Genomic DNA, 67865 nt, shown 5'->3' on the forward strand with positions numbered 1-67865 from the left:
AGTAGGAGGAGGATCGTTGGACATGTCACCACAGTCGTCGCGTTTCCTTCACTGAAATAGTTTGGATTCAGCTGTGCAGTCACAAAGTTGCTCTGAGGCCTCGATGCAGCTCATCCAGTTCTCCTCACGTGAAGGACGTGGATGCTCCACAGCTCCACAGCTCCACAACGTCTCAGTAAATTACAGGCCAGGCCAGGTTTTAGGTTGTCAGCTCACCGGACTGATACGTCATTTATGTTTGTGTGGGGGAAGATTCACACAAAACCACCTGTGGTCTGGTTTCACTGCAGGTCCAGACCACGTTAGTGTAATAACACACACATGAGCAGCAGGGTACAGGACGCCCGATGAATCCGTTCAGCCTTATTAGTCTAATGGAACCTAATTACTGTCGCTCTCTCGGCACCTGCAGAACCTACATTCATTTAGGTGTGAGTTCCACTCAGAACATTTGGCACCGTCTCAGGAGAACCTCACATTGTGTTGAACGATAGGGTACACTGAAATACATGGTCTACGATCCTTTACTTCAGTAAAAGTACTAATACATGTTGTAAAAGTACTGCATTATAAGTAAAAGTCCTGTAGTGAAAATGTTACTCAGGTAAAATACCTTCTATCCACTGATTAATTTATTGACTATTGTAGCATCATCATATGTTTTTTTATGTAAAGTCCTTCATCTGTACATTGACACAGAAAGTATAAATTAATACGTCCAAAAAAATAATTACTGCACACAAAATAGTAATTAGTAAGGTCAAACGATAAGTACACATTAGTAAATACCTGTGTAAGAGTCTCTGAGCCGTCACAGGTCGTGAGATTCATTTTCCTGAGGACTTGGGACCATTCCTGCCCCCGTGTGACCCCTGAGACCACAGAGAGGAGAAATCATTCTCAGGACATAATAATAATAACAACATAAATGCAGTGACAAAGGCTCATGAACCTGTGCACTGACAGAAAACAACAAGCTTCTCTTCATTATTCAGACCTTCATTAACAGAGCTATTCATATAAATAACAAGCCTGTATTTAATAAAGGGCCTTTGTGTTTGTGCTGAGCATAAATCACAGGATAAAAGAATAATAATGTTTTCCATGTAAACCCCGGGCCACACCGTCAGTACATTTATATTAAAGAAACAATATCCAATAAGGTTTGTTAGAGTTAAACACTGTGCCTGATCAAACTGATTAATGTCACTACTCACCTGCGTAAAGTGTCTGATTTTATTTGAATGCAGCACATTAAACCATCACAGACGTGCTGTTTGTAAAAGCAAAAGACACCTGTGAAAGCTTCAGCTCAGCAGCCGACTCATCCTCAGACTGCATAATAAATAAATTCATACAATTTACACAGATTATCTGTGTCCACAGAGGACGAGCTCAACATGGAAGCAGAGACTTTGACGTCGTGGAAATCATGAGACAGACCAGGAGGTGTGTCTGTTCCACCTGTGGACAGAAACGCACCAAATGCCCCCAACTGGTTCCACTTGCTCTGCAATGGGAGTTGGTTATGACCAGGGTCAGGGGTCAGGCCAGGGGTCCTGGTGAATGTGTTATACACACACATATATATGTGTGTGTGTGTGTGTGTGTGTGTGTGTGTGTTGGGCTGCTATCAGGCTGGTCCCTAATCTGGCTCCATAACGATGCCACATGTCCCCAAAATGTCACAGCTCATGGTCTGTGGTGCATGAAACTCATGTCAGTGCTGCTGTTCGTTCTGCTTGGATTCATGGACAGATGGAGGGACAGACATCTCCCTTCTCTGGACACAAGAAAACAACTCACACGGGTCCATTTTGCAGCAGACGTGGTACAGATGGTACCAGCGTTACGTCAGCCTGAGACGACCTTGTGTTGCTGGTTAGCTTTTTTAAGACTTCCATTACTGCTCACGTTCCCTTCGATCGGTGGCAGGGCACAGACGCACAGACACAGACGTTCACACGGCGTCAGTCGCATTAAAAACAGCAGCTGTTTGGCAGCGAAGCCTCGGCCTGATAAACCTGCATCCTACTGTACCTGCTGCCAATCATCCAGGAACAAACTCAGCTCCGTCTGTTGACGACTTCCAGCTTCACGTCATCTCGTCCTGATCAAAGCTTTAAAGGCTCAGGAGCAGAAATGTGGATGTTTTATTTATTATGACACTGAATCTGGAACAAACAACGATGAGGCTGCTGCAGTTCAACGTCCCACATAAACACCTGTACATCTTCATTCCCAGGTTCCCTCACACATACTGGAGCTGATGCTTTGACACATATATGGAGTGTTTTGTTGAACCTTTCCTACTGTGCTGTGGGTTTTGTCTTTGACTGATGTTCAACTCCAGCATCGTTTTAGAAAAATCCTGTTGTAAATAAATAAAAACCAACTAAGTAACGAACAGGAAACTAGTCTGACAGTGACATATTTAGTATGAAAGCTTGTTTCTGCAGCTACTCCCCTGAAAAGCTGCAGTCAGGGCAGAAATCTGGAAATAAATCAGAAATGTGCTGGTGTGTTGTGACGAGGAGCAGCAGGAGACAGAAAACAGCACAGGGATGGCTGTAAACATTATCTGCAGGGGTTAGCGTGGCTAGCGGCTAATAACAGCAGCCCAACCAGCTGTAAATGAAATGTTTTATCCAACATTGCAGTGTCATTAACCTCTGTCACACCCAGCACAATAAGCAGCAGCTCTGCTGCTCTGCTCGGATCAGAAAAACAAGGACAGAAACCGACATTAGTCTGTTTCAGTCTCTGCATCTGTAGTTTATCTGAACTGGAACACCATCAGAACTTATTAAATCTGAAGTATTGAAGTCTTATCCACCAGGTCCATGTAGCCTGGACTCTGCTCCTCATTTCAGGGACTGGAAGAATTTTGGCGGGGGACGAGAGGGGACAGAATTAGCTGAATGAAAGGTCACTGTGAGGAGCGATGACTGAAGCAGAGTCATACAGTGTCAAACTGTGTGAGGTCATTCTCTGTCTTTCAGGGTGGGATCCCACAGGGCGAAGCATCAGAACCGGTCAGGAAGTGGACCGCCTCAGTAACTGGCCTCCTATTTTAGCTCTCTGCATCTCGGGTACGCTGCTGTCATGGTAACCAAGGAGAACCTGCCTCAGCACTGGGCTGTGGAGAAACATGATATTTGAGATTTATCATCATCATCATCATCTTCTCCAGCACAACGAGTCTGAGCTCAGGACTTGAGTTTGGGCTTGACTTGGATTAACTAACTGGATCAGACCTTAAACTGAGAGGAGCCTCTCTGCGGACAGAGATGGCAGATTGAGGCCTGTCACCCACCTGCTGGAAAAGAATCAGTTCTTCCAGAAATGTGGTCACAGTTCGGATCGACCCTGACTCTAACCCTGAACCTGCTGAGGTCAATGACCTCCAGCTAGAACCAGCAATTTCCTGCTCAGGTCTGAGCCTGGTCCACAGCCAGATGTTTTCATGTGGTATTTACAGGTACAATCAAAAACATTCAGGACAGCTAATATAGCACAGGACTCCTAAGGGTTATTAAAGGTCAAACAGGTTCCTCTCAGAACATTTAAATGGATTCCTCAGGAGGTCTGGTGTGACACCAGGACCACTGGGCTGGCCTTCTGCGGCCGGCACCTCTGCGCAGCTGTTCTCCTGACAGTAACATCCAGGTTCCTCCACTTGGAGCATGTGAGTGAAGCGTGCTGCCCCGGGTCCCTGACTCACAGGTGCTGATCCTCATCTCGACTGCCTGATCCACTCCAGTGCACGCTGAAGGTCACGGTGTACGAGGAGGACAAGACACAACTTTCCTGTCATATTTAATAATCACACATGATGAAAAGGAAAAAGGGCAGAATGTCATTCTAGAAAACCATTACAGACCAAAACCAGGACCTGTGCTTCTCAAACTGACACTGCATTAACCAGGACACACCTATAAATGGTCACAAATTCTTATTTCTGCTCCAACTCTGAGGACGTGGGCCGACACTGTAAAGTGACGGGTGCACAGGAGGAAGGCAAACATGCAGCACTGTGTTCAGCAGCTGTTTCACACAGTAGATAGATAGAACTAATCTGGATGTGAGGAGTAAAATCTGCTGTGTTTCCTGTGCAATAACCTGCTGAATCAGCACGTAAACAGTAGAGTGGGAAACCCAAACCCAGACCTCTGGGCACATTAACAGGCAGCACTGTAGACACAGACACGTCTTTGAACTAGCTTTTATTTTGAAGGGATGAGAATAAACAGTTTGGAGCATGAACTGGAGCTGTTCCTATAACGCAGCACAAACTGAACATCCTCAGTCCAGTACACCTGAGCTTTTTGCATCAGACGTCGTCAACCCAAACTGAGCCCTCACTCAGAAACAGGTCGATCTGCAATTACTGCAAATGTAATCGGTCTCCATGACAACAGCTTCTTTTTTTGACACATCCCAGCTATGATGGCGCCACGATCAGCGAGCGAAGCCTCGGGTGGAGCGTCTGTGTGTGTGTGTGTGTGTGTGTGTGTGTGTGTGTGTGTGTGTGTGTGTGTGTGTGTGTGCACAGTGTGTGTGAGGGGGGGGGGGGGGGGGGGGGGGCAGGAAGGTGAGATAAAGTGGGAAAGTGTGTGTTCCCAGTCAGAAACAACGTGTCTCATCGTCTCTTCTGTTCCTCCCACTCACACAGTGCTAACGGGACATAATGTGAACAAACAGCCACTCGTTTGTTTTTGGCTGAGTGAACATGAATAATGGATCAGGCCGAGGGCTGCTGGAAGTCATTAGGAGGTTCCGTCTGAGCTCGGGTAGAGAACGTACTGTGAGTCCAGAGCAGTAGCTGTGAGCTGCAGAGTTTGCACGTCCAGCCCGGGATCAGGGCCAGTTTAAGGTACAGGTGGAAGGAAAAGCCATATTGTGGTTCATTTCAGGCACCGAGTCTATTTTTAAAATAATGTTTGGGGGCAGTAAATCCAGATGTTTGTAAATCCAGATGTTTTGCACCTGTCAGTTTTTTTTTAATTATTTTTGAGGTTTGGGTTAGAGGAGGTGCCCCCTGTCCCTCTTCACCTCCTCTTCCTGCTGATCTGCTGGTCAACACTAGTATTTATTTCAGTTTTTAGTGTGAATGAGGTTTGTTTTTAACTCACATCTCCACCAGGTGTTGGCCTCCCTCAGACGGGCTCCCTGGGCTGCTCACCCTGGCTCGTGGCAGCTGCTGTGCCAGGTGTCTGTGACACATGTGATGGACTGAGCAGCTTTCACAAGTCAGCAGCTCACCTGAACAGGTGTGTTTCAGTCGGATTATATCACAGACAAACATCCACAAATCAGTTTTCAGTCTTACCCTTCACAGCATCGGCTCAGCGTCCCTCCCCAGGTGTTTCTGGCTCCTCTGGGTTGAATTCGATGAGAAACACCAGCGTGCAGCCTTAAAGGAGCTGCCTGCCGTAATCGCCCTTCATTACAGTCTGACATCGGTTTTGTGCGTGTTCAGAGACAGAGCCGAACGACTGCACTGGGCAGACGAAGCTCAGTACATGCGTCCGAAAAAGTCAGACGCAAGTCTCCTCCATCAGCGAGGACGCGGGAGGACGTCTGCTATCAAATGTGCAACAGCTGTGTAATGTTGATCAGACTGAGCAGTCACTGCCCCTCATGCACGATAAGCACACAGACCCAATTTATTCAGTATCTCAGCTGGGCCACAGGGCTCAGTTTAATCTGAGAGAGGGGACGGAGACAGCACTTCAGGCATGTTCGCTCTCAGGCCAGCTGCTCGGTGCATGCTCGGCCTGGCTGTGGTCCACGGGCCAGGGGTTGGACATCGTCACACCTGGAAAGTCATTAATAACGTCTGTAATGAAAAGGAAACAGGTGCCGTGAAGACAAAATGAAGCATTTGAACCAATAATTATAATCATTTAATCTTCGGCCTGCTCATCAGTCCCATGTGAGAAACGTGTTGGGTATAATTTTAGTATTACTGATAACAATGAAAACAAAGGCCACAGTGAAGTGATGCAATTATCCTTCCAAGTGTGGTTTCAAGTATTTTTAGAGACATCACTCTGGATCCATGGACCAGAAAACAGCTGCAATTACTCCTCAAAGACTCCCATCATCCTCCACTCTCAGGCTTATTATCTCTCTCTCAAGACACTTTTACCCTCAGCAGCACTGATATTATCAGTGATGGACCTTTTCAGATCATCTCTGACGTTACTGAAACTGACCCTGTTCGAGGGCCGTGGTTGTCGTTTTGATCTCTCAGTATCAATCCGCCGTCAGACCTGGGGCTCAGGGGGGAACCTGGGGGAACCTGGGGCTCAGGGGGAAACCTCGGGCTCAGGGGGGAACCTGGGGGAACCTGGGGGAACCTGGGGCTCAGCGCTGCCTCCACGAAACAGCAGCTCTTTGTTAGTGCGACTGCAGGCGGTGAGAAGTGCCTGAGTCATCAGTGTGGAAGTACGCCACGTTCATACTCAGGGCTCTTCACTGGGACACCAAAGGCTGCATTGATTGGCCGTGACATTTTCTTTAATGGTGATGACATTCTGTTTGTGTCGGTGTGCGAGGAGCTGCAGGTGGCTGCTGCCTGTGGAGGAGTATGGAGGTCAAGTTAAAGGAAGGAGCTGCTGATTTTCTCTGTGTGTGTGTCCCTGAGTCCAGATCCCATCCACAGACTGACAGCACCAATGAATGTGTGTGAATCCAGAATCCTGTTTCAGCTTATGGGTCTGTGCCGTAGACCTCCATTGTTGTCCAAAAACTATTAAAAACCCAACAGGGAGTCACACCGCTGATCTGGCTCACATGGTTCTTCCTCACCAACAATGGGAGGCCCGACTGTTTCCAAAAACCAGCTCCAGACAGGGCAGCCTTGTACTTTCCCTGCACTATATCAACTGTTTCATATCTGCTAATTATATTAAAGCAATAAAATCCAGTACAACTTGATAAAGTTCAACAGCTTCCTCCAAAATGACTGCAGAGTTCATTCAGTCATTATAAATACCTCCTCTCCCAGCCTCAGCCTCAAAGCCGCTATAGGGCCAGTCCTCATTAGTCAGCTAATACTAGTTTTGGACCTGAGGCTACATTTGTTACAGTTTGTCCCAACGAGACATCCGTAGTTCACGTCATAGCTTTGAGGAACAGTCCGGGATGGGAAGGGCAAAGAGCGGGAAGGAGTTTTGGTTTGTTTGGGTCACTAGACCCTCTAGAGGTTGAGGAGACCTGAGGCAGAGCGGCTTCAAGGTGCAGATATGATTTTTAAAACCAAAAGGTCTGGAAAACACTTTAAAGAAACATCTCAGCCCTAAGAGAGGCTGCAAAAATTCTGAAGACCTTTTGTAAAATGAATACGTCTGCACCGCGAGAGGCTGCTGCCTGCAGACCGCCTGGATTCTTCTTTCATACAGATCAGTCCTCATATTAGCTCCTTAGCCCTGAGCCCATTCACAGTGTATTCAGAACATTCACGTAGTGCTGAGACATTTCAGTGAGAGCATTTAAAGTTTGAGCTTCTGCAGGAGCTGAATGGAGGACTCCTGTTATTACAGTCATCCATGTGGAACTGCAGCAGAGCCTCGCTGTCTGGAGGAACCTCCTGAAGACCTGGCTCAGGGGGTTGGAAACTCTCAGATAATCCTTGAAGCAAGTAAAAGGAAAAAAAATCCTCCTTCAGTATTCATAGCGGTTCTTTCATAGCCAGAGGCTCCTCTCCCAGCTCAGACTGAGTGAGACACTGAGGCTGCTGCTTTCAGGCAAAGCTCACATTTCTATGTTGGTGTGAACATGCAGCTCCTGTATGTTTCCTGCTGCTCAGCCTGAGTGTGGTGCTGCAGCCTCCTCACTCCAGGAGGACGTTATGTAACCAGCCGTTAAACCTCACAGACCTCCAGCTTCAGCACCATGAGATGAAGCATAAACAATGAGCCTTCAGAGAAGTGTCAGAACATACGATCCCTCAGGTCCAGTTTGCCCCCTGGAGCTTCATGGTCTTCATGGTCTTCAATGATCTGTGTGATCACTTAGCACCGAGGGCTTCACTACAGGATAAAACACACATTCATCCTGTTAATGGAATATTTCTATTGTTCGGCCTGAAGCTGTGGGAAACATCGACATGGAGGAGTGGGGGCAGTGGAGAGACCAGGACGCCTCACATTGGTTGGACATTTATGGAGAAGCTTCTCAAAGCCACACAGCCGCCCCCAAACATCAAGAGGCCCCGGCTGAAGCTCAGCGTTCATCCTTTATTCTCTCCTCGTCCTTCTCTGAAGATTTGACACAGCTGAGATTAGATTTGCCCCCAGGTCCATCTGACTTACACCACAATAAGAATCAATACTCCTCATAACAGTGATAGTTTTCAGTAAGTTATTGAACACAGAGACTCCAATATCAAAGCCAAGAAATTTAGCAATAAGCTTTACTTTGTCAGGCAGAGGCAGCAAACGCATCATGGTCTTAGGTGATACAGAGCTGGATGAACCCTACAAAGGTAAAAGGATGATGTCGCCCCACATCTCATCTGTCCTGTTACATCTTCCTACCTGAGAGGAACCTGTGACCTCAGCTCTGCATGTGCTCAGAGCCTTTTTGTGATTAAACCAGTGACGTGTGTTTCCGTCTCCAGCTGACGGCCTCCGACAACCGGGTCAGGGAAAGGCAGGCCGACTGTGACACACATCTGAGACTCAGCCTGGAGCCTGGAGCTCGCCGGGCCCTGACCCAAAGGAGATTCCAACATTAAGCGTCGGGTCGTTCTGGCTCCATGGCTGGAGCTGCAGGCGGAGACTCTGTGGCAGCAGCGTGAGCCTGGAGGCGCCAAAACTCACACTCCATTAAGGAGACGAGACAGACAGAGGCAAAGGCTGATGGGAGACCAGGCCAGCGCCAGTCAGGGGTTTGAGCTGGTTTCAGATTTAGTTTGTGTGACAGACTCATAAAAGCTTCATCCTTTCTCTTTGCTCCTGTTTAACCTCCTGTGATTTATTGTAAACAAAACAGGGCTTTAGCTCTCAGGTCATATTTCCCACAGTTCCATGAAAACACAGTAATTCAGGCGTCAGTGTTTCTGACGTCTGCACCCACAGAGCACCGTCAGTGAAAGAAATCCAAACCTTAGGCCGGCGGTGTCCAAACACTGCTCCTCCAGGGCCACTGGCCTGCCCTACCCACTGCTCATTACCTGGATCAGGTGTGTTCAGCCAATCAGAAGCAGGAAGAAAACAAGTGGCCCTCGAGCAGCAGAGCTGGACACCCCTGCTGTAGGTGGACGTCGCTGGACAAGCTGCTGTTACATACAAAGCTTTTTACTTTGGTTCATTTTGCTTGAGCAGGGACTTTAAATCTAAATGTGCTGCCATGAAGGTCCTGACCCCTCCCACTGCTCATCAGAGTAAATAGCTGAAATCAGGAATCTGACGAAGAGGAAATAAACACAGGCCTGTGTATTACCTGCTGAAAACGTTGCTGGATGTCTGTGTGCTCCTGCTGCCTCATTAGCAGCCTCCTGCAGACTATTTTAAATTCCTGAGGGGTCGTCAGCAGTCAACGCCCCCTGTGGTCTCATCTAATGCTCTGTGCTCTTCACGAGTGATGAGACACAAAGTTATGACACTAGAACTTATTGCAATTTAGCTTTTCTTACCACACTTTACCTTATCTTTGATTTAATGGGCCCCAGGGCTCAGGGGAGTTTAGACCAGGGAGCCACAGGGGGAGGTTCAGACCCTAATCCTAATCCACACAGAAAGGCCCCGGGTCCACCTGGGTTCAGACCCTAATCCTGACCTGCAGGTGTTTGGACTGTGGGAGAAGAAAACCCACACAGACACAGGGACAACATGCAGACTCCACACAGAAAGGCCCTGGGTCCACCTGGGTTCAGACCCACGACCTGCTGCTGTGAGGAGACACCACTGCCCCACCCACTACAGATCATGTGGTGGCTCAGTCTGAATGAATGTGTCTGTGGGACCTTTAACATGTCTGAGCCTCCTCCATGCATGAAGCCTTTAGACTGGATCCTAAACCAGCAGGACTGTTCCAGGTCTGTGCAGTGAGTGGACGTGCACCCTGGATGTCTCCTGTTTGACACCTTCCATCTGGTGCGTGTGGAGTTTCTGACCGGCCGCTCACACAGACACAGGGAGAGTTTCTGATTGGTCAGAGTGAAACAAGGTCCTGAAAGCTGAGCTGCATGTGAAGAGATGAGATGTGAGTCTTCTGATTTCTCTCTATAAACTCAGGGCTACAGTCTGCCAGGGCCGCTCTTTATCTGTGTCTCGAAGATAAATGCTTGTACCTTGGTCTGGACAGGAGCTTAAATTGGGCGCAGCAGAACACAGATCCTCCTCAGGGCCGCCAGAAGGACTCCGGCTTCAAACACAACTACAGAGGTTGTATTTGCACTGAGGTTTGAGTGTTGGTGGGCGTCTTATCTTTATGGCGCCATATTTCCTGCTGCTGCTTATCACGGCTGTGAATTACGAGCTTCCCCGGACCAACGATTCTCACAACCTGCGACCAGAGACGCAAAGTGTTTTCCAAGTACTTTGGGCGTTTGCTCTGAAACTAATCGCTCCAACAAAATGAAACAGCCGCAGAGATAAACGCTGACGTCCATGAGTCATGTGACGTAAACATCAGGTGTGTGTGTGTGTGTGTGTGTGTGTGTGTTTTCATCAGGTTTTCTACAGAGCAGTACTGCAGGAAGTACTCACATCCTTCTGTTCTGTACAATTACTAATACACAGTAAGAGTACTGCATTGAAAATGCCAATGAGACATTTACTGCAGAATATGTACTGTGACTAACAAAACATTAACTGTACTTGTGTACTTTTACTGTGGATACTTTACATAAAGTACTTTTAAAGGTTTAAATGCAGGCTTTTACTTGACATCTGAGTATTTTTACACTGTTTACACTTCTGAATACTGAAGGAGAGTTGTACTGTAAAAATAAATACACTTGGTTGTGTTTTACTACAAGTAGAAAGTATTTGCAGTACCGCACCTCGGATGACATGAAATCTCTGCTGCCTGTCTGTGACTGCGCCATGATATGATGCAACTTCACAGCTTCTGAAACCCCATAATCTCTTGTGAGATGAGGTTTCCATGGCAACCAAAAGGCCAGTGATGCTCAATTTGCCCGTGTCGCCCACATCTCCCCTCCATGTGTGAGTGTTTTCATGTCTTCATGTCTGATTGATTGTTTCTTAAAGCACACATTACGCTTAATTCCCCAGAATGCCTCTTCTGGCTCTCAGTGCCGCAGCACTTCCTCCGCTCATTACCGTCCAGCTCCCAGTCGCTCGCAGGCGCACGGGGGACGAGATGCCGCTTCCCCCCAGAGGAAATGAGGAGCAGGATGCTGCCATCGCTCTTCTCATGCGTTCACACAGCAACGGGCAGCGTCAGCTCGTCATGCTCTTCTCATGCTGCTGTGGTGTCCTGTTGGAAACATCAGGTGTGTTGACGTCCTGTGCTGGAGCAAAACTCCAGAGTGATGGTTCAGGGCAGCGTGATGGTGCCTGACATCTACGTAAATCAGCTAAAACACAAGCCAAACGGGCCAAATGCAAAAATCTCTCAGGACTAAAATATGTGGAACCAGGACGTCTATCAAAATTATAGCATGCTGAGTAAACAAAGCCTGATCCCACACATGGGCAGAGTGTCCTGAGTCACCTGTGGACATGTTCTGTCCGTTCTCCCTTTGAGAACATACACTGAAGCACAGTTTTGTTCTGTTTATGTTGAGCTGACGTTCTGTTTACAGCTGTTTACAGCTGTTTACAGCACCTGTGCCATCGACGCATCACTTCATCAGGATCTTCATCTCAACAGGCCTCTCTGATTCATCAAAAGGGATCAAACCACAAACCTTCTACAATTTGCAGATCAGACCTCAAAACAAACCACACAACCAGTTTGATGACGTTTCTTCTGTTCCTCACTTCATGTTTCAGCTCCACACATTGTTCATATTGTGAGCCGTCACCTTCTCACAGCTTCTTCTTTTAGAAACACCAGTGGGAATCGTCCATGACTGGTTTCTGTACCTCCACATCTTCATTAAACCTTCTGACTGGTCAGGACCTCCTCAAACGCTCAGCTTCATTCTTCCTCTTCAACCTGCTGGTTATCATGTTGGTTTGTCTCTACACAATCATCAGAAAACTGTGCACCTCATGTTTTCTTCTCAAACAACCTGCAGATAAGTGTCTGTATCCAGGACTCAAGCACAAGTGAACACTGGTTTTAATGGCTACATGTGTGTTCAGGGCTGTAACTAAGCTCCTGTCAGTCAAACCTGGCAACCCTGAATCTTCTGCAATCTTGTCCTTTTCCAGCGGAACCCGTCCTTAGAGCTGCAGCACCGTGAGGCTGTGATGCTTTATTTACAGGCTGTTTCCTAACGACTGACTGCTGTGAAGCTGTGACAGTCAGACCAGGTTTTTGCTGAAATCTGAGAACAGTGAAGCCCTCTGCATTTCCAGAAGTTATTTTAAGACGTGCGAAGAGAAGCTAGAGCCACTGGGTCCGTTAAGGATCAACATTAAGTGACAAGGTGCAATTAGACTGTCTCATTATGCAGCCAAAGACAAAAACGTGACTCACGGTGTCTCCTCCAGAGTCCAGTGTCACTCAGGACTCAAGACTGTAGTGACTGAATGTTTCTTCGGTTTAGATCCTACAACTTTGAATTTTTCTGGCATATGAAATTTTAACTCAAAGAAACTTCATGGTTAGTTTTCATTGCTCCACGACTGAACACTCAGGTGTTGGTTATTTTTGAGGCAGGCCCTGATTGTAGCATTGAAGGAAACAAACTGTTTAAAACAAGGATCATTGCTGCTGCTGGGTGAGTAGTGGCTGTTTCCACTTCAGCCACACCAGATGGAAGGTGTTCAAGCTCAATAAAACTTTAGGAAATGATGTAACCATTAGCAACCACTAATAAATCAATGAGTTGCAGCCGGTGCCTCATCAGACAGTCGTACTGTTCTGACTCATCACGCACAGAAAAGGAAAACGGCTCCGAGTGTGAGTGATCCCGTCACAAAGCAAACTGCAGACGAAGTGAAGACAGAAATCCACCCGGGCGGTGAGGTTCTGTTATAAACAGTGTGAACCAGACAGAGTAAAAATCAAACCCAGCTTGTTGTGGTGCATTTGCAGTGTTCACCTTTAAATCCCTGCTGCTCCCGACACTCCACCTCATCAATAACTGCACCACGAGGGGCATTTCTGACTCACTTCTGAGGCTGGATGTTCTATTGGCCACAGGAGCCTTTAGGTTTGTCTACTCTTCGTCTCATATCTACTCATGAGCTCTGTCCTAATTCAGACTGAGGCAGACTTTTAATTTCTATTTATTCAACACCATCTCTGTCACTTAGCCTAAAAGAGTATTGGTCTCAAAACCATCTCTTCACCTCATGTTTTACCAAAGACAGATGCTGGTTAATGTTACTCACCACACAGACGCCCGTTTGATGAATTCTTGAGAGCCCTGACGTTGGGAGGAGAAAGTGTTTGCAGGTGATGCTCTCTGCTGGTAGGAGCTGAGCAGTGACGCTCACATGAAGCAGGAAACACTGAAAGAAACAGGAGTCAAAATGGGAGCCTACTTCATTTCTTCCACCTGCAGCCTGAAACCATCGATGAATGCATTTACTCAAGTACTGCACTAAAGTACTCATATGAAATGTTTGTACTCAAGTATTATCATATTTCATTGCCTGCTTATGGAAAATATTGTACTTTTTACTGCACTACATTTACCTGACAGCTGCAGACTGTACAAAACACATGGACATGCTAGATTATAAATTCAGCTTTTCAACAGTAAACAACATAAAAGTTAAACAATCATTTTAACACTTGATGATTTTCCGCTTTAAATTGTAGTAATTATTTATGATACTCACTAGAAAGCAAATGTAGATTCATCTGCCACTGAAAATAGTCCTGAGACATGAGACATCTCATCCTGTTTGATGAAAACTGCAGCAACGAGCAGCTTCAGGAAAAAATTGTATTTGTGAGGTGTTTTAACGGTTTACACCTTCAGCAGGAACCAATAAGAGCCACAGATAGAACGCCAGAAAGAACCGAGAACAAACACAACATACGCCTGATGTGTTGACAGGAGAAACAAAAAATAAGAGTCAAACTCGCAGCAGAAAAATGTAAGTTGATGACTTTATTGGTTCAATATTAGGAGTAAGTGGACTGAGTGTAGCATTGTACAGTACATGTGTCAATGTAAACTGTAACAGAATGGAAATGTTCAGAAATAAACTGTTGAGTCCCACATCACATCTGATCCCTCTGTAACTGGAACATGTAAAGCAAAGACTGATGAGGTTTGAGGGTATATCAAGTACTGAGACAGAACCAGACAAAGACCAATCAGACCAGAACTCCTGCCGTACGACCAGGAAGTAGACAGAGCCAGAATTGTTCCCAGATAAATAATGTGTCTGGTCTGATTCTTCTTCACCTGGTTCTGGAGGAATATTGCAGATAAGCAAAGAGGATGCAGACACACAGCTGGGGGATACATGTCTATCATAACAGAGCTATGTTAGTGGGGGAGCTCATGGGGCACCAGTTTGTAGTGGGCCCCACAGGACGGGCAGCGCTGGGCCTCACCCTCATGAAGCCAGAACCAAATCACGGATGTGTTGTCTTCTTCACCTGCAGAATAAAAAGCAGTTGAGACACAAACCAAGAGGAACCTGAAGCAAATGTTGTTTTTGTAGAAACAGATTCCCTTTAAAGTTACATTTCTCCTCACGTTACTGTTCACAGAATCAAATCTATTTAGCAGCTGAGAACATTTACTGTCAGTTAGTTTGTCATTTCCATCAGTGAAAGCACTGATCTGTTCCGAGCTGTGAGTATTTAACATACAAACACATCCTGAGCTGCTTTAACTAAGCAGTACAGACTGTCCAGGGGAAGAACCCAGAACAGGAAAATGACACTTACAAACACATCCCACAATCCTCTTGTTTGTGATGGAGGGAACCAGGTGGGGATCAGCCTTGGAACCAGTGTACTGCTTTGGCTTCAGCATGCTGTAGGGATCCTGAAGAATTAGAGAGTGGTCGATTTATTGAGATCAGTTTGTTATAACGAGTCAGTTTCCCTGTTTATCCCACAACACATCTGTTCTGTTAAAACACTAATTCATTTAATCAGTACACAGATTCTTAAGGCCTGCACATACATGTCAGCATGTCTGTAATTGCTGCAGGTTGAGTTGCAGGTTGAAGAACAACTGCCACAAGCACTAACAGAAGTATAGAAGTCTTTGAGTCCTGGACACTTTATGGACTAAATGACGAATCGATAAATACTGAATCTTATCTGCACGTTGATTGATGATGAAAACAAAGTTGCATTCTGACTTATTTTCTAAATAAAATGAAGCTTGATTGTTGTTATTTTTAATGTGCATTAGTATCTTTTCCTGTTTTGTTTAAATGTGTAGGGTCTGTGTCTGAGACTTGTTATCACACCTTTCCCTCCTTGGTAGCCTTCATGATGATCTTCTCCAGTCCTGTGGCCTGCTCCTCGTCAGTGGGAATCCCTGCAAACGTGACCAACAACAGTGCGTTACCTTGTCACCATCAGTTTGCTGCAGGAACCAATTTCAACTTTACAGCTGTAATTACTTTCCACCCCATTGACAGAATGATCACTGACACTCTACACTGATCCTGTTGTCTATGAGGCTCCTACATCAGCTGTGAAAACACCAGTTTAACCACATTGGATAAATGTGGTGTTTTATTGGCTAATGCTGTACATTAGCCAACAGTTTAAATTATATATTTTAATTCGCTTAGTTTAGTTTAAATGGAAGAAAACCGAGTTTGACCTCTCGCAGCTAGCGGCACAACCGCTAATGCTGCTAATGCTAACTAGCCAGTTAGCGGGTGGTCGTTAAAAACTTATTTCCCGAGCTCTCTCGGGTTTAAGTCCAATCGTTGGTCCCATCCTCACCTCCAGCCGCCATGCTGCGGGTCAGAGCAGGGACCGGCCCGGTTCGGCAGGTGGTGGCGGCTCGAACCGCCGAGCGGAGCAGTAACCTTGCAGCCATTTCTCCTTCCTCACTGACCCAAATGTGGCGCTCACTGATGACGTAGGTGGAACTGTCGCACGGTTTAAACGTGACGATGAAACGCGGACGTAATTAAAACTATTTATTTAAATTATATATATATACCTGTTTAAAAAGTAGTAAACACCAGGGAGGAACATTTCATGTGAAAGTATGAAATATTTCTGTCAGGTTAAAGTGATGAAATCTAATTAAATAATAAATGTTTGTGATCAGCTGCAGGCCTGGACACAGATATTGACTCCCAGCAGTGTCAATTTAGCAATTTCGGCGCTTTCCCTGGCTGGAAACTAGTATCCCCAGGTTAGCGATGTTAGTCCATTAATTGATTGATTAGTTGATTACTTTCATAGCAGCTCCCACAACATCACAGAAACAAAACTAATCTCTGTCATATAGAAGGATCATAAACCACATGACCTGTAAAATTACATCCTATTCATAGAGAACAGGTCTAATTCACCTTCCGCAGCTCAGGGCAACGAGTTGACACTGAATTATTGCAGTAAATATTAACAGGTGGGTTAAAATGTCTAATGTGACTTTATGCAAACTTTGCTGTCTGACAACCCACCAACTTAAGTTACTCAAAGAGCCGGAAAAAAAAACACACACATTATTTAGGTCAGAATGATCCGTCCTGGCTTTATAGTGTTTCGAATTAAAGACGATTTTAATTAAATATGTCGTGATAAAAAACTTAAAGCGACAAATAAGACGATAAATTAAATTAGCACATTTTTAAACGAGGTTTGGTCTGGACCTGATCACAGGAAGAGGAAGTCTAGTGTCATCTGTCCCTATTTAAAATCCTGTTCCGTCACATTTCAGACATCGGTCCCATCCTCACCCCCAGCCGCCATGCTGCGGGTCAGAGCAGGGACCGGCCCGGTCCGGCAGGTGGTGGCGGCTCGAACCGCCGAGCGGAGCAGAAACCGAGCAGCCATTTCTCCTTCACTGTCAGTAGTCGCAGTAATATGACGTCGAAGGTCGCTGATACGTCACTTGATTTTGACGTTGGGTCTTTACCAGTTTATTATTAAAAAATATTATTTTATTGCTAAAATTAACAATGTTTTTATTATAGTATTAAATATAATTTAATCATGTATAATAATCAATGCCTTTATCGAGAAATAATTGCTTTAACAATGTGACACTGAGTCAGTTCTCTTTATTACACACCATATAATCCTACACTGTTATTACACTTGAAGATTGACATATTGTTGGTGATTTTTACAACAACCATCGTTTTAAACCATTTGACAAATCTTTAATATGTCACATGACAAGAAACGTTTTCCTATCTGCCACCTCAGGGGTTTTCAGTTTCAGATGTTTGCACCATAACTTTGCAGTTAAGACGAAGAGGAGTGAGGGGAATTAGAGGAGCTCCACGTAATTAGCAGGGAACATGCCGTACTGTCCATCGGGTCCGTAACCTTTCCACCAGCCCTTGTCCACCATGTCTATGTCGGTTATAAGGTCGTCAGGGTCAAAGGTGATCTCAGTGTCGTCCTCTGCAGAAAACAGGTGACGGAGTAGAGAACAACATTAACATGTGCAGTAATGTGTGTTTTTAACTGAGTGCAAAAGATGTTGAGATATCAGAAGAAAGACTTTATGCTGAAACAAACAGACTGATCTAATAATGTGTGTGTACATACCAGCCTGGTAGTCATACAGAGCTCTGGCACAGATGCCTCGTCCATTGGCACGTGCATCACGGTCTTCAGCCTTTTATTTAAGACAAGTTATCCAAACATTTTACACCATTTTTAGCTGTGTGGATTATTATTATTATTATTATTAATATTATTATTATTAATAAACTGGACCCCAGGAACAACCCCTAGTGAGAGACTGTGTGGACTCACTGTGTAGACATAGTCATCAACACTCTCATACAGATTATCCTCTTTCTCCGCTGGATACTGTGACTCGTACAGGTTGTCCTCTGCAGATTGACAACAGTGTCTCAGTATTAAATGTGGTGTAAAAGTGCTAATAGCACACAACACAATATTTCTCCACAAGTAAAAGTATCAGTTATTCTACATCATCATCATTTCATTATTATTATTGAGCAATTCATCTTTTGTTTGGTTTGTAAGAGAAAATCTAAAGAAATGACCGTCACAGATTCCTGCTAAAAACTTGCTGTTTTGGTTGATTACTGGCTGACACATTCTTCATCATACCTGCTTCAACTTCATCATCATCAAACTCGTCCGACCACCCAGCTTCTTCTGTGTGAGCAGCATCTGTGTGAACACACGACAGAAACCGAAAATATAATGTCTGTGATCTACTGTGATGTCATAATGTCTCTGGAATTAAAACACCACAGTCTGCAGTGCATCTGACCTGGAGGCTGAGTAGCTGCTGCAGAGGCCACAGCTGCAGCAGGTGTGTGAAACAGCACAGGTGAACCAGGTGAAACAGGTGAAACAGGTGAAACAGGTGAAACAGGTGATGTGAAGGATGAGGCCGTGGCTACAGCTGGAGCTCGTGGAGGCTGCACTGGGATTTCTCTTTCAAAGGAGCTCTGAGACAGAAACCGACTCTGCAGCTTCCCTGAGAGACAGACTGAAAGCATCAGAACAAACCACTAACGTTAAGACTCCCCAGGTGCTATTTCCACTGGGTTTTGCTGGTTTACCAGGTCTAGATGCAGCAGCTCTGTTGCTGGCCTCAAAGCTCTGCTCCTGCTGCTTGAATATGTCTCTGGGATTAAATGATCTCTGAGAAATCAGTGATTTGGCCTCCTGCAAACAGCAGCAGCAAGATTTCCTTCCATTAAAACCAACGCAGGTCTTCTTAATCAATATTTGCTGCAGCAGTTATACTCACATTAGCTTTCTGCACAGATGCAGCAGAGTTTATTCCCACCATCTTCTTTTCTTTTTCCTGCTGGTTCTAAAACAAACACATGATTCTATTATTCTATTCTATTATTTTTATACTGATATTAAACAGCTTTAATGTGAAACCTGCAGTTTGCATCTGGAAGGTAAAAGATGTGTTAAATATGTGTAATCAGTGGCTTCAAATTAAAATCCAACACACAGCAGCAGGAGGAAACTGATCATTAATTGGGAAATATTTTGAAAAGACCTTTACTGTAAGAAATATGTTTAATGTCCCGTCAGCTCACCAGTCGCTGCTGCTCCCTCTCTCTTTCTTCTTCTTCTTCTCTCTGCTTCTGATAAATCCTGCCACAAACACAAGCCCAGTGTTGTTGACAACAACACTACAAAGCCAAGCTTTCTGAAATCACTGCATATGTGCTGGTTTCTACTTTAACTCCAGGCTTGTGTGTGCAGGAGGTTCTTATGTTGACTGTTCTGGTCAGAGCAGAAAAACCATTTGAATATGTGCTGGTTGAACTGGAGGGAAGGATGTGGGTATTTTCATAATAATAATGGCTCATTATTCTCTGATGGGTTCAGGCTCATGCTGCTTTTTGTGTCTGACTCACTTCTCCTGTTCAATCTGCTGAGCTCGCTCCTTTGCTTTCCTCTCCATCTCCTTCGCCAGTTTCTGCTCCACCTCCCTCCTCTCCTTCTCCAGCGTCTGTTTCTCCAGCTCTGCCCGTTTGTTCTCCTCCAGTCGACGAACCTCCTCATCCCTCTGAAGAAGACAGTAAGACTGTAACCAGGCTGCACAGCCAGCAGCTCAGGCATCACATAAATGAAATGAAGACAAACCTGGGATCGGGCCCATAAGTCGTCCTTTTTGGTTTGTTGAATTTCGTTCACAGCGTTGACTTTCTGATACACAGAACCCTGAAAAACCAACGGAGGAGGAGTAGTGGAGTCAGACATCAGGTTTACACACACACACATTTCTGTCTGTGCCAGTGTGTGTCCTCACCACAGGTCCTCTGGGTGCGTCTCTGTATTCTCTTTGCTTGTGGAAATTATAGTTGGCCCCAGATGCTTTGGCCACTTTTGCCAGAACGGTCTCGGGCTCCACGTCGTCCTCAGCCCGGGCGTTCACGGTCACATGGGCTCCCTGTGGTCACATGTCATGAGCACAGGTCACATGTCAGTGATGAGCACACTGAGACTTTAACAGTATGTGCTTTCAACATGTGTCCTCGTCCCTTCAGCTGCATCCACATTCTCCCTTTGTGTCTGCTCTGCACAACCTAACACACACTTCACTGCCCAGACGTGACTCGCTCAGACACACACCTGTCTCCACTCACCTGATCAGCTCCCACAACTACTTCACTCCCTTTGCTTCTTTACAAGTTATTTGATGTGCCTTAGCTTTGTGCTTTGGTTAGAGGAAGAAACAGAATCAGGAGACTGAGAGTCCAGGACAGACTGAAACACACCTGAAGCAGAGCTGCCAGGGACAATGTCCCACAGTGGGGGATGCTGGCTTTAAAAGGGTTTTAATTAAAAGTGGGGTTCAGTTTGTGTACTACAGCCTGCAGACACCTGAGTGTGATGCAGCTCTTTGTGTCTATAAACAGGTAGAAACAAGTAGACAATAACAAAGTCAGACTCACCTTTAGGAAGCTGGCCATGGTGCTCACGTGGTTGGCACAGATTCCTTTCCGAGAGTCCTTCACACCCTCACCTGTCTGTGTGCACATGAACACACAGGTGTAAAGACACACACGCAGCTCTATACGTCCTGTAGTGTGTGTGTGTGTGTGTGTGTGTGTGTGTGTGTGTGTGTGATCTGTCTCACCCAGTTGATGAGGACGTATTTGGGCAGACCAGAGTTGGGGTCCTGGACACGACAGAAACCGTACATCACCTTCCCAGTGTTCAGCTCCTCCACCATCTCCTCCAGTCCCCCGTCTGCACACAGGACCACATCACTTCAGACCAGTACTGTTTCTCCAGGTCAGTTCTGACCTTGTTAAACTCTTCAGAAAACAAATCTCTACAGTCTTTAAACTTATTTTTTTGTTTAAATCTCTGCCTCATTTTCCTTTAATTGTACTTTAATATGATAATATAGGGAATGTTGTTTTTATTGTTGTTTTGTTTTTAATGCTGTTCTGCAGGTTCCTTATTCTGCTTTAACGTGTTCTCTTCTTATTCCATTACTACAAAGTGAACTATACATATAAATTATCAGCAGAGTTGCAAACAAAGCAGCAGCTGCTGAATCAGTGTGACTAATCTGATAATGTCAGGCCCGGGAGTAATTTCACTGCACAGGGAGTCGTCTCCTTCTCTGCAGCAACAGTTTTCACTGCATTATCTTATATCAAAGTCAACACAGTTCTAACAGGACACGGTTACTCACATTGGACTTGTTCAAACTTGGAGTGAAAGTGGCTGATTCACATTTTATCAGGACATCAGTCAGATCTTACCTCCCTTGTCTGCCAGACGAATGTCATTACTGTTGCCTTCGTAAGTGAACAGCACCCTGACAGCACAGAAACAGCCACAGTCAGCAAAATGTCAGGGTGTGGACAGGCAGGTGAACTAGGAACTGACACACTTTAGTTTGTCTGAAGGATTAGAGCTTAGAAAAGTCAGTCGCTCACCAGTTTGTATCAGAGCTGCCGTCCACCACGTCTTTATAAGCAGCCATGAGAGCAGGTCCATTCTTACTCAGGTTCACTGCCATTTTAATCCAGGTTTTCCAGTCTGAACAATCTGACACAAACCCCTGCTGAGATCCAGCAGCCTCAGGAAGGGGGGGCAGAAATCCAGAGACAGAAGAGAAAAGAAGCTGCAGGTGATTTTATAGAAGAAAACGCCACAGGATCGGAGCAGAAGGACTACGACTCTGATTTATTTGATTTCCAAAGCAGAATCTCTCACTCTGATCTGTTAAACCAGTCAGGGCAGTCAGTCCAAACCGGATCCACCACATTCTTCCAGAACTGACTCACCTTATTCATCAGCAGGAGAATAAGGTCTGAGAAGGAGCAAACTGACATGTATTCACATTAGGATTATTTTATAATCCTGGACACAGAGCTAACGTACAGCAACATGTCTCAGCTTTATGCTAAGCTAAGCTAACAAACACCGGGCAGGACAGGTCCCTGTCTCCCTGTGTGACTCTCAGTAAGAAAACCAGCACATGTCTGGACCTGCTGTGTTTGCTTCTGTCTCTTTTTAGTGTCTTGGTGTCTCTGCAGTTGTTCTGCATCTTTTGTGTTGTTTCTTGAAGACACTTGATGGACTTTATGACTAACCCCTGCAACCCCCAGTGTTAGATGGAAATTATTATGAATGTGAGTGTATGGATCCTTTGGTTCATGGAAATGCACATAAAAACAGGCTGATGAAAACTTAAACCATATTTTACCACTAGATGGAGTTTTAACATAAGATATACAGGAACAAAACCTTCAACCAACCCATGTTCCTCCGCATGTTTTCCAACTGTCCCTGCCCTACCCACTGCTGATTCCAGCTTCTGACTGGCTGATTACACCTGATAACCAGGTAACCAGCTGTGGGCAGGGCAGGGATAGGTGGTAAACGAGCAGGGCAGTGGGCCTGGAGGACCATAGGTTGGCCACCCCTGCCTTAGACACACACTGTGGTGCCCTGAGCCAGGCTCTAACTGCGCCTGCTAGAGTGGAGCTGCTCAGTGACCTGCAGGTCAGACTGTGGTTGAACTGGGCAGCTTCCAGGTGTGAATGTGATCAGGGTGTTCCTTAAAAGAGCAGTTGTCAAACCATCCAAACAGCACTGGATTCAAACACTGACACGGTGACTGACACAGGAAAGCAGGAGCAGCTGTTCACCAGCAGCCGAGCAGGAACAGGGATCGGACCATTGCTGAAGGGTCGAGGGCATCGTGCCTGGAGTCGTGACAATAGTGATAACACCGTGTGGATGTTTGCATGTGAGTGTGGCTGTGACAGTCTGAGCTCTGGGTTTGGTCTCCACCACCTCCTGAGAGAAACCTCTGGCTCTTTAGCTGCTAAATGCTCCACTATGTTCACCAGCTGGTCTCTGACTGTGGCTTTATCAGAGAAACAAGTAATATTATATTATAAAAACCACATCTAAACATCTTTGATGTGCAGTCACATTGTGTGGGGAGCACTGCTGTTAATCCACTTAGTTTAATTAGGCTTTGTTTTACATGTAACACACAGTGTGTGAGGGGCCTGCAGACGAGCCTGTTAGTAAATGAATGGGTGACTGATGGACTGAATCTCCAGAGTAAATTGCCCCCTGTGGCCATCACCCCCCCACCACAGTTTGACTGGTCTCTGTCTTATCACAGGTCACGTCAACATCCACTCACACCACCCATCTGGGTAAACACAGCTCAAAATTACAATGCAGCATCATTTCTTCTTGTGAATCAGGTAGAAATGAAATACTTAGTAGTTCCTGTTGGATTTATTTTATTTTTAATTTTTATTTATTTTATTTTGTATTTATTTTTTACAAATACTGGCTGTTTTTTTCTTATAGTGCAATTAAACTGTAGAAGCAAGAGAACAGACCAACAGCAGCCCTGTGTTTTCTTATCCCTGCACCAAAAGACAGTCTCAAGGAAAGACAAGAAGGCGATCACAGATGGACAGAGATGGGTTTTCAAGGTTCTGCCTAATTGTCCAAGTTTCTTGCCTGGCGATGACAGAGGTGGAGAATTTATAATTTATAATGGTGTAAATTTGCAGACTTTTGGTGATGTGTGCTGAGCTGACATTTTGGAAGATGTTCGAGCAGCTGTCGTCCTCCAGCAGTAATCTTTCACTCCAGCTGTCAGTGACCTCAGTGCTGAAACATTTCATTTAAAATCCACAGATTCTTTATTACACCAAATTTAATGCACAACTCAGACTTCACAAACATTGAAAACAGTGAAGGGGATTCACAGTTTTCTAATTTTGGAGAGATTTTGTAAATGGCGGGGGTGGAGTGTGTGTTTTAACAGTGAGAGTTTGGCCTTTACAGTGTCTCATTTCCTCTGTTTCATTGCTGTAATGAGCTTTAAGCTGTACAAAGACACACACACACACACACGCAGACAGAAGCCACAAGTTGTTTTCTTAACACAGCTTGAAGCTCAGTTTCATCATTCTTTCTGTGCCCTTGCAGAAATTTCATGTTTCCGACACAGACTCTGCAAGGAAACAGCTTTTAGTGGCTTCTGCTGAGGAAAGGTGCTGCAACATGCAGCTTGTTGCTGCCTCCACCTATTAGAAGTAATGTAACAGCATTACAATTAAAACATCAGTCTTGGTGCAGTAACTTCGACTAGGCTGCAGCAGATTGGTCGAGGTGGCCGGGCACTAAAGGCAAAAGCGTGGTCTGCAGTGTGTTATAACCAACTGTACCAGGGAACATACTCTGGTCAAAAGCAAATTATAAGCAATAAAACAGGATCTAAAGCAGAGACACAGCCAGAGCAGATAAATAAGAAGGGTTTAAGTTGTGTGTGTGTGTGAGGGGGGTTATCCAGCTGGATGTGAGTATTTGCTGACCTCAACCTTCAAATCTCTGACCTTTTCCGTTTTTTTTCACTTCTGTTTTTTCTCACTCATGCTCTTTAAGGCAACTTCCCAAATTACACACTGACTGACCACATGAATCTGAGCTGTGTGTTTTTCTACTGACAAAGGTGAATGTTGTCTGGCCAAACAAAAACATGTTCAGGGCATGTCAGAGTTTACTGATGGGACGTTAACACTCTTGTCTAACGTTCGACACACTGAAATTAATCCACAGGTCGTCTACGACTGTGTGAGCGTCTGTCCCTGTGACGTTTACATCAGAATACAGGTGAATATCAAACAGCAGTGGGAGGATTAAACTGAATCTGTTATCATGTAAGTGATGGCACTTTGAGAATGAACCTACTTTGAATTTAATTTGTGTTTGTATTATTTATTTTAAAAAGCTGAGACTCTGGGTGCAGACGTGTGTGAAAGAGTAAATGTTCAGTAACAGTATTAAGATTTCACTTGTGGAACTATGGCTGTTGTAAGAATTAGCACATCTGGAGGCAGGAGTACGCCCAGGGCTCCAGTTTCATTTCCACCATTACCAGCAGGAAAACAGGTTTACAGACCTGAAACCTGCACATGTTCACGGCTGATTTTTGTTCAGCCTGTTCTATAACGTTTCCCTGTGCTGGAGCTAAAAAATCCATCATGGTCCTGACAGCCAGATTGAGATATGACCAGTCTGCTAGAGGGGAATAATGAGAGAAAAATAACTCAGACTGGGGCTAGTGATTGCACGTTACACACACACACACACACACACACACAACAGCAGCTGTGCATATGAGCAGGAGGGGATTACAGACAGGGTTCAGGATTTGGCTCAGGCCCAGACTGTGAAGATCCTCTCCCCTGAAGCTATGCACGACCAGAGGGGGAAGAGGGACGAGGCTGCATACCTCTGCTCAGTCGTAACCCCCCAACCTGCCTCCTACTGTAGGATGTGCAGCTGACCCCCCTCACAGGTTCACACTTCACCAGGACCTTGTGTGCTTTTACAGTGTGTGTTCATGGGTGTGTGTTCGGGCTTGAGAGTCTGTCTGTGGGGAGGAAATCCCTCTTTTGTTTCCCAGGAAGCCAAGAGTAGGCTCAGTGCGTTCAGTGGAGGAAACTCAAAGTGGAAGGAAGAATATGTGGTAGCTGTAGAGAAGCAGACAGACAGACAGACAAAGTCCCAACCCTGTCTCTGTACACTCATGTACCACTGACCTGTTTTATGTTTTATTGGTTTGAGACAAATATAACTGGTGCCTGGACAATATTCTGTTGGACTGCAGGTTGTTATACGTGCACTTATGGCTGCAGAGGATGGTGATTTGCAGCACGAACAATGACAAACATGAAGAAAATCATCTGAGAGGATGAGCAGCTTCCAGGTGCCTCCGACAGACCTGAGAACTGAGTGCTGAGACGAAATCCACATGAAACTGTCTAAGTGTTCAAAAATGTGTGAAATGATTTGTGGTCAGTTTGGTGTTTAGCTGAGCGCTCTGTCCCCCCCTCTGCCTCCTCTCTTCTCACAGGGCCAACATCTGGTGAGGAAGGACTGATAAAATGATCCAGCTGACAAAATGGTCATTTCATGGTCGGGATGTCGTCTGACAACATGAGCAGCAATACATGTTAACAGCTGGGCCGGATCATCGGCTGGGTGCAAATTTAAAATGTGTGATTACAGAGAAAGACAAAAAGCCGCCTTCTCAACTTTGCTGCCACACAGACAGGCTGGTTTGGTGTGTCAGGCTGCACTCACACCGACATTTTGCACTGGGGCGACAGCAGACAAGACTGTTGAACTCTGGGATGTTCTCGTGGTGGTTTTATCGTCGGTCGTGATGATCTTGAGGAAAAATATGCGTTCGTGTTACAAAGCAGCAGGACTGTGCATGATGTAACTGGCCAGTGCAGCACTTGGCCCCATGAAAAAACCTGTGTTTTCCACATCATGTTGGCGGCAGCCCCGCGCTGGTAAAATGAATGAGAAGGGCTGTGTTTGCTCGCACAGTGTGTGTGTGTGTGTGTGTGTGGACGCAGCTCCGTTCAGTGTGTGATCACCCACGGTCAACACATGCAGCAGTAGTACTCCAGCTGTTAGACAAACGAAGTGCAGTAAAAGGTACAGTATTTACCTCTGGACTGTAGTGAAGTACAGGTATAAAGTATAAAATGTTTATACTCTAATAAAGTACAAATACCTCAAATTAGTTCTTCAGCTTGTGTTTACATACATCTGGTTTTATGATGCTTCCTCCTGCTACTGAAAGACTTTGGCTAAGTTGGTAAAAGTTGCAGAAACTGTTATTAAATATATAAAAAGAAGTATGTTTAATACATATTGTACCTCACACCTGATTTATCAAACAGCCATATATTAACATCTTATATAAAAACAAGTTTACTGGCGCTTTAGCTGCTACAGGTACAACCTGAGTGAAGGTTCTGCAGATGCCCTCATTAAAGGCATTTCCTGGTTATGTTAATAAAAAGCAGCAAGACGTTTCTACATACATTAGCAGTATACACAAGTGTCAGTAGGAGGCAGAACAAAGAGCACTCAGGGGGAGCACTGGATCCTAATTGCCACCAGGCTGCTCTCCACAGGTGGTGGTGGTGGGGGGGGGGGGGCAGTATTCAGTTGTGAGTGGGAGCAATGAGTCTGTGTTTATGTGAATCGTATGTGCATGTACTGAAGTACGTGTTTCTTTGTGCACAGAACTGTTTACATGTTGGATTTGTACTTTTAGGTTTTTAACTCTGCTAGTATTAAATAGTCAGAGGGATCCGGAGTCCGGTTCTGGTTGGTCTGGGGCCTGATCAATGGCAAAAATGTTCACCAGACTCAGTTCTTAGTTAGTTAGTTAGTTAGTTAGTTAGTTAGTTAGTTAGACAGACTTCCCCAGTTAAAGAATCATTATTATTATTATTAGGCTCAGCTGTTTCTGTACCAGCACTTGTGGCTCTTTGACCTGTTGAAACCAAAGGACATTTAATAATCGATCATTTATCGATCAGTTTCAGATGTGTCTTTTGTTTCAGTGTGGCTGCAGGTCATGGGGTCACAAAGTGCCCGACTGCTCCTTTAAGGTCTCAAAGTGCCTCTTCTTTCCACCTAAACTCCTCCTTCGCTGCTCTTTGTGCCTCCTCTGCAAACAAACGGGACCAACCTGTTGTGCCTGGTCCAGGATCAGTCCAGTCGAGGTGGTCTCCTCGTGCGCTGCAGCGGAACCGCGTCGCTGAACCGACCCGGGGTCTGCGCTCGTCCCGGGTCCTCCCCCACTCGGCCCCACGCTCTTTGCTTCCACTCCACTTCAGAAACACCAACCAGCCCGTCTGGTTCCCACGCCTGCACACCGCAAGCCACCAGAAACCTCCAGAGTCAGCCGAGACCGTAACATGCGGAAACGTGCGCCGTGAACACGCCGCGTGTGTGCGGGATTGTGCGTTTCCCAGCTCGACCCACGATGTAGGAACTAAGAGAAAAGCGGCCTTTACTTTTTTCCGCTGGACCAGTGAAGGGGACCAAACTTTTCGCTCGGTGGGACCGGGCTGTGTTTGACGCTGCGAGCGGGGCTGCGGTGGTTCTGAGTGAATCTGACGCTCACCCGGAGCTTTTCTTATCGCGGAGCTGCTTTTATTTACTCTTTTCCCGGTGGAAACGGGCCCACGGAGAATTTCCACACTTCAGGAATTCGACGCCAGAAACGGACGCGTCCGTGAACGCAGCGTCTAGCTAGCTAGCTAGCTTGTTGGCTAGTTACCGTTAGTGTTTTTCTTTTTTTGTTGACGAACTGAAAGACAAAAAAACGTCGCTCGACTTGACGTTACCGCCGACAGCGATGTGTTCAGCGCACAGCTAACGCCTGCCCCGCGTTTTCCTGCAGGTTTTCCAGTTTTGAGGGCTGTTTTTACAAAGTGTAAGTCGGGTCTAACTGGCGGCTAGCTGCCGAAGCTAACGTCCGAACATGCCGCAGCTAAACGGCGCAGACGGCGACGATCTGGGGGCGAGCGACGAGCTGATCGCCTTCAAAGACGAAGGGGAGCAGGAGGAGAAGAGGAACGTGGCTGCCGAGCGGGACCTGGACGATGTCAAGTCCTCCCTGGTCAACGAGTCCGAGACCAACAGCGGGTCGGACTCGGAGGTGAGTTCAGGGACCGGGGCCGGGTTCGAAGCAACTTTTTCTCCGCGGTGTTGTTCGCACATCCCCGGCTGCCGCGCTCGGTTGTTCCCCGCAGCGCAGCTCTGCCTTGGTTAACGTGTGTGTGTGTGTGTGTGTGTGTGTGTGTGTGTGTGTGTGTGTGTGTGTTGGTGTGTGTGCAGGCAGACAGACGCCCCAAGCCCAATCCAGATGTGGAGAGCAGGGCCAGGCAGAGCCAGCTGTTTGAAGAAGGTATGGATCCTGTTTTCTTTCCACCTTAAATGTCAGTCACAGCAGATGGATGCTGCCTTAAAGTGTCAACGTTAACAGCTGCAGAGTTCAGCCCCTGCTGCAAACATGCACTGATGATGATGATGATGATGATGAAGAACCTTTCTTTAACCGCACCTTGCTTTTATTTCATGAGGCTGAAGGCAGCAGCTGCTGATTCTGTGCGTGAGTCCAAGTCCCGTCCAGAGACTGACACACACGGTTGCAAATAACCCAGGCCTTGTTGTCTGCTTGTTTTCTTTTGTCACAGTCTGAGCTGCACTCTCTGTGATGACTGAACTAAAACCAGTTGTAGTGTCCCTTTAAATGTTGCACAGTCTCATGGGTAATGTGTTTTTCAGCACTGAGGAGGCAGCAGGACGGGGGTCTCTTCCAGCCCTCTCCGTACGTTGGATATCCCTTTTTCATGATCCCAGATCTCGGGAACCTCTGTAGTCCTTACCTCACCAATGGAGCCCTCACACCAAGTGCCCGGCCGGTGAGATGTGCACACACACACACGCACACACGTGCACACTTTCTGACCAGTAAACAGGTTTGTGTGTCCTGTGGTTGCACCTGTGCCACCAACATACGTGCATTAATGCAACGTTCAGAAGATAGAGCTGAAATGATGAGCAGCCCAAAATGACTCTGCAAACATTTCACTAATCCATTAAATTATTTTAAGGTCTTGTTTTTATGCCTTTGTGACGTGAAAGTCTGTTTTGACAAATGGAAGAATGTGGACTGGACAATCTTGCAGTTACAATTATTTCCAGTAGCTTTAAGACATAAACGTTTAATCTGAGGGGAGCACATTTCAACTGATACTGAATCACCTGAGTTTGTGACCATGTGTCTTCTTTCCTGATTTGAACGTTATTCAGCAGCCTGAAGCCTTAAAATGATAATAAGCAGCAGAAAGTAAATTTTTATTTTTTATTTGTAAAGACCAAAACCACAAATTGCCTTAAAACCTGTGCAGCGTGCGACGCCCTGTGTCCTCAGGCTTATAGCTGGGATGAGAATAAACCTTTTCCGGGAGTGAAAATTACAGTTGGTTGTCCTGAAATGATGCAGAGCTGGTCTGAGCAGAGTTTGACACTCACATCATGTAGAGGAACTCGCCCAGTAAACAGCGACAGGTTCTGGCTGCTCCTCAATTTCAGGATCAGATTGTTTTGCAAATTGAGACCTGGGTGTCTCTGACTCACCATTGTCCTGAAAGCCTCTTTGTGCACTTACATTTGATTGTGTCTGTGTATGTGTGTGATCTGCTGGGTTGTGATGGGACAGGGCTCGACAGGCCCGGACACAGTCCCCTGGCGGAGCAGGAATGAGCTCCCATCATGGCTGCTGCTGTGCTGCGGATTAGCTGCCGTGGCTGGGAGGTGCACAGCGAGGTCTGACGCTGCGTTGCCCAATGTGCCGGTCCTCACAGCTTTATGGAAGCTCAGTGTGGATTATAGGGATCCCGGCTGGGGGTTTAGTGCAGTAACACTAATCTAAAAAATTGGCTTGTTGGTTACTGCAGAGGACAGTTCACAGGGCAGGCCATCAGGTTCAGGTCTGAGCTTTGTGTGTCAGTCAGGTTTCCTAATATTTCTCATTGAAAAGACAACAGCTGGAATAAAAGGTTGATTGATAGATGGTCAGTGAATCAATCATATATCAGTGTTTTTCTTTTTCAACCAGTGATGTCAAACATTTGCTGGTTCCAGCAGCAGAAATGTGAAGATTTGGTTCTTTTCTCTCTCAAATCATCATAAAATGAATTTCTGGGATTCGACCTGTTGTCTGCCAGCGAGAACTAGAAATCTTTTAAGTATTTTCAGAGACGAAGGAGTTGACAGAAATAATTTTCACATGAATCTGCTGTGTTACGTGAATTAGCATTTGTATTTGCTCATGACAGTATAAACGTGTTGACACAAACTACACAGAGGGACATAAAGTGTGGTCCCTGAGCAGCACCCTGGCCCAGAATTTGAGGGTTGTAGCGATGCGAGTGTCCGGAGACGCAGCTTTGTGGTTCCTTTTCTCCTCTGGTTTGTTTTGAAAGTCCTCTGTGGATTTAGCCCAGACGTGCATGTGGACTAAACACACAGCCTGGGCCGCTCACACAAACACCTGCATTCCTCAGCTTTGTAAGGCCCTCCCCCTGTGTCAGAGGCTCATTGTTGTCATTAGCGGGGTCTGAATGGCCCTAATGCATGGCTCCACGGGGGGGGTCGTTACATCTCATTATAGCTAACACGCTGCCTGTGGCCTTTCCAGACACACACACTTCCACTGGCAGGCTGATTGATTGTGCTCAGCAGACTGCATGTTGCCTCGAGACAACACAGTTAGTCCCACTCTCGGTCTGCTCTGGTCCTCCCTCACTCTCCTCTGTACACAATGGACACGTTGTGCTGTGCAGCTTTCCTGGTTAGAGCGTTAGGTGTGTTTATGGGAGAGGGGGAGGAGATGAGGCTGCTGGGCTGAAGGCGAGTCAGGGTAAACACACTATCTTTAGTTGGACGCTACCTGAACCATAATACAGACTGTTTACTGTGCTCGTGGACCAGGCAGGAAGCAGCAGGCGGCGTGTAGACCCGACCCGTCTGCTTTCTCCTCTGCTGGCCTCCCCCTGCCTGCAGTCTGCTCCTCAGCCCGAAATGGAAAAAACATCTTCCCCAGTTTGACAACACACATGCAACAAGATTCCAGAGACATAAAACCTGAACATGCTGGCACATGTGAGTTGTTGCATTGGTTTGTGGGTAAAGGAGTTACTCAATTCATGTTTTAGGGTGACTGGCTTTGTTATCCGTTAACGTATATACTGTAGATGGCTGCTGTACACAATATAAAAGTTTGGGGTTAAAATCAGACTCAACCTCCACAGGATCCGCTCACACTGACTCAGCCGACCAGAAAACTCCATTGTACAAGGGTGTAGAGGAAAAAGACCTTGTTGGCTCAGGTTTGCTGAAGTCAGTCACCCATACTCACCTGCACACACCACCCTTCATGCCACTGTCACACCTGAGCTGCAGTGAATGGCAGGAAGAGGAGTGAGCAGAGATAAGCTACCTGGTATGTTGAGTGTGCTGGGGGTGGCAGGGCCGCACTTTGTTTTCACTCTGTTTATGCTGACAAACCGTTTGTGTAGATGTGTGTGTGTGTTTACTCGACTGAGTCTTAAATGATCAGGATGACCTATGTAGAACCACAAACACAACAAAAACAAAACCCCAGCATGTGCTGCTAAGATGTGTTTTCTCCTTGGTCCATATGACTGTAAGAAATCTCTAGTAATTGGAGCTGCTTTCTACAAAACTGTAGTTTGTTAAAAGCCGTGTGAACTCAGGTGTTCCCCACAGTCCGGTCCCTGCAGGTACCCAGGTCCAGCCCCTGGTGTCTCTCAGCTATAGTACCCCCCAGGACTCTCTGCTACCTATAGCCCTTGTGTTGTTATTCCAGCTTCTCCTACCCTGTGTTGGCAAAGTCCGCTCCGTCAATGAGCCCCCCCTGCCACCTGGCCAGGGTCAGAAGAAGCCAGTAGTGGTTTCCAACAGCAGCCATGGAGGAGTCTCTGCAGCTCAAAGTGGGATCCAGCTTTACATCTTCCATATGTGTACATGATTTTTTTTTAGAATGGCTGTTTACAGCGTTTCCTACAGATTATTAATTTCTGGTGGTTTAAGAATAAGCTGGAAAAGCTTTTTAGGGGCTTAGCTCGTGGTGGTGATTGCTCAGTTGCTGTTTTCAATTATTAAGAAGAATGTGCAGTTTCATGCAGGCCTGTCTGGGAGCAGAGAAAGGAAGGTTTTATTAGGGTGTGAGCAGATCTGTTTGGGTGGCCTGTGGAACCAGGAAAAGTGCTTAATAATATTATTGTTAGAAAAATATCTTACTTTGAGATTAAATAAGCGCTGGGTGCTTAATGCTGGTGCTTGAATGCTACTGAAATCAAACATTATACGTTGATTTATGTGGCTTGAATTACTTGTTTGATATTTCAGGAAGATGTTGGACCAAGATCACGGTCCCTGCAGCCGTTCTGCTTAAAAATCATTTAACAGGACAACATGGCAAGATTGGCAGCAAATCATGAGTTTAGTTTGTGTGTAACAACGCAGCCCTGCTGCTCAGCTGAGAAAAGAATTTGGATTTTGTGTTTTTCTGTTGTGAGCTGATCCTCAGTCCTTTGTCTTGAATCTGAGCTTTGTTTGTGCAGTGGTGTGTTTCGTAAACAGCACTAAGCCTAATAACTTCTCCCTGTAGTCACACTGTGATTTTATGCTTCCCTCACTAACAGACTCTGATTGTGCAGGAATGACTGTGTGTATGTGACTGTGTACATTGATTTTCCTGGTATTTCTAACAGCTGGATCCAGTTAGCACTCGCAGCCAGAGCTTCCTCAGGGCTCCGAGCGGGGGGACGGGGTGAGGCTGCCTGGTGGGGGGGTCCCTGTGTGTGTTTTCACAGAGCAGGACCCACTGTGTGTGTCTGTGCACACGTGCACGCTGCTGTGTTTGCGTGTATGTCCAGGCAGGCTTTGTCCAGCTGTGGGGGGGTGTTGTGTGTTTGCTTGTCTGAAGCAGAGTAAGATGAGCTGCAGATAAAAGCACTTATGAGGGAAAATGTAATTAGTCGTAGTTTCCCATTCAACGTGATGGTTGTTTGACTGAGCACATTTGTTTCCCTGTGAAACAGACTTTTCAGCCTAGTGCAGTAAGTGCTGGCTTTACGTGGTCTCTCTAAGTCCAGTATTCCTCTCCTGTAGCTCTGTTTTTGTTTTGGACACCTCTGGCTCTTTAGCTGCTAAATGCTCCACCATGTTCAGCAGCTGGTCCCTGACTGTGTCTGTCTGCTGTTTGCTGCTGAGCAGGTAGAGGACTGTGGCTTTTTACAGCTGCTGGAACACTGAGGTCCAGAACCAGGGAACCAGGACCCTGAACACTGAGCTGAGACTCAGCTGCAAGTTCATCACTGCCAGAAACAGCTTTCAGTGTCACATTTTTCATCACATTAGTAGAAAATAACAGGTTGATCACGTTTAGTCGTAACTTGCAGCAGCTACAGTTCAACACAATTCTTCATAGGGAAACAGAAGATTCTTTCAGTTTCAGTCCACCAGCTTTCATTTGGATTTTGAGTTTGCACATAAAAAACCTGCGTGGAAACTCTGGAAATGTGAAAAAAATCTTGAAATACGGCGTAAAAGTTTTTATGCTTTTCTGAGGTGGAAAAGTTGCTGTATCGACAAAGTCCAGTGGAAACAGCTTTAGTGAATTAATCATGATGTCATGAATCATGAGAGTTAAATGTCACTGGAGAGAGGAAAAATAACAGCAGAGCAGCACAGATGTGTGTGGAGCAACGAGTGTAATGTTCCTCAAATTAATACAGGAAACAAACACTGATTCCATATTTCCATCATGTTCTCTATAGTGGTTCTACAGTCACAGCTTGAGCTTGAACTGGAGCTCTCAATTACTCCATTTTATTGCATCCTCATTTCTGCAGCGCTTTAATGGCATCCCGCTGGAAAAATAGCTCCAGTGCCTGTTTATCTCCACGAACCAGTTTCTATGGTTTGCATAACGATGCTGCATGGAAAAGCACATAATTCAGTTAAGATTTACGCTTCGTTTGGATGGAACCCCACTTCCAGGGACAGGCAACCATTCATGCTCGCATTCACACCTCAGGGCAGGTTGGAGTCATCAGTTATCCTGACTGCAGAGCAGACTGCACACACAACAGCCCCAGCCTCAGCTCTTAGTTCTGGTCTGGTTCATGTTCACACTGGCGTCTTACAAACACACCAGGACAAGCAAACATGAAGTCAGTGGGCAAACAGGTCACCTGGTGGCTGTGATGGGGATTCTTTCTGAGGTTTTGTTCTATGTCTTATTTCCAACACCGTAATTAGATAAAGACTTGAATGTTGTAGGATGATAATGAGTGGAAACCCTTGTGAATCCTGTCTCTTTGCCGTCAGGAGACATTAGAGCCACATGTCTTGTTTGACTCTCTCCTCTTGTTTGGGGTCAGAGGTCACAGTCGTGAGTCCGTCCACGTCCCTCACAGTTGATTGAGTATCAAAAGCCTCTTCTTTTCCTCTGGGCTCAGTCTGTCTCTGCTCCACACAGCGTGATCAACAGTGGGACCCCTGTGGTTTGGGGGCTGGTGGGGTCCACATGTTTGGTGGATGGGGGGCAGGGTGGAGGCAGACTTTCAGGACTTTCTTTGTCTTAGTCAGGACCCAGAGTGTCCATGCACACAGTGTGCTTGTGTGCCGTTGGTTATGGGTTACATCTGACCTTCAGCACTGTGCAGTTATCTGTAAGCTGCTTTCTGCTGTAAGGTAGGTGTGTGTGTGTGTGTGTGTGTGTGTGTGTGTGTTCACCTGTAGAGGTGTGTGTTGTGTAACCAACGTTGTTTAAGGCTGAACTGCAGAAAGAGCGTAAACATGTGGGAGGGGAACGGCCTTGAACTGTTATCTCACCTGGTATCGGAGAGAGTATTGTGTGGTTCAGCAGTAACCACAATATCCTGCACACTCGGATGTTTCCAGGTCAGAACAGTGTGTTGGTGTCAGCCAGGGAGCAACATCCTGCACCATTCACCGTTTTCACTGATTGACTGAAACCTCAGATTTTTAGGAATTTAGCAAGAATAATAAAAACACACACCTGCTGTTATCATCAATATGCAGCTTCAGGAAATACCTGCTGCCCACTTTAATAAGAGCAGCTGTTTGCATGTTGTTGTCCACCACAGTCTGCACCAACAGAGCAGCAGCATTCGCCCTCTGTCCCCTGCAACCTGTCTCTGATATTTGGGTGTTTAAAAAGATCGATGGGCTGACAGGAACACTCTTTAAAGAGATCTTTAATTGTAGTTTTTAAAGTTTAGTGACACAAACTGAGCAGAGATTTTCTGGTAGAACTGATGTTGTCTGTGCTGTCTGGCTATGAATGTTTCTCAGTGAGCTGTGCTGCAGTTTGTCCTCATCTGTGGGCTGACACTGAAAATAAGTGTTCAATAAACATCAGGACAATTGTTATTGGGCACTGCATTTATACTGTACAGTATCACAAAGTCTAGTTGCTTTTATTTAATGTATTGATGTATAGACAGACGTGCTTTGGCTGAGCAGCCTCCTAAATGCAGCGCTGTGTATGGAAATGTCTTCTTGCATCATGTCCTGACTCTGTGTGTGTCATGGCTCCACAGTACCTGCCGTTTCAGTGGCCTCTGCTCGACGTCCCAGGAAGAGCAGCGATGAGAGACACGGCTACTCCGACACACCTGGTAAGACCTGGATTAGGGTCAGTGTGATGCAGAGTAAGGCTGGGCAATATGACAGTATTTTAAATGTCATAGTTTATTTCATGTGATGATATAAATTAAACTCAGGATTAAATTGGTCTTGTGACAGACTGAGAATCTGAAGAAGACGCAAACAGAAAATCTTTTTAAATCACTGTTCATCTTCAATAAACCCACAGTGTGAAATATCTCTGGTCACTTACCTTCACTGTGTGTGAGAGTGTGAGAGTGTGAGAGTGTGAGAGTGTGAGAGTGTGAGAGTGTGAGAGTGTGAGAGTGTGAGAGTGTGAGAGTGTGAGAGTGTGAGAGTGTGAGAGTGTGAGAGTGTGTGAGTGTGTGTGTGGCGATTCCGTGGCTGTTGTTAAGATTAAAGAACATGTTTATGCAGCATATTATTTTGGAAGTATTACTTTTATTTTGGTGGAAGTAATTCCCGCTCCTCCACTTCCTTACAGTTGATGTGTTTTGATGCAGATAGTGGGTTTTGTTTAACTTTGTCATGGTTGACAACATTTGGCAGCTCTGACAGATACGTGCCACCTCACGCCTGCGATGAAGAAGAGAGCAGCGTTGATTCTTATCAGCTGAAGTTATGACTTCCCATCAAATGCTGACTTTACTTCCCCACAGGTCACAGTGAAATATCTCAATGAGCAGATGATAACAATCCATCCATGTTCTGTCACATACCTGGTTCCTGATTGATTAGCTGCATCAGGAGTTACTGTTATGACGTACATGTCCAGAAACACATGGACCTGATGAAGAACTGGTTTTCCATTGATCTTCTATTGGTGTGATTGTAAACACGTCATCCTGTGTCGTCCCTTCACACAACTCAGTCACGTCTGTTTCTTGTGCGTGTGAAAAAGTGTACACATGTTGAATGTGTGTGTGTTCTGTGTGATAGTTGGGGAGTGAAATGACAAATCAGAGCTAACAGCTAAATCCTGACACCTTGTGGACAGATGGCAGCACTGCAGAATAATTCATCAGCTGCCCTGTGTGTTTGTGTGTGCAGTCCAACAGTGTGCCGGTGGTGCAGCACCCCCACATGTCCCACCTCCATCCGCTGCTGCCCTACAGCCCAGAGGCCTTCTCCCCTCAGAGAGCTTCACCTGGCTTCTCTCCAGACGCAGGTAGTCTCACTTGTCCTCCAGACACACAACCCAAACAATGCTTTATTTTTCTGTGCACGGCCACAAACACCTGAACACTGAGCGACATGACTGTCTCAGCCAGCCACACACTGATTAACGTACCTGTACGACCCACCTGTTTGCTGTCTGGAGCAGGTATGTCGAGGACCCCTCACGCCGCCTGCTACCCCGTCTCTCCTGGAGGAATGGCCCAGATCCCACACCCTCTGGGGTGGCTGTGAGTCGCACACACTGTAAATACAAACACAGCTTCATGTGACTGTGGGGGGGCAGGATGTTTGACTCTGTCTGTGTTTGTAGGCAGGGCCAGCACATGTATCCCATCGCAGGGGGGTTCACACCTGCTGCTCTGGCTATGAATGCTGGGTAAGTGACATAAAGCAATACATTCTGGCTCTAGACGGAATGTTTCAGTACATATGGGTGGATTGTGATGAGGGGTTCCTAATAAACCGACTGGGTCTGTAGTTTTCATTGTTTGCTTTTGCCTTGTATATTTTTGCTTCCTGTCCAACTTTTGAACGTTATAATATGAAAGTTCTGTGTGTGTGTAGTTGTATTCTGTAATGTAACGTTTATGTTTCGATGTGTGTGCGTGTTGCTGGCAGTCTGGTGTCGAGCAGCTTCTCTCCACGTTTGGTGCCGACCCCCCAGTCGTCCATCCCCCACCCGGCCATCGTCCCCACAGCAGTGAAGCAGGAGCCTGGGGTCAGCAGCCAGCCCGGGTAACAGAACTGCTCTTTTAATGTGTGCATTTCTGTACAAATGCTAAAAGTCAGAATAAATTTGATCTCGTGTTTTGCTCGTGCCTCTTACTCTGTAGTTTTGTGTTCCTGTAGAAAGTCGGCACCTGACGTGAAGCAGGAGAAAGACGACGAAAGGAGGCCTCATATCAAGAAGCCCCTGAACGCCTTCATGCTGTACATGAGGGATGAGAGGCCCAAGGTGGTGGCACAGTGCAAAGTGAAAGAGAGCGCCACCATCAACCAAATACTGGGACAGAGGGTGAGTGCGTGCACGCCATCCGTTTGTTCTGCCCTTGTCACATGACTAGAAAATGATTGACATTTATGATACATAGGTTTTTACTCATGAAGTTTAAAGTTTGAATCATGAGCGAACAACGAATGTCTGAGATGACTCAAGCTGAAATGGTTCAGGATTAAAGGGACAGCAGTTACACACTGACGCCTGCACACACTGAACTCATGTTAATAAACAAGGTGTGAGTGTAATGACCTGTGTGTGTGTGTGTGTGTGTGTGTGTGTGTGTGTGTGTGTGTGTCCACAGTGGCACTCTCTGTCCAAGGAGGAACAGGCTAAATACTACGAACTGGCTCGCAAAGAGAGACTGCTGCACTCGAAGCTGTACCCCGGCTGGTCAGCCAGAGACAACTACGTGAGTCACCTTCACTTGGCTGCACGATGCGGCTGATGGCCACAGTGTCGTGTTCAGCCGCTGATGCCTGTGTGTTTTTGTCCAGGGTAAGAAGAAGAAGAGGAAGAGAGTGAAGAGTGAAACTCAGCTGGAAGGTAAGACGTCAGTTGTGTCGCTTCGCACCGCTGGCAGGTTTGTTTGGTCACGATGAGCGAGCAGCAATCCAGTGTTCATGTTACAGAGCAGAGCACTGGGAATGTGCACGTACGTGCACGTGTTTGGCCATCAGAGCAGTGCTGGACGACGTCTTCTCTGCTTGATGCTGGTGGACAGGACAGGTTCGCTTTCTTTCAGGTCAGGGTTCAAACTACATCAGGTAGTAGTGGACCTGGAACAGGCGAGACCAAGTTCAGGGACATCGACAGCGTTTGTGTTTTAGCAACATGTTTGTGCTTTTCTTATTCTAGAGCTCAGGTGTGTTAAGCCAATCAGAACATACCAATTCACTTCCTCTCCCCCTCCTCTTCCACCCTCTTTTAGCTTCTGATTGGCTGATTACACCTGGTCCAGGTAATCAGCAGTGGGGCAGAGATAGTTGAAGAACAAGCAGGGCAGTGGTCCTGAAGGATCATGGGTTGGGTTCTTGTGCTGCGACCTACGACTTATTTTGACAAGTTTATGAAACTCAGAATCATTTAAATGCTTTTAGCTCTTGGGCCGTGTTAGGCAGGTGCAGCCTAACGAAGACAAGAAAGATAAACACTTTCTTACTCATGTAAAAATAATTATTTCCATTTTTTCTGTCAAAGTTTCAAACCATGAAGTAGCAGCAGTAAAGCCACAGCGGTTTACCCTGTATGAAATGAAGCAGCAGTCCATCTGGGACCTGAGGCTGTGGCTCTGTAGCTGCTGTGCAGGTGAAGTGGGACTGCAGGTGACAGGTGTGGCAGTTTCTGGTGGACTCAGGAGTTTGTGTGTGTTTGTGTCTCAGTTCCTGTAGCAGCACCAGCAGCGGCGGCCGAGGATTTCCGCCCACAGCTGAAGAGGCCCCGCGTCCCACCTGGGCCCGAGGAGATGGTTCACACACACCCCCGCCCTCATCCGACGCAGTCTCACACCATCTCCCACCTGACGCACACACACCTGTCCCAGGCCAGCCCCGCCTCTTCCCTGGACTCCCCAGCGACACCCACCACAGCGCTGGCCTCGCCCGCCGCTCCGGCCCCGACGCACACCGAGCACACGCACTCCTCCTACGGACACTCGTCGCCCTACGCCGAGCAGCTGCAGCCGCTGTCCCTCACCACCAAACCCCACAGGACCCCCCACCCTCTGGGCCGGAACGCCATCACTCCAGGACCCTCCACGCCGTCCTCGTCCTCCGACACTCCCACCTCCTCACCCCTCACAGCCTCCTCCAGGAGTTCACCCCCTGCCCCCCCTCCGCTGTCCCAGCCGTTTCTCGTCCCGCCCCCCAGCTCCGCTCACCAATCGGCCGCGGGCGCTCACGGTGCCTTAACTCAGTCACAGCCGTTCTCACTGAGAAGAACCAATCAGCTGTGAGGAGCTGTGCCAATGAAAACACAGAACCTCCTTTTACGCTGTAAATATGCCTTCCTTTTAAACTTTTTACAATGTATCACATTTTGTATTAGTATGACAATAACTGGTCAATATTTGACTGCATCTGTCACTTCAGCAAATGGTGTATTTTTTGCAAACTGTCACTTTTTCTTATTTCTTTTTATGAACGATCAACTTGTTGTGATTAAAAATGAGGTGTGGCCCACGGGTTTCTTTGTTCCAAATGTTTTTTCACCTGTTAGTAAGGAGGTGAAATCTGTTTCCTGGTTCCTCTGTGTTAATAAATCCTCACTGAGTTCTGCTTTCAGAGCAAAGATCTGTGTGTGTCCATCAGCTCGTCCTGGAGACACTTTGCAGAAACACACTGTGTACGAGGAAGGAGGGTTTTATTTTGGTGGCAGCGAACATGATGCCACTTCCTGTGAGGAAGGATAGAAGCTGTATGACTGGTCATGTCTGCGAACAGTTACCTCTGAATTATTGGACTGTAGTTTTCTTAAATAATCAGGAAGAAGTGCAGCAGTGGTTTGGATTCACACTCATTTATTTATGTCTTAGTTGTTTTTGTGTAACAGTTTAAATCATGATGTAACATTCACATGATTCAGACCAAACTGAAACTAAAAGTTAATAAGGTCATAAGTCATGCATCTCTTGTTGTTGATTAATACATTTTATGTTTCTGCTCGGCCTGATTTGTTCCAACATTTAACATCATCACTCTCCCTGTCAGAAGTTTTACTCCCTGATAATGTAAATTAACACACTTTACTTTTCTTTTCCTGTTTTTTTTTTTTTTTTTTAATTTTTTTTTTTATGTCACTTAATTACAGTCGCAATAAAAAGAAAGGAGTGCCTGGGGCCAAAGGAAGTAATAGAACTACTGCATTTATATCTGAAACAAACTGGTCTGTGTTTCACGCAGGTGTTGGAGAAGCTGAATTAAGGCTGTGAAGTCATGGCTGTAAAACAGATTTATAACCGACTGAAATGAGCTTCTGTTGCAGTTTGAGGAAACTCGTGGTGTTTTACAGTCAGTAGATGATCTGACTCAGGTGAAAAGCAAACGGCAACACACCTGAGCAGGTCGTGTACAGGACCGCACAGCGTCGTTTCCCAGCACATGCAGGAGCAAACCAGGTTGTGTAACACTGAGTGACATACATGCATCAGTTTGGAACTCCATATATGGTCAGAGGTGTGTGTAGGCGGGGCTCATTAACAGCTGTTCTGTGGACTGTGGTGCACACACACATAACGGACACACACAGCCAGGAGCCACGATGTTCAGGAGAGCCCAGATGGATCACAGCAGGGAGAGGAACCGGGCACTGCTGGTCTCCGTGGCCCAGTTTGACCACGGGGTGGATCTGAGGAGGAGGCCTGGGGCCGAGAGGGACACCAAGAAACTGCACCGCACCCTCAGCAAACTGGGCTTCAAGGTGGACGTCCACAGCGACCTGAGCAGTGAGGAGATCTATGAGCTGTTTCTGAAAGGTAACACACACACACACACACACACTGAACAGCATCGACCCAGTCACTAGATCCTTCAGCCTTCTCTCTGTCAGTGTTTGCTCTGCTGTTATTACACTGAGCATGAGGATATGCACGTCCGGTTCTCTGAGTTCACTGGTTTACTTTGCTGAGTGAAACCTCAGAACCTCTTTAAGATTTACTGCTGTAAAAGTCACGGTTCTCAGTGAACATCAGAAAAACCTACATGACCATGAGAAGCCTCCTAAAGGACTACGGGGACCTCTTAAAGGACCTCTAAAACCATCTTAACAATCCTCCTAGAGAACCTGCTAATCAAAGCCACCTACCCAGCTTAGAACCATCTCTAGAATCATGATCCATGATCCTAAAAGTGACGTGTCTTTAAAAAACTTGGGATTTGTGAACAATCATTTAGCTTAGTGCATTAAAGTTCAGGAAAGGTCTGATGACGTAATGCATCGAGCAGATTCCACAGTCTGGGCATGAGTTCCAAGGTAATATTATATTATAGATCTGGAATGAAATCAGGTAAATGGCTTCTGTCCATGATCGAACTGATTTTGTAGGTGGTGTGTGTGTTTTTTTTTTTTCATACTGTATCAGACACCTGATCAGTGCTGATATTGTTGTTAATAGATAAAGGAGTGATGATAGCGCAGTCCAAGCTTCAAATTCCTTCAATATATCAGAGCAGTTCTCTAAGCAGTCTGGACGGCACGTAGCAGATAACACGACGCTCTTTCCACCCAAATACTGTCTTTGGACATTTCTGCCTAAAACCTCTTCACCGGCCCTGAAAAACCCCTGTACAAACCCTAGAACCTCCTGAAGGACCAGGACTCCTTTAATGACCAGGTAAACCTCTAGAGGACCCACAGAAACTGTGACGACCGCAAACCTGTTGCTTCCTTCGAGATCAGTAGAACCTTCTCAGTGGCCACTAAAACCTGTTATAAAGCATGCCCAGAACATTCCCACTGAGCAGTCAGTTTAATGAAAACCTACCCTGACAATCCTCTTAACACTGACATGGTGACTGGAATGAGCATGAAATCCAACCTGAGGCGTGTCGGTCGGCCTGGAGTCAGGTCTGAGGCGTCAGGTCTGAGGCGTCAGGTCTGAGGTTCCAAACAGGAGCGTGAGTCTAAAAAACTGAAAGTTCAGGCAGCGTTTTAAGCTGCTGGTCTCAGTGGCTGTGTGTTTGAATCACTTATCTTTCTGATAAAAACAAAGCAATAAAAGACCTGCAGAGGAAAAAGGTCTCATTCTAACTTTCCTATTAACTGTTCTAACACAGCAGGAGTCACGTCAGCAGGCGCCCACACTGGGACTGAATGTTCCTGTGCACAGACGTGTATGTGCCTGTGATTACTGCAACATGCATTCCAGCCCCTGTTCCTTTGGCTTTGTGCACTGTGACTAATAAAGTGTGTGTGCGTGTGTGTGTGTGTGTGCGCGTGCTGCAGAGAGCAGGCGGCCTGTGAAGGATTGTTTTCTGGCCGTCCTGTCGTCTCATGGGGAGGACGGCTGCGTGCTCGGTGCTGATGGGGAACCCGTCTGGCTGTCGCGCATCTTCAGTTACTTTGACAATGAATCCATGGAGAAGAAGGTCAAGCTGTTCCTCATACAGGTAAAAAGACTTCACGGTGTCCAGCACGACAACAGGGACGGGTGTTCTGTGTTACGAGGACTTTGTCTCGTCTCTGCAGGCCTGTCGGGGAAACGGTCTGGATCCCGGTGTGGAGGTGGACTCAGCGGGTGACACCAGCGAATGCAGCTTCTCCCAGTACCAGTCAGTTCCTATAGATACAGCTGTGATGTACGCCACAGTCTCAGGTAAACACCTGGTGAAAAGATGTTCTGAACCTGAAACAGACTGTAAAACCATCGATCTGGATCCTGCTTCAGAGAAAAAGACAGATACATAAGAACCGAACAAACAAACACCTCTAACCTCTCAGGTGTGTTTTCTGAAGACAGTAAGAAACAGAAATAAATAATTGTTATTATGATAAATGGTCCAGTTAGAAAAGACGCTCAGCTCAGGTTCATTTCACTGTTGGAGGAGAAAAATGTTCTGCAGAACATGGAAGGACTAATGCAGCATGTTTCTTTACTGTGCATGTGACGGAAGTAAAAATATAGAGCGGACATGAAATGCTGAGGCCAGAAGTAGTTTTTCTGACCCCCCCTCTGTGCTGTCTGCAGGTTACGGTGCGTTCATGCACCCGCTGGGATCCGTCTTCCTCCAGACTTTCTGCACCTTATTACAGCAGGAGGACAATCGTGACCTGGAGCTGACCCGCCTGATGACCCGCCTCTCCCACAGCGTGGCCTACACCTTCCAGGCCAAAGGTCGAGAGCTGGAGGGGAAGAAGGAAATGCCGTGCCTCCTGACACGGCTCACCAGGGAAGTGTACCCGTTCCGTGACCCGGGGAAAGAAGGTGGGGCCACGGGACTCTCGGCCATGTCGCTGCTGGACTCTGAAAATGTCAGAGCACGTAAGCCGTCCATCAGTTAGGCAGCAGTTATCTGAATGTAGATCGATGAGTGCAGATAAGACGCAGACAGCAGGTGATATGACAAGACATTTGTGATCACACAAAAACACCTGAGACACCTGAACCTTCATGCTGTCTGACTTCCTGACCATAATCCAGAGATTCTCATCAAGGAAACATCTGCTGAAATCTTTGTACAGACCACACGTATTTATTTAAAGTTTCACTTACTATGATGATGGATGTGTATGTCAATAAATAAAGAAATCCCAACACAACAAAGGTCTGACTTGGTCTTTTCAGAGGAACCACACTGCATTTGTCTCAGCAGTGTTCAGTTTAACTGAAAGAACCAGCAGAACCAAAGTGCAGCCTGAGGAACAAGCTGCCGTGTGTTTAAAGGGCTGGGCCCTGAAGCTCATAAAGGCTGTGTGATCCTGTGAGAACAGATCAGCATCAAAAGACTGGAGTTCTTGTCTTAGTGCTGTGTTCATCATACTGGGTGGTTGTGTATCTGCATCACCTCAACGATCTGAGTGCGTTAAGTAGGAACACTTCCTCGTTTCATATGTCCAGCGGCTTGATGCGGTTTAAGGACTGCTGTGTATCCACATGTCATGTTAGGAAACTGGTCCAAAACAAGAGAGAGGTTCTGCAGCAGGTGAGGAGGTGGGCGTGGCTGATGTTACTGCAGAGCAGGGTGTGAAGTGATGAGGGAGTTAGTGGCTGTGACACAAAGGTGTGGCCAACTGTTAGACAAAGCCTGCAGCCTGCAGCAGGGGAAGATTGAACTCGCCCAGCTGAAACATGAGTCCTCTCCACCTCCCAAAGCCAAGACTTCATGCTCACAGAGTCAATTCCACCAGTTGTTCTTGTTCCATGTTTACATCAAGTCACTGAAGTGTCACCTGGTTATTTCTGACACATGAGCTGTTTCTAACTGAGCAGTAATGAGCGTAAAGCCGTGACGCTGACAGTCTGAGAACGTCTGGGCAGATAAAGTGTTATCAGACTGGACCACTGATCTGACTGAACATGTTGTGCCATAGATACTGATCACATGAGTCAGCGGCTGTGCTGTAACGCAGCAGAATCACTCCTTCCTATTTCTCTATTTGTTCTCAGACATGCGTGTTGTTTTGGGTTACAGGTACACCTGCTCTGCTTTCAGTTCAGCTGAGATGAACTTATGATTCATAGAAACATCCTCTGCCTTATTCTTTGCAGATTAAATGTTGGAAATGTTGTTCCACAGATCAGGGTTCAACATTAGACAGATCAAAAAGCCTTTACATTCAATCATATGAATAAACATGACATGATGTCACAGTATGACCTCACCTGTGCAGGTTGACCAACAGGTGAGTGGTTGATGAGTGGATTATAATAAAACCAGGTGCTTTATTAGGGACATTTGAAATAAAATGTTTTATCATAGTAATTAAACAAAAATAACCTCAGACATCACAAACATGTTACATAACTTTGACCACTTTTTCAAACTCTGTTCATTCAAGTTATTTTTATTTTGTGATGTTTTTCTACAATATTTATTCTACTCAGGCTGGAACATTCCCAACACAGCCTGAAGTTTCAGTCTGGCAGGTTTTGAAGCGACTCCACATTAACATGTCAACACAGAGCAAACCAGAATGACTTCGTGTGTGCAGACGTGATGAACTTCCAGTAGATAATTTGCAGGAGTCTTAAATCAGGTTCCCTGTGTGACCTCTACTGAGCTCAGGAATCAGACATGTGGAATGTGTCTGCCACAGTCTGATGCTTCATACACGCTAATGTCGCTAACGTACTTCACCCAGGGTGAGTCATTAGGTTGGTCAGCAACATTTCAACAAAACAGGGTGAACGGTGCAAACAACAGAGACAACACACTCCAGTGCGACTGGCTGCATGTTCAGAGTGAACTAGAGCTGAATGAAAAGCTAAAAACACCTGTCACACCTGTGTGACCATATATGGAGTTTCCACTTCAGGCTTCAGGATGAAGGATCACATGCATTTATATCACAGAGTGTTACGTCACTTTGTCGTTCCCTTCACCTGATGGATCAGCTGGGTGGGTCACAGTCACATCCACTCCTGCTGTTCTGAACTCAGAGTCTTTCCTGACCCTGCAAAGCTCCTCTCAGTATAAATTTACCCCAGAAACGTTTTCATCAGCTGCAGAGTTTACTTTCAACCTAAACCGACAGTTGTTTTTTAGGCTTCCTTGAACAGTCAGAGAAACACATGCTCCTTGTAGCTGCAGAGGTTTTCTTCAGTATCACAGTGACCCAGTGATGGTTGTGTATGTCCATGAAGACGCTGCACAGTGAATTCTGCTGCTGGTAATGAGGACGACTTAATAGCTTAAAACTTAGAGCATCATTGTCCAAGTGAAATAATTAAAACCTAGAATTCCAATGATCTCTCTGTATGTTGGAGACAGTGTGGAAACATAAATTCAAACCACTGCCATGTTTTCTGGGACTGCTAAAGAAATACACGCCACCCTACAAAACATATTTAAATGTGAGATTCCCTTAGATATAAAGGTCTTACTGCTCGGATACTTACCACAGGACTAAATATACAACATCCCATAGACCTGACCTCAATTTTTAGAGAACTCTTGACTTTAGCTGATCACTTCCTGTCTGTACATAGTTTTGCTTTTGACTGTTTTCCTTATCATTAGTCATTTTTTTGTGTTCTGTTTTTCTTTTAATTCTTTTGCTTTTGAACGTGCACAATATGCCCTATGTATGTACACACAAGTCTAACAGGTGTGTGTGTGTGTGCTTACTTATACATGTATTTGTTGAAAGATAACTGATGTGTGAAGTGTAACAATGATTGAGAGAAAAGTCAATTAAAAAAAAAGAAATAATAAAAACCTGTTAAAAAATGTTTTATTCATGTTGATTTGACTTTACTGAGACTCTTTTCTAATCCATCACATATCTGCATTTACATCATGTTGGATTTATCAGAACTCAATAGAGTAAAACAGAAACATGAAACTTATGGGAGACACTAAAATGACATGAAGAAAACAGGACTTCCCATGAAGAGGTTCAGCTTAAGAACCTGTCACCTGTCCAGTCCCTCAGGTCGCAGCACATGGAGCAACAATGCTCAGAAACTGTGAGTCATGTGTTTCTCACATCTGTCAAAGCTAATGGAGCCTTTCTCCTCAGACAGATTATAGCCTGTGTCGTACCTCATGATCAGAGCTGTCAATCCGACCCGTTTGCGTGTGATGGTTGTGGAAACAGACTGACCTGTCAGCACCTGAAGCTTTGACATGTGCACACCCTGTGCTAATCGCCTGCACAAACAAACTGTCTTTCAGCTGAACAGCTGTGATTTAGCTGCAGGTGTCAGGGCCTGTGGACATGAGGCAGGACATGAGGCAAAGAAATAAAAAATAAAAGTTCAGACATTTAAAAAGTGTTAAATGTACAGTGTTTGTCATTTCTAACTCCAGTAAAGACACATTTGATGTGTTTTATTGTCTTGTTGTTTATGATCAGGTCTGATAACAGAACAGATCAGGTGGTGGACTGAGTCCAGGAGCAGGATTGTGTAACAGTTCAATGTAATTCTTGTTCATGTTTCAGTTTCATTTCAGTTTCATGAAGCTGCTGTGGCCTGTCTGCGTTAAATGGGCTTGTTTTAAAAATTTTTTTTTTTAATTGTTTGATGAAAAATATTGTTTTTTATTGTCCAATTTTTAGTGTCATTAGTAAAGAAAAATAAAAGTTTACAGAGTGATGAAGACATTTTATGGACAGGTATGAATGTAGGTGTAAACAGTTAAAAAACATTACAACAGAAAACAAACTAATAAATAAAGATGAATAAATAATATTCATTTTTTATATTTGTTTTTCTTTGTTTCACTTCCGGTAGCAACTTCCGCCACCAGGTGGCTGTCGGGAGACGGAAGGTGTCAGGTTTCACCACGTCATCCACAAGCGACTGGAGACAGCCGCTTTCGGTAATGTGTGACGGGAGCGGTGACACTCAGACCGTCGGTTGGTTCGGCTCCGGGGACCCGCTACCGCTCTGAGCCGCCGTGTGTGAAGCCACAGCAGGTGTCGGCGGAACCGCTGGAAACCGGTGGAAACCGGTGGACCGGGCTCCGGCTCCACGTTGTCCCGTCAACTGTTTGTTTACAACCGGAGAAGACAAACAAACAACATGTCTCGGTACAACAAGAAGAGCGGCATACCGGACAGGTGAGTCACCGCAGGGAAACGTTGGACTAACGTCGATTAAACGCTGTGCAGGAACCTTTGCTGAGGTATTGATCAGGTGATCAGGTCTGGGTTTGGGTCCCGCAGGTGGCTGGACTATAACGCTGTTGGACAGAGACTTCAGGGGACGCGCTTCATTGCCTTCAAAGTCCCGCTGAAACAGGTAAGTCTGGACCAGGGGCAGCCGGTTCTGGCTCGGTTCTGGTGTGTGCAGTGACATCACTGTGTTTTCTCCTCAGCACCTGAACCGGCAGCTTCCGCCTGCGGACGTGTTCGGGCCCTGGGAGCTGCTCGACGCGCTGAACAGAGAAAATCTGGAGCTCGGTTTGATCATCGACCTCACCTACACCAAGCGCTACTACAGCCTGCAGGTCAGCAAACCCATTTGGAGGGGGTTCTGGTTCTGGTTCGGCTGCATACTGATCCCTGTGTTTGTCTGCAGGACCTGCCGGAGTCTCTGCTGTTTGTGAAGATCTCCACAGCTGGTCATGAGGTTCCCAGTGACAATACCATCCTGTGCTTCAAACGCACCGTGCACAGGTTTCTACGAGACAACGCGGAGAACGGTGAGAGACGTCAGGACGGTTCTGGTTCTGCCTGGTGTCATATGTTAGTCAGGTCGGTCTGAGCCTGTTGGGGGTGCAGGCAAACCGGGAGCTGGTTCTGAAACACTAGAACACACCGTTTAGTCTCCTCTCTGTCGTGGACCCAACTCAACAAAACACCGTTATGGAGAAGGGCCCACCTGACGAGCCTCACACCCTGACTGAAGCTCCATGGGTCTGAAATTAGTCCAAAAGGACGGTGGATTGGTGGTTAGCACTGCTGCCTCACATCAAGAAGGTTCCTGGTTTGAAACCCATCAGGGGCCTTTCTGTGTGGAGTCTGCATGTTCTCCCTGTGCTTGTGTGGGTTTTCTCCAGGTACTCTGGTTTCCTCCCACAGTCCAAAAACATGTATGTCAGGTTGATTGGTGACTCTAAATTGCCCATAGGAGTGAGTGTGAGTGTGTGAGGTTGTTGGTCTCTATGTGGCCCTGTGATGGACTGGGGACCTGTCCAGGGTGGACCCCTGCCTTTCACCCAGAGAGAGCTGGGATAGGCTCCAGCAGATCCCTGGGACCCTGGTTAGGACTAAGGGGTCTAGATGATGGATGGATGTTCCTGCTTGAGTTAATTTAACTGGTTAGAAAACAGGGAGGAGAGAAAAGAATGAATAGAAAATTAAATACACACGAGTAAATAATTTATGGGTCCAGGTATTCAGGGCACCCTGACCACCCGTGTGGGCCCTGAGCTGTCCTGGGTCGTCCCTCAGATTTAATCCGAGACCCTGAGTGAGTAGCTGGTCATGTGCTGAAACTGTGGCGTCAGGACAGATTTGATTTGATCTGTAGATGCAGCAGACAGTGTGTGATTCACGTCATAACTCCCACACACACCAGCAGCACGTTCACACACACCAGCAGCACGTTCACACACACCAGCAGCACGTTCACACACGCTGAACCGCACGTGGAGGAAAACTGCCAGAATCAGTTTGATCTCTCGTGTCTCTGAGTGTGTGAGTCTGAGGGAGGTGTCGGGGCCTTTGGTGCAGACGGAGCATCGTCGTCATCGTCGTCACGTCGTCTGACCTGTTGTTTCCTTCACAGACAAACTGATCGGAGTCCACTGTACCCACGGCCTGAACCGCACCGGTTACCTGATCTGCAGGTACGTACAGCACAGTGGGAGGGTGCAGTGTGTGACCCGTGGGTGTGTTTAACATCTGGCTCTGACCTGCAGGTATCTGATCGACGTCGATGGGATGGATCCTAAAGAGGCCGTGGAGCGTGAGTACTGATCCACACTCACATTAACTGTAACGTGTCGGGGGCGAGCACATTAAACGTTCTTGTGTTCTCAGTGTTCAACTCGTCGCGGGGCCACGACATAGAGAGGAAGAACTATCTGGAAGACCTGCAGCGTGGACCCAAGAGGAGGTGACGGCTGGTCCTTCTTCACGGCGCCTTGTTTCCAAACTAAACTTTACAACAATCAGACACATTTTCTGTGACTTCAACACATCAGTATTTTCTAATGTCAGTTCTAAATAAGTAAATAGGGATTTTTTTGGACTTGAGGAACTTTTTCGTTTGACAGGTTTGGTTAAACCAACTTATGTCACTGCAGCGTGCAAACAGGAAAAGGTCCTAGAACTGTTTGGTCCAAAAGCGTCTAAGCTCCATAGATCCCTGAGAAAACAAAGCCGCTCCCTATATCTGCAGAACTTCATTCAGAATCCAGCTGTTTCTAGGTTCCCTTCAGAGTCACAGTGACCCAGTGACAGGTGTCTGTGCACCCATGGGTTCACTGCAAACAGCAGCTGGTCAGAGTCAGTTCTGCTGCTTTAATGGAGATAATTTAACCTGTTTCTCTGTTGGGATTGTTCCTGAAGATCCAGGGTGCTTACTGGTTTGTGTTGGTCTGTTCTTCAGTAATGAGGGGATGGAGGAGTCGGACCCGGAGCCACAGAGAGGTTGTGCTGTGTGTCGGCCATGTGACGATTCTGAGGAGCGTCAACCACGTTTTAGCTCCTCCAGGTACCACAGAGTCCCGTCAGCTACACCAACGTTCTTTGTATCTGTGTCCTCACCTGTCCCGCTCTGTCTCCTCCCTCCCGCAGGCCTGCCCCTCCCCGAGGAAACAACCACCGCCCACATCACCGTCCTCCACGTAATGCCCTCCTCCCCAGCCCCCTGTTCCCGGCTCCTTTTTATCCACCTATGGGAGCTCCTATCCACCCGTACCAATGGACCCCCCCTCACCATGACAGTCAGTGGAGTAGAGGACCCCCCAGCTCAGATATGAACAGGCCCAGATACCCCCCACAACATTCAGAGTCTGGTCCAGGCCCTCAACTGCAGGCGGACAGAAGGAGAGGACCCTTCCCTGCTGCCCTCCCCCGCTACTCCCCACGCTGGGGCAGTGGTCCAACCACTCCAAGGGACCCGGGGTGGAGCGGGCCATTCCCAAGATGAGTCTTCACTACAGACCCCCCCCCCCCCCCCAATGAAGGAACAGATGTGACCTCTAGACCTCTCAGACTTTTATCTACACGTTCACTCTGCGCCTGCTCGTCAACATGTTCTCCTGTTCAAACCCTCGGTTCTGGTCCAGTGAGGTCCAGGCCCTGTCTTTTTTCTTTCTTTTTTTGGAGTCAGATGTTCAATGTGCCTAAAGGTGCAGTCAGGCCAAAATTTTGCTGAGACACATTGAGTGAGTGAACTTTGTCTGGAGAACAGGTCCGTTTGCACCTGAACAGCAGGTGGACACGCCCCCACTCTGCACCACAGACTTCCAGGTTTTCTGCGTCACTGATGATGGTGCGATGCCCCCCAAAGGTCGGACTGTTTAGAACCATGTGTCCTCTGAGTCCTGGACTGAGCTGAGCTTTGCTGTGGAAAGACACAAAAACAGAAGTTTGTCAGTTCAAACCTGAACCAGCCTTGTTCACGTGGACATGTCTCAGGCAGGTTTTCTAGTTTTTATTGGGCTGTTTTATATTTATTTGTCTTTAGTGGTGTCTCCAGGTTTTAAGTCACTAAGATTGATTATTGGTGTTATCAATAAATCTGTTGATTGGTTTCTTAGATGATTGGTCACTTGTTCCATGAAAACATTGAAATGTCCCCAACACAGAACAGAAACAGGAGCCAACAGGTTCTTGGCTGTGTAAACATGTATGTTACTGGTTTTACTGGGCTGTCAGGTGGTTCAACTGGAGTCAAACTGGGTGATGCCTCTTGTTATTAACTATCACCCAGTTTGTCTCCATAACTATTTGGTCATATTTTCCTTTTCTGGAATTGAAGTTCAGCACCTGATGTTGTTTTAGATGCAGTGAATGATTTGATTATTGATCGATCAGGAGTAATTGATTTACAGTGCTAATAAAGTCTCATTTTAACAAGCCCAGTTGTTGCACCAGCTTCACTCTGTCCCACCACTATTCCCACTCTGACCTCAACAGCATCTTGGTTACAAAGGTCAAGTATAGTTCAACCTCTGCACAGACTAGTTCATTACTCTGAAGAGTAAAATCCAGACAGGACGTCCACTCGAGCCAAAGAGCAGGAGACGTTTTGTGTCCATTTGCATCTTCTGCTTTACATCTTTACGCATTTTGTGCTTCTTCATTTTCCATCTTTGTAGTTTTGAATCCAGTTTGACTGGATGATTAGTGTCGTTTGACTCATTTTCTGTAGTCATTTCATTGGCTTTCCATACAAACTGTACACTTCCTTTGTACAGAGGCCTCCTGACCTGTACGGGCCCCTGACCTGTACGGGCCCCTGACCTGTACGGGCCCCTGACCTCTATGGGCCCCTGACCTGTACGGCCCCCTGACCTCTATGGGCCCCTGACTCATACGGCCCCCTGACCAGTATGGGCCCCTGACCTGTATGGGCCCCCTGACCTCTATGGGCCCCTGACTCATACGGCCCCCTCACCAGTATGGGCCCCTCACCTGTACGGGCCCCTGAGTATGTGCCCAATAATCCCCGTGTCAGCCAGTGTTTCATTAAAGAAAAGATACAAGTTAATTAATGTGTCTATAATAAAATAACAGAAATATTCTATTTCATTTTCTTTTTAATGTGGAGGAAGCTTAGTTTTTATTTTCAAACCAAATCTAATCAGTCTGATCACTGATCGATTCTCAGCATCCCTCATGATGCGGAGTGGTGTGCTGCCTGCGCATGCGCCGGGGCTGTCACGACTCCGAGGCTGCAGCAGCTGCGAACATGGCGATGCGGGCGCTCAGAGGGATGGTCAACGGGGCCATGAGCGAGCTGTCCTCGGCCGTGAGCGGGAACAGACCGGCGGCCGCCGCTCCGCCGTCCGCCGCCGCCGCCCGGGAGCATGTGATGGCCGTGAGCCGGGATTACATCTCGCAGCCCCGCCTCAGTGAGTGCCCCGTGTGCGATAACAGCGGCGGTCAGGTAGGCTCCCCCGGCTCAGGTAGGACTGACTGCAAAGACTGGAGCTTGTCTCATCCCTTAGGGGCTGACTGGGCCTGCTCCGGTCTGCAGGGTCCTCCCGGTCCCGGACCCGCAGCTGCTTCAGGCGTTCGTCGTCAAATTCACAGGCCACAGATTCTCAGAGGCCAATGTCTGTGAAATTACACACAACAAAACCAATGTACACTTCAAGTACTTTATTACTATGTAAGTGCAGTTCTGAGGTACTACAGGTGTTTGAGGTATTTCATTCTCCTTTAAACTGCTCTAGGTCAGATATACTGCATTTACCTGACAGCTGTTATTACTGGACATTTGTCCTCTGACCCCTGAGGAGGGTTCACTTCACTGAATATCTGTAAAGTGCAGTATTTCATAGAAAGCTCTGTAAAGTACATGACCCACAGTCAGAAACAGTATATTAATACATATAAGTACATTTGGCTTCCAGTGAGTCAGTACTTTTACTTGAATATTTACCTGCAGTATTTTTATATTGTTGTGTTGGTCGTACATTTGTAGACTGACATGTGGGAACATGTGGCATCTTCCAGGCTTTTAGGACATTTTATAGCCTAAATGACGAATCAATACCAAATCAATAATGAACCAATAAGAATAGCTGCAGCCTGCTCTGACATGAGGCTGCTGAGTGTCTGGGCGTCAGCTGGATAAAAGCTGAGGCCATAAATGCTGACGCTGGTAATGATGGTCAGTTTTCTGTCGATGGATCCAGCTGCACCTTTGGGTGCACTGACTCAATGATCTGCAGCAGGACTGGGTCAGCCTGGGTCAGTCCACCTGTGCACACCTGTGTTTTCTGCCTCCTCAGCCTATAAGACGGTGTCTGGAGTCAACGGGCCGCTGGTGATTCTGGACCAGGTGAAGGTAAGTCCTCACAGTTTCGATTTGCTGGTTCTGGATTAATAACTTTTCTAACCCACGGGCTCACGTCGGACCCTCACGTGTCATAGTTTCACCTGTTGAGCTTTAAATGCTTTAACAATAATCAATAATAATAATCGTCCAGGTTTGTCCTGTCACTGACGCTCCTGTTCCTGCTGCTCCGACAGTTTCCCAGATACGCAGAGATCGTCCATCTCACGCTGCCTGACGGGACCAGGAGGAGCGGGCAGGTGCTGGAGGTGACGGGCTCCAAAGCTGTGGTGCAGGTACTGTGTGTGTGTGTGTGTGTGTGTGTGTGTGTGTGTGTGTGTGTGTGTAAGGACCCGGATGCTTCACCTGTGGACCCTGTCACATGTAAAAGGCCCCGACCCTGTGATTGGTCAGTTTGAGTCGACTCTTTTTCCCAGTTTTTTCCCGTCACATGTGCATTTTTCTCATCTTGCACCTGTTTGTTTTGTGTTTAGTTGTCCTCCATCTTTGTTGTTTTCTTCCTCCTCTCTGTGGTGTTTTTTTTTGTTTGGACTTGTTACGCCTCTATTTTCTCTTGTTCTGTGGCTTTTTAGAAACTTTTTGGTCATGTGATCGACCCCCAGGTTCAAAGGTTAACACCCCTCACTGCTCTCTGGTCTGGGGGCCTCTGTTCACATTTGTTTATTTGTGAGTGCAGTAAGTAGGAACCCATCTCCAGTCAATGCGATCACCTGTCTGGGCTCTGCCCTCTGCAGGTGTTCGAGGGTACTGCAGGTATCGATGCCAAGAAGACGAGCTGTGAGTTTACGGGGGACATTTTACGGACGCCTGTGTCTGAGGACATGCTGGGTACGACTCTGATGGTTATTCATGTGGATGTGTTGGAGGGTCTGTGGTGGCTTTATATCCTATGACGTGTGTGTGTGTGTGTGTGTGTGTGTGTGTGCAGGTCGTGTGTTTAATGGCTCTGGTAAACCCATCGACAGAGGCCCGGCGGTCCTGGCTGAGGACTTCTTGGACATCATGGGTACGTGGACTCCATCCATCCATCCAGACTTCGTGAACATGAAGCAGTGAGGCTGACGTTTGCTCAAATCATCTGCCCTTTATTTTCTCAATGAACTGATAAATACCTGTATCTGTGCAATATGAGACAATAGGACTCCAGATCCCCAGGTTCTTTATCACAGCAAATCCGCCGTGTTTGGCAGCTCTGCTTGGAGAAGAGTTGGATTCTGCTTCAACTGGAAACTGTTCAGTTACAGTTTTTGATGCCAAAAACCGAAAACTAGATGAGTTTTCTTCCATTAAAAATGAAGAACTATCATTTTAAAGGCAAACACAGAACATGTAAATACATTAGTATGAAATCTACACATTTGCTTTTGAAATATACAAAGAGAAAAGTACCAGGTGTTTCTGTGCAGGCGGGGGCTGTTCTTCACCTCGATCTATGAGGCTCTAGTGGTTTCAGCTTTTAGCAGAACGAGAACGATGTTCACACACTCACTTTCCTCCACACACTCATGATGCTAATGACTGTTCTGGAGGCCTGTGGTGGAACAACACGTCATGAACATGCTGATGTTGGTGTTTACTGCCTTTTGTTGTTGACTTGTGTATCACAGGCCAACCTATAAACCCTCAGTGCCGGATCTACCCTGAGGAGATGATCCAGACCGGAATATCTGCCATCGATGGCATGAACAGCATCGCCCGCGGGCAGAAAATCCCCATCTTCTCTGCTGCAGGGCTGCCACACAACGAGGTGCCCACACTGCAACTGTCGGACACACGGACGAGTTTAAAGCTTTCCAGATCCAGATGTTTCCTCTGACCCTTGTTGACCTCGTTTCTCCTCAGATCGCAGCTCAGATCTGCAGACAGGCCGGTTTGGTGAAAAAGTCCAAGGACGTGATGGACTACAGCGAGGAAAACTTCGCCATTGTGTTTGCGGCCATGGGGGTGAGAGCTTTAAATTCAGACTCTGACTAGCACATAGTGCTGGTCTGCAGGTGTGTCCAGCTGTTAAAGTGAGGCAGAAAAAGGCATCAGGCAAGTCTTTACTTCACATCTGCACTGAAGTGATTTGCTGTTCTGATCTGTCATGTGTCACCAGGTGAACATGGAGACAGCCAGGTTCTTCAAGTCTGACTTCGAGGAGAACGGCTCCATGGACAACGTCTGTCTGTTCCTCAACCTGGCCAACGACCCCACGTATGACCTTTGACCTTCCACCTTCTTTTACTTTCCTCCTGCTGATCAAAACAAGCAGAGAGTCACACAAACTGTCATGGGGAAGTTGTACGCCCACAGTTTTCACGCTTCCGCTCAAACCCCAGGACTTTGACACAGCAGCTTCAGATCTGGTGCATTTGTGGTTAAGAAGCGTAAGACGTGTGAAGTTTGTGAGTCAGTCAGAAGTTGGCAAAGGTGTTTTTATTGTTTCTAGTGCAAATCATTTAGTCACTGCCCTTTATTTTCCTGGAGATTAAAGATGTTGTAGCATTTAATGATAATAATCTTTTTAACATCAGGCCTTTAACCATTTTCTAAGAGTCACTCCTCTGATCTCAGACCAAACCACTCCTGCCTCAGAGTAGGAATGAAATGTTTCAGTGCACAGGAGCCTCAGTTTAATGTGGTGACTCCAACACATCCAGTGATTTGCATAAAGTCTTCTGGGTCTTCTTGGTGCTGAAGGAATCTGTGGAGCTGTTCGAGCTCGTGGTTTGATTTATTAAGACTGAAACTGTCAGTTTGACAAATCATCGCTGCTGTGACGCTGCATCCTGCCTGTTCATGTGATCTTGGTTTCTATGGAGACGGGACATGTTTGTTTTTGCATCAGATATCATTATGTGTAACTCCTCACCGGTTAGGACTCTGCTCTGTATGTTGTCACATGCCAGGACCCTGAGAAAGCAGGTGGGAAAAGGCTCGAAGTAGCTGAAACTCTTCTCTATTGCAGCATCGAGCGGATCATCACGCCCCGGTTGGCGCTGACGTCAGCGGAGTATCTGGCCTATCAGTGCGAGAAGCACGTCCTCGTCATCCTCACTGACATGAGCTCGTACGCCGAGGCTCTCCGAGAGGTCAGGCGGCGTTCCTCTGCGTTTGTTCTGAGAATGGCTGCGTGATGAAGGAAATGAAGTGTGCATGTGCTCACTGTGCGGCAGGTGTCTGCAGCCAGAGAGGAGGTGCCGGGCCGCAGAGGATTCCCCGGATACATGTACACGGATTTGGCCACAATCTACGAGAGAGCCGGCAGAGTCGAAGGACGCAACGGCTCCATCACCCAGATCCCCATCCTCACCATGCCCAATGACGGTGCGCACGCTCACACAAACACATGCACGCTCACGGTGCTACTGGATCCAGTGTGGTTCTTACAGCGGGTTCTTGTTTCTCCCAGACATCACTCATCCCATTCCTGACCTGACTGGTTACATCACTGAGGGACAGATCTATGTGGACAGACAGCTTCACAACAGACAGGTAACAACCAGCGTCTCTCACACACACACACACACACACACGGTCACATGATGTATGAAAGTAAAAGTTTACATTTTGCGAAACATCAGCTTCCTGTCTGGAGTCTGGGAATCACAAAGTGCCATGAGGTCCTGCCCTCAGTGTCTGAAACAATCAGTGGAAAATTTTTCACATCCATTCTGCTGATGATGTATGGAAGATGACTGATTATCCTAATCCTCATGTTCGTGACCGGTTTTCCTGAGGTTTTCCTGCAAATCAGGACCTGGTTCAGCAAGAAAAGTGCCTCCTAAAGGTGTTTAGCTGTGAAGGAAGATGATTGGACCGGTTCCATTATAATTCACCAACATTCACGTCACGCTGCCACCAAACTAAGGTGGAAATCAGCCGAGCATTTCCTGTCACAGGCTGATTGATATTCTGCTGACGAAAGAACAAAACAGAAAACCAACAACCCTGAGCGTCAGAGCCTTCGTGTGGAAACTCATTTTATCTGTGTGTGTGTCCCAACCTCCTCGTCCTCTCTCCCTCCTCTGCTCAGATCTACCCTCCCATCAACGTGCTGCCGTCGCTCTCCCGTCTGATGAAATCTGCCATCGGCGAAGGAATGACGCGCAGAGACCACTCAGACGTTTCCAACCAGCTCGTATGCGCACACACACACACACACACACACACACACACACACACCTACTTCATATTGCAAACACTGGGTCTTCTGCATCCCTCCCTAAAGATTTGTGTGTGTGTGTGTGTGTGTGTGTGTGTGTGTGTGCGTGTGTGTGTGTGTAGTATGCGTGTTATGCCATTGGGAAGGACGTCCAGGCCATGAAGGCAGTGGTGGGCGAGGAGGCTCTGACGGCTGATGACCTTCTCTATCTGGAGTTTCTGACCAAGTTTGAGAAAAACTTCATCTCCCAAGGTACCGTGGGGCACCGTGGACTCACACAGAGCAGAGAATGAATCACACGACTGGTTTTAATCAGTTTGTCCAGTGTTTGATGCCTTTTGTGCTTTGGTTCAATAAAAGAAGGTGTTTCCAGAAACACGTCTAAAACCAGCAGAGTTAAATTACTGGTGTCCGTTGTTTCTGTGTGCAGGTGCCTATGAGAACAGGACCGTGTTTGAGACGCTGGACATCGGATGGCAGCTCATGAGGATCTTCCCCAAGGAGATGCTGAAGCGCATCCCTCAGAGCACCTTAGCTGAGTTTTACCCGCGAGAAGCCAAACATTAACCGGCGCGTTCCCGTCCGCCCGCCCTGCTGCTTCCATGCGTACGTACGGTGTAGTGCTGTGCCCCTTACCACCCCGACGCTCCTGACTTCACCGTGGCCTCGTCACCACGACATTCCTGCTCGCGCGACCAGAACCGGACGGCCCACACGTGGTGTTTGTGGACAGTGTGAATGTGAAGAACGGCCTGTGGAGGAGGAGGTTCCTGAATCCATCTGTTTCACATCTGACTGGCTGATGAAGCTGCTGCACAAAGACCAAAAACACAGATACACAACCAGGACTGGGTCCAAAAACAACCGGATGATTCATCTGATCTGAGTCCACACACAGCACTGGTTTTTAGTTTCAAATGCATATCCAAACTTTATTGATCCATTTATTTATTTACACTCATCCCATTAATAATCACACTAATAATCACAATAATCTCATTGATCATCACAATAATCTCATTGATAATCTCACTAATCTCATTGATCATCTCACTAATCTCATTGATAATCACTAATCTCATTGATAATCTCACTAATATCATTGATCATCTCACTAATCTCATTGATCATCTCACTAATCTCATTGATAATCTCACTAATCTCATTGATAATCTCATTAATCTCGTTGATAATCTCACTAATATCATTGATCATCACACTAAACCATTAATAATCATACTCATCCAATTGATCATCTCACTAATCTCATTGATCATCTCACTAATCTCATTGATAATCACTAATCTCATTGATAATCTCACTAATATCATTGATCATCTCACTAATCTCATTGATCATCTCACTAATCTCATTGATAATCTCATTATTCTCGTTGATAATCTCACTAATCTCATTGATCATCACACTAAACCATTAATAATCATACTCATCCAATTGATCATCTCACTAATCTCATTGATCATCTCACTAATCCATTAATAATCACACTCATGATAGTCTCACTAATCCTCACTGTTCATTCTGTGGGTACAGGTTTTACCAGGACTCGTCTCAGTCTCGTCTTAATCTGCCTGAACACTGTAATGGTCTCACCTGGAAACAGCCGAGTGCTGGTGTGTGCAGGCCTCATCTGAAGAATGTGACGCTCACTTTGACACACACACTTTGCAGAAAGAGCCAGAAGATGAAGCTCCATCAGAGGAAGCACGTTTCATCCATCGTCCCTTCACTGCTCCGTGTCGTCGTAGCTTCTTTAGAGGATCAGTGTGTCGACCGGCAGAAGCTTAAAGTGGTGATTCCTTTGTGTTTCCTGTGAGCACGTCTAGATGTTTGTGTATGAACAGTGTTGACTGGATATATTATCAGCTCGCATGCACCGTGCATGAATGTTTCCTGTCGGTGCCTCCGGCATCATAAATAAAAGCTGCAGTGTCTCGTTATTTCGGACCAGTTGTGATGTTTCACATCAGCATCTGTAAACACACATTCCTGTGCACCAGCTTCACTATATTTAAAAAGTGTATTAATATCTGAAAGTGTGTTTGGACTTCAAAACAAACCAGGTTGTTGGACTGAATGGAAACATGCAGCTGGTCCTGCAGCCGCCAGGGTGACGTGAGGTCACCAGGCCAATGTAGGTCTCAGGTCCTTTACTGCAGTAACACAAATACCACAGAGTAAAAATATCTGAAGTACTTTATATACCGCTGAGTAGCTGACGTTAACTACCTTATATACTTCTAATTTGAAGTACTTTATATACCGCCGGGTAGCTGACGTTAACTACCTTATATACTTCTAATTTGAAGTACTTTATATACGGCTGGGTAGCTGAGGTTAACTACCTCATATACTTCTAATATGAAGTACTTTATGTAACGCTGGGTAGCTGACGTTAACTACCTTATATACTTCTAATTTGAAGTACTTTATATACCGCCGGGTAGCTGACGTTAACTACCTCATATACTTCTAATTTGAAGTACTTTATATACCGCCGGGTAGCTGACGTTAACTACCTCATATACTTCTAATTTGAAGTACTTTATGTACCGCCGGGTAGCTGACGTTAACTACCTCATATACTTCTAATTTGAAGTACTTTATGTACCGCCGGGTAGCTGACGTTAACTACCTCATATACTTCTAATTTGAAGTACTTTATGTACTGCCGGGTAGCTGACGTTAACTACCTTATATACTTCTAATTTGAAGTACTTTATGTACTGCCGGGTAGCTGACGTTAACTACCTCATATACTTCTAATTTGAAGTACTTTATATACCGCCGGGTAGCTGACGTTAACTACCTCATATACTTCTAATTTGAAGTACTTTATATACCGCCGGGTAGCTGACGGTAACTACCTCATATACTTCTAATTTGAAGTACTTTATATACCGCTGGGTAGCTGACGGTAACTACCCTATATACTTCTAATTTGAAGTACTTTATATACCGCTGGGTAGATGACGTTAACTACCTTATATACTTCTAATTTGAAGTACTTTATATACCGCTGGGTAGCTGACGTTAACTACCCTATATACTTCTAATTTGAAGTACTTTATATACCGCTGGGTAGCTGACGGTAACTACCCTATATACTTCTAATTTGAAGTACTTTATATACCGCCGGGTAGCTGACGGTAACTACCTTATATACTTCTAATTTGAAGTACTTTATATACCGCTGGGTAGATGACGTTAACTACCTTATATACTTCTAATTTGAAGTACTTTATATACCGCTGGGTAGCTGACGTTAACTACCTCATATACTTCTAATTTGAAGTACTTTATATACCGCTGGGTAGCTGACGTTAACTACCTTATGTACTTCTAATTTGAAGTACTTCATATATCGCTGGGTAGCTGACGTTGACTACCTTATATACTTCTAATTTGAAGTACTTTATATACCGCTGGGTAGCTGACGTTAACTACCTTATATACTTCTAATTTGAAGTACTTTATATACCGCTGGGTAGCTGACGTTAACTACCTTATATACTTCTAATTTGAAGTACTTCATATATCGCTGGGTAGCTGACGTTAACTACCTTATATACTTCTAATTTGAAGTACTTTCCATACTGCTGGGTAGCTGACGTTAACTACCTTATATACTTCTGATTTGAAGTACTTTATATACCGCTGGGTAGCTGACGTTAACTACCTTATATACTTCTAATTTGAAGTACTTTATATACCGCTGGGTAGCTGACGTTAACTACCTTATATACTTCTAATTTGAAGTACTTTATATACCGCTGGGTAGCTGACGGTAACTACCTCATATACTTCTGATTTGAAGTACTTTATATATCGCTGGGTAGCTGACGTTAACTACCTTATATACTTCTAATTTGAAGTACTTTATATACCGCTGGGTATCTGACGTTAACTACCTCATATACTTCTAATTTGAAGTACTTTAAGTACTCATATACTGGACTTATATGGCCTGTCACAACAGCAGGTGGCAGTGGTCGCTTCCATGTTGGTTTGTGACCCACAGTTAAAACCAAAGAAGAAGTTGGCGCCTTTGCTTCAAAGTATCAACCGGCAGGTGAGTCTCAGCAGGTGAGCGGTTTGTTTGCAGTGAAGGGTCCAGTGCGTCCCTGTCGGACCTCAGAACCAAATCCTCAAACCATCATCCAGGGAACAACTGCGGGAGTCTGTCAGCGCGGGTCAGCACGAGCTCAGGTGTTCCCAGGTGGAGTCAGGAGACCAGCAGACAGGTGCAGTGGGACGTTAGCTGTGACCCGGATGAAGTAATGAAAGGACGAGACTGGACTTTAACAAAGTGAGTCACGTTTTGTTTTTCTGTCTGTGCTGCTGGACTGTTTGGAAAAATCAATCAGGTGTCAGTGGTTCTGTCCGGGGGGGGTTGAACTCAGCAGAGCCAGTTTCTGGACTTTAAGGGTTTTAATGTTTGTAGTTAATCGGGGTCACCGACACTAAAAGCTGAAGGTCAATTGTTCAGATAAAGGTCTGACCTGATTTTATTCACTTTGAACCTGAGTGAAGGAATTTGTCTTGACCGGGTTTATACAGACGAGTGACCACAGGGGGGCGCTGTTGGTCCGTATGAGTTTAGTACCGACCTGATCCTGCGGGTTCTGCTGCTCAGCCCGGTGAGATCTTCCCCCTGTGGTCCACTAAGACAATCTGAGACTGGAGTGATTCACTTATAAAGCTGAGAAACATCTGCTACAGTTGGTCTTTCCTCAGAGCAGATTTCTGGAACATGTGATCCCAAACCCTGATCAGATCCCAAACCCTGATCAGAACCCAAACCTGCATCTGAAATCTGAGTCTGCTTCTCGGTGTGGATCTGAAATACTAGACTCTATGATTCTGTTAATGCTCCTGGACACTGACGTCTCCGTTGGGTCGAACTAAGAAAAGTTAAAAACAGAGTAAGAAGCAGCAACACACACACACACACACACACACACACACACACACACACCTGTACAGCCTGTTACAGTGGCTGGATATGAACCAATCAGTGCTAATGAAATTCATCTTGTACTATCAGTGTTTTTAATTCAGAGGGAAACAATAAAAAGATCAGATTTGTCATCGTCATGATGTTTGTCTGAAGGTTCCTCTTTCTCTGTGGGCTCATTTCACCCTGGTCTGTGCTGGTCTGTGCTGGTCTGTGCTGGTCTGTGCTGAATCAGTTTTCCTGGGGAGGAGCACCAACCTGTGGGCTGTTCCCAGGTGAGCTCACCTGCTTCAGTCCTGCGGCCTCTGTAGCTGTGGATCAGATTTGTTTCCTTTGGATCAGACGTGGAAAAAGACGATTCATCATCTCGGTGGTGGCAGGATTTCACTTCTTAAAAGCCCTCGGTCTTTATCTCCTCCTCTCCTCTATTTATCTCCTCTCCTCCTCTCCTCTCCTCCTCCTTTATATACCGCTGGGTAGCTGATGTTAACTACCTTATATACTTCTCCTCCTCTCCTCTCCTCTTGTCTCATCCTCTCCTCTCCTCTCCTCTCCTCTCCTCTCCTCTCGTCTCCTCCTCTCCCTCTCCTCTCCTCCTCTCCTCTCATCTCCTCTCCTCCTCTCCTCTCCTCTCCTCTCCTCGTCTCATCCTCTCCTCTCCTCTCCTCTCCTCTCCTCTCCTCTCCTCCTCTCCTCTCCTCTCCTCCTCTCCTCCTCTCTCCTCCTCTCCTCTCCTCTCCCTCCTCTCCTCCTCTCCTCTCCTCTCCTCTCCTCTCCTCTCCTCTCCTCCTCTCCTCTTCTCTCCTCCTCTCCTCTCCTCTCCTCCTCTCCTCTCCTCTCCTCTCCTCCTCTCCTCTCCTCTCCTCCTCTCCTCTCCTCTCCTCTCCTCTCCTCTCCTCTCCTCTCCTCTCCTCTTCTCTCCTCCTCTCCTCTCCTCTCCTCCTCTCCTCTCCTCTTGTCTCCTCCTCTCCTCTCCTCTCCTCCTCTCCTCCTGTCCTGTTGACATGAATGTGAACAGACGAGTGTGAGGAGGTGATGTTGATGTGTGGTGACAGGTATGTGGCATCTCTGTCTCTGCACTGCTGTGATTGCTCACAGTGACTGGTCCTCTGCCACAGTGGTGTGTGTGTCGCTGTGTGTGTGTCGCTGTGTGTGTGTCGCTGTGTGTGTGTGTGTGTGTGTCGCTGTGTGTGTGTCGCTGTGTGTGTGTGTGTGTCAGTGTGTGTGTGTCGCTGTGTGTGTGCGTGGACAGACACACTGCTGGCAGCTTGCAGCAGGCAGTCGGTGTCGGGCTCGGTGTCGCTGCAGGGGTCTCAAACTTTTCTTTGTGCTCTGTGGCTCCATGAGGGATCGATTGACAAACCTCTGCAGTGCGTTGGAACATTTCCCAGACCAACAAATACATGATTGTTGCTTTATTCCCTTTATTTGACGTCGTCTCCCGTCGCTGTCAGTGCAGGAGTCGACGTGCTCAAGCTGCAACAACAGACAGGAAGTGACGAATCTCTGATCTGAGGAGTTTTTTAAAGAGATTCTGTGTTTTCAGTGTCAGTGGTTCAGGGATGTCAGTGATTAGTTGGTGGTCAGTTATTTGCAGTGTATTTATAGAAGATGCTGTAGTTTCTGGTTACACCTTTAACCTTTAACCTCCTCGCCGTCCCAGCAGGAAGTGCATGTCGGCCCGGCGCTCTGTGCTCGCTGTGTGTTGGAGCATCGTTCTAACGCAGAGCTAACATCTTCATCAGCAGCAGCTGCTCTGTGTCGGACACAGCTGGTGGCGTTCGGGCCGAGCAGCTGGGCCGTCGAACGTGACTCCACTGTGACCAGCACTCGAGTGATGGACTGTACGTGACCTGCTCCGTGACCTGAGGATAGACGCGTCTCACTGCTGGCTGCGAACGTTGACCCTGCTCTGTGACACATCTGTATGAGCAGCTGCACACAAAGCTCCCCGTCATGTCCATAAGGCCTCTTATAAAACCAGTCCAACCAGTCCAACCAGTCCAACCAGTCCAACCAGTCCAACCAGTCCAACCAGTCCAACCAGTCTGCTGTGACCCGTTTGCTGCTGGACGGTTGTCGAACACGTTCGGTCTGAGAGTGGACGCTCTGCACTTTAATCAAAGTCATTGTGTCTTGTTGCATTTATAATTCAAGCAGCTGGGTGTTTGCTGCAGCTTCACCTTGCACTGAATGAAATGATTTGATATGAGCTGTGATTGATTATTGATTGTTAACACATCTGCGTCCCTGTGAGGAGACTTGGTGCAAAGAGAAGCGGCTTTAACGGGGAAACGTCGTTCAGACTGAGAGACTGTGACTGACATCAGCCCTGCACACTGTGCGATGGCTGCAGCCCCTGCTGTCTGCCAGGGCTGCATTATTTATTCTTGTTTATTTCTGGGTGTTTGTGCATTTGTTTATCTATGTGCATGTGTGCAGGGCGGAAAAGCCAACATACATGAATGTATCTGGCAACGTTCAGCCGTTGATTTGCTGCAAAAGGAACCTTTAATTAGACTCAAACCGAGACTATCTCATCTGTTTAGTAATTCAGTATCACTCTTAATTATCTGTGGCATTATCATCCAGTGTGTGTGTGTGTGTGGAGGGGGGGGGGGTCAATAGGCAGACTAAAGGGTAGATAAACACACGCTTCCTGCACAGGTCTAGAATTATTCATGAGCTGTCACAAAGTATTTCCAACCACACAACACACAAATAATTGAAATAATGATGTTAAAATACTCATGCTGGCACACACACACACACACACACACACACACACACACACACACACACACACACACACACACACACACACACACACACACACACAGGGGTAACCAGTGAGTGAAGATGGTTAACAGTTGTATAAGTTCCCACAGCCTGAAGTCTCCAGGTGTTAAAATCAGTTTATTATCAAAGACGACACACTTTGTTTGTAACTTTGTTTTTAACCTCATATCTTCCTGTTTTTAAAAAACACTTGAGCTTTATTTTCATTTTTGTGCGAAGCTTTAATGAGCCGGAGTCAAATTGAAGCTGATTGTGATTCTTCTCATCATCATGTGACTCAAAGATTTCCCTCCATGTCTTTTAGTTTCTGTTCCTCATCCGTCTGTGATGTTTGGTGGGTGGACGGACTCTGGCCTCGTCATCCTGCTGTTCTTTTGTTTTATTTCCTTTTCAGACCCCACTCTGAGAGTTTGAGCACAGAGAGCCACAGGAGGATAAATCTCTTACTGCCAATAACACATTTATGCACATGCACATTTTTCATTCGCGGGGCTGTGAGGCAGCATACGTTTAGCATTAATACAGTCATTTAAAACATCTATACCGGCGCTTTGCTTTCGCACTGTGAAGACTCACGGTTTCCCACCTCCTCGTACTGGGGTGAGGCCGGTTTGTGTTTCCTGGCCGTGCACTCCCACCGGATCCGCATCGAGCTGCAGAGGTCACGTCGGCCCGCTGTCTGGATCCAGTTACTGCGGTGATGATGGGCTGTAATGTGAGCGCTGCTTAATAAGCAAGTGCTTTTATTTTTCACTACGTGTGTTTGCATACATTCTCAGCTCTGTGTGTGTGTGTGTGTGTGTGTGTGTGGTGGTGGTGGTGGTGGAGCAGAGTCGGAGCTTTCTATCCTCCATCCATCTCCTCTCCCCTCCGGCTGTCTTTCTGGGCGCCTGGAGCAGGAAAGAATTGTTTGTTTTGACAGGCCCTGAAATCCATTTCCAGTTTCTGTCACATGCTGGATGAATCCGTTTGAACTCTCTATCTACTGTGTTTCTGCCTCATGGATTTGTTGGAGTGACAAGCAGCCCGGACACAGTCTCAGACAGACCGTGTCTGTGTGCGAGCGGGAAGGTGTGTGGCGAGCAGCCGGTCTGTAGGAGGTTATTATCGTCCTTATTCTGTCATTATTCAAACATGAGCCTGCTCCCGTCCTGAGGGACGCTGCAGCAAATGAGGCCTTGTTAGGAGAACAAACGAACAGAAACCAGCAGATTGGAGATGAGTGTGGAGACACAGACATGATGCTGACTGTCCCTGGATAGTGCTGGGAGACTCTACTGTCCTCTCCTGGTTTCCTTTCCTATTTCCT

At 46.4% G+C, this 67865-nt stretch overlaps 7 protein-coding genes across 8 annotated transcripts in view; 4 read left to right on the top strand and 3 right to left on the bottom strand.

Moving 5' to 3' along the window:
* Nucleotides 1-835, bottom strand: part of npy8ar (neuropeptide Y receptor Y8a) — an 18281-nt gene extending 17446 nt beyond the window's left edge. The window contains exon 1 of the mRNA XM_026297705.1: nt 790-835. The gene's annotated coding sequence lies outside the window, so the exon portion shown is untranslated. The remainder of the gene's footprint in view (nt 1-789) is intronic.
* A 13361-nt stretch (nt 836-14196) lies between these two features.
* Nucleotides 14197-17121, bottom strand: cox5ba (cytochrome c oxidase subunit 5Ba). 2 transcript variants are annotated; one of them, XM_026298441.1, is made up of 4 exons: nt 16995-17121; nt 15540-15610; nt 15007-15106; nt 14197-14712 (listed from the first exon to the last, which is right to left on the bottom strand). In XM_026298441.1, the coding sequence occupies exons 1-4, from the start codon at nt 17089-17091 to the stop codon at nt 14600-14602; spliced, it is 381 nt and encodes a 126-aa protein (XP_026154226.1). In that variant the 5' UTR covers nt 17092-17121; the 3' UTR covers nt 14197-14599. The 2 variants fall into 2 exon arrangements, with proteins under 2 accessions (XP_026154226.1, XP_026154225.1); XM_026298440.1 differs by lacking the exon at nt 16995-17121 and adding an exon at nt 16027-16179.
* A 210-nt stretch (nt 17122-17331) lies between these two features.
* LOC113124594 (drebrin-like protein A) lies at nt 17332-21981 on the bottom strand. Its single transcript, XM_026297600.1, has 15 exons — nt 21669-21981; nt 21492-21547; nt 20855-20967; nt 20670-20744; nt 20024-20164; nt 19858-19935; nt 19629-19780; nt 19305-19362; nt 19001-19066; nt 18810-18915; nt 18515-18724; nt 18349-18411; nt 18025-18104; nt 17815-17884; nt 17332-17667 (listed from the first exon to the last, which is right to left on the bottom strand). Exons 1-15 carry the CDS (start codon nt 21749-21751, stop codon nt 17531-17533), a joined length of 1488 nt encoding a protein of 495 aa, XP_026153385.1. The 5' UTR covers nt 21752-21981; the 3' UTR covers nt 17332-17530.
* A 5752-nt stretch (nt 21982-27733) lies between these two features.
* Nucleotides 27734-40674, top strand: LOC113124321 (transcription factor 7-like 1-B). The gene is made up of 12 exons (XM_026296993.2): nt 27734-28744; nt 28924-28993; nt 29374-29510; nt 36249-36326; nt 37366-37483; nt 37640-37721; nt 37805-37870; nt 38113-38229; nt 38344-38509; nt 38796-38903; nt 38989-39037; nt 39874-40674. The coding sequence occupies exons 1-12, from the start codon at nt 28568-28570 to the stop codon at nt 40443-40445; spliced, it is 1740 nt and encodes a 579-aa protein (XP_026152778.1). The 5' UTR covers nt 27734-28567; the 3' UTR covers nt 40446-40674.
* Nucleotides 40675-41715: 1041 nt separating this feature from the next.
* Nucleotides 41716-44736, top strand: casp17 (caspase 17, apoptosis-related cysteine peptidase). Its single transcript, XM_026296996.2, has 4 exons — nt 41716-41963; nt 43433-43596; nt 43676-43802; nt 44175-44736. The coding sequence occupies exons 1-4, from the start codon at nt 41750-41752 to the stop codon at nt 44486-44488; spliced, it is 819 nt and encodes a 272-aa protein (XP_026152781.1). The 5' UTR covers nt 41716-41749; the 3' UTR covers nt 44489-44736.
* A 3712-nt stretch (nt 44737-48448) lies between these two features.
* Nucleotides 48449-52685, top strand: LOC113124322 (dual specificity phosphatase 11 (RNA/RNP complex 1-interacting)). Its single transcript, XM_026296995.1, has 9 exons — nt 48449-48712; nt 48818-48893; nt 48970-49101; nt 49173-49296; nt 50385-50445; nt 50518-50564; nt 50639-50714; nt 51210-51314; nt 51398-52685. The coding sequence occupies exons 1-9, from the start codon at nt 48675-48677 to the stop codon at nt 51750-51752; spliced, it is 1014 nt and encodes a 337-aa protein (XP_026152780.1). The 5' UTR covers nt 48449-48674; the 3' UTR covers nt 51753-52685.
* Nucleotides 52686-53474: 789 nt separating this feature from the next.
* atp6v1b2 (ATPase H+ transporting V1 subunit B2) lies at nt 53475-60740 on the top strand. The gene is made up of 14 exons (XM_026297412.2): nt 53475-53682; nt 54568-54623; nt 54809-54907; nt 55367-55460; nt 55561-55638; nt 56240-56379; nt 56475-56576; nt 56731-56828; nt 57583-57706; nt 57791-57941; nt 58027-58109; nt 58651-58755; nt 58902-59031; nt 59210-60740. Exons 1-14 carry the CDS (start codon nt 53475-53477, stop codon nt 59344-59346), a joined length of 1605 nt encoding a protein of 534 aa, XP_026153197.1. The 3' UTR covers nt 59347-60740.
* The last annotated feature ends 7125 nt before the right edge of the window (nt 60741-67865 follow it).

Source organism: Mastacembelus armatus, chromosome 12 (assembly GCF_900324485.2).
Source record: "Mastacembelus armatus chromosome 12, fMasArm1.2, whole genome shotgun sequence".
Taxonomy (NCBI): domain Eukaryota; kingdom Metazoa; phylum Chordata; class Actinopteri; order Synbranchiformes; family Mastacembelidae; genus Mastacembelus; species Mastacembelus armatus.

Coding starts and splice junctions, on each gene's coding strand:
- LOC113124322 (XM_026296995.1), top strand. CDS start 48,675: ATGTCTCGGTACAACAAGAAGAGCGGCATACCGGACAG. Junction 49,102..49,172: donor AGCGCTACTACAGCCTGCAG/GTCAGCAAACCC, acceptor GTTTGTCTGCAG/GACCTGCCGGAGTCTCTGCT. Junction 50,446..50,517: donor ACCGGTTACCTGATCTGCAG/GTACGTACAGCA, acceptor TCTGACCTGCAG/GTATCTGATCGACGTCGATG.
- casp17 (XM_026296996.2), top strand. CDS start 41,750: ATGTTCAGGAGAGCCCAGATGGATCACAGCAGGGAGAGGAACCGGGCA. Junction 41,964..43,432: donor CTATGAGCTGTTTCTGAAAG/GTAACACACACA, acceptor CGCGTGCTGCAG/AGAGCAGGCGGCCTGTGAAG. Junction 43,803..44,174: donor GATGTACGCCACAGTCTCAG/GTAAACACCTGG, acceptor TGCTGTCTGCAG/GTTACGGTGCGTTCATGCAC.
- atp6v1b2 (XM_026297412.2), top strand. CDS start 53,475: ATGCGCCGGGGCTGTCACGACTCCGAGGCTGCAGCAGCTGCGAACATG. Junction 53,683..54,567: donor CATCTCGCAGCCCCGCCTCA/GTGAGTGCCCCG, acceptor CTGCCTCCTCAG/CCTATAAGACGGTGTCTGGA. Junction 56,829..57,582: donor AACCTGGCCAACGACCCCAC/GTATGACCTTTG, acceptor TCTCTATTGCAG/CATCGAGCGGATCATCACGC.
- LOC113124321 (XM_026296993.2), top strand. CDS start 28,568: ATGCCGCAGCTAAACGGCGCAGACGGCGACGATCTGGGGGCGAGCGAC. Junction 37,484..37,639: donor TGGCTTCTCTCCAGACGCAG/GTAGTCTCACTT, acceptor TGTCTGGAGCAG/GTATGTCGAGGACCCCTCAC. Junction 39,038..39,873: donor GAGTGAAACTCAGCTGGAAG/GTAAGACGTCAG, acceptor TTTGTGTCTCAG/TTCCTGTAGCAGCACCAGCA.
- cox5ba (XM_026298441.1), bottom strand. CDS start 17,091: ATGGCTGCTCGGTTTCTGCTCCGCTCGGCGGTTCGAGCCGCCACCACC. Junction 15,107..15,539: donor AGGCTACCAAGGAGGGAAAG/GTGTGATAACAA, acceptor CTAATTCTTCAG/GATCCCTACAGCATGCTGAA. Junction 14,713..15,006: donor GAGGATTGTGGGATGTGTTT/GTAAGTGTCATT, acceptor TTTATTCTGCAG/GTGAAGAAGACAACACATCC.
- LOC113124594 (XM_026297600.1), bottom strand. CDS start 21,751: ATGGCAGTGAACCTGAGTAAGAATGGACCTGCTCTCATGGCTGCTTAT. Junction 19,936..20,023: donor ACGCACCCAGAGGACCTGTG/GTGAGGACACAC, acceptor TTGGTTTTTCAG/GGTTCTGTGTATCAGAAAGT. Junction 17,885..18,024: donor TTGATGACTATGTCTACACA/GTGAGTCCACAC, acceptor CTTAAATAAAAG/GCTGAAGACCGTGATGCACG.